Below are 72,089 nucleotides of genomic sequence, written 5' to 3'. Positions count from 1 at the left end.
TTGCTCAGCCTCTGAAACAGGACACATACAGATGACTAGTGCCTAGAATATACCTTTCTTTGCACTGACCCTTATTTCCTGATTTATTGGAACAAACATAAATAACATAGCCATTTTAAATGAATGAGAGGGATACTAGGAGCATCTTTTCACATTCTGGAATGAATATGGTTCTTTTACATCATTTCCCAGTAGTCAGTACATCGTCATTGTTACATGATTTTTTAATAGTTATGACATAAATTGGAAGGGAGTACCTCAAACAGCAGAACCCACTTCTGCAGTGCAGACTGCATTCAACATTAAAGATGAGATAAACGTACATTACATAAATTTTCTTCTGGGGATCTAAAGTGCAAAAGTAAAAAAAAATGCACAGAAGGGGAAAATTTTGTTTGACTGCCCTCCAGTCTTGACAATCATATTGCTCTGCATTGTATGAACACTAATACACAACATAAAAGAACTATGACTAACCAAAAAAAAAACCAACCCAGAAATGATAAAAACCTGCAGTGTCTACAGTATGTTTTGTTTGTCTGTTTTATCAGTTGAATTGCCCAAGGAAGACCCAAAGGGTGAAATAACGGCTGTAAGTGAATTCAGAGTGCCGAGAACATCTTGCAGGGAGGATGCTGAATGACAGCAGTGGTTTTGAGCTGTGGTTTCAAGAGTGCCTCGATACACTGACTAGAGATGTGACTGCCCCGCATCATGATCCTGCCTGGTACCAGCCTGAAGCCATTATCAGCCACCTGCTGGGCAGTTTATGTGAGCCGAGTTGGTAATATCTACTCCATACACCAGAGACTGAACAGGCATAATAGAAACTCAAGTGATAATGATTTTTATTTGGCAGCTAATGTGGGGTTTATTTATCCAGCACAAGTTCTGCTAGAGCTGGTGCCTGGAGCTCATTCTTCCACAACGGGATATGAACAACTTCCTCAGTCAGAGCAGTGGTTATTCTCGTGCATTAGAAACATGGGAATAAAGCTCCGCGAGACTAAACTTTAGATATCTCCAGTGATTTGATTTTTCTGAGCAGCTGACTGTTTGTCCCATCGTGCCTGTCTCCTTTCTTTTCCTTATTCCTTGCCTTACTCTCTCGCTTTCCTCTGGCTTTTGGTTTAGCTCAGCCTTTCCAGAGCCCATCCCTCTCACAGCTCCACCTGGTGCGATAAGAATGAGGGAGCTCCCTCACCACTTGCAGCCACAATTTTTCTCCTTCATCTCATTTGTTGTGTTTTCTCTTCACCTTCGGCAGCTCATTCCTCAGATCTGCAGGAATGTCCCTCACAAAGCCCAGCCCCTGATTTACCCTTGGGCACCTCCATATTAAATACAGCCACCAATAACCCCATGCTCTGAACCCCGACCTCTGTTAAGAATCACAGTTTAAAAACCTAGAGGCTTTGTTAAATTTATTAGAATATCCAGCAATAAAGTTAGGCATGAAAACTGAACGAGTTTCTTCCTTTCAGCAAAGACATAGGTCAGGCAAGGATTTCTCCCCTCAAGGAGAGAGGGGAAGTCCACTTACTGTCTGGGTCACGTAACACCTCTCCTCTTTCAGAAGTTCTCTCAAATTCACACTCTGACAAATCTGAAGGTCTAAAATTCACTCAAACAAAAAAAAAAAATCAAAACCCACAAAAAACCTGAAAAACTTCTCTTGTGCAATAAAACCAGGGAATGTTAATGGACTGTGCTTCTTTTTACAACCCTATTGATTTTGCAACAATTAAACCTTAAAATTTTATAGACTTTTTGATATTTGTAATATATTTATTTGGAACCATCGTTTACCATGAGAAGCGTTATTACAAAATCTACAGCTACTTCCCTAAGTAAAAGGTGCTCTTTTGGATATCTTTCTCCCACTCACAAATAGCAAACTTAGTATTTTTATTCTTCAGTCCCCTGACTCACTGTATACCTTTGCAATCGGTTTTTGGCTGTAGATTTTGCTCTGGACTGAACTGTATCGCTTCAGTCAGGTTAACTTCTTCAGCCACAGAGAGCTGGTGATACTAACTGTTACTGCCAGCAGTTACAGCAAAGAAGTAGGATTAAAGGAAGCACATAATCAGTTCTGTTATTTTTCTTTTGTATTTGTGAATCATCTACAAAGAAATCTAACTTTTCACACATTCTTAATTACCAAAATTATTTCAGCAAATAGTTATTAACATTATTACACATTAGGAAAATTTCCTCTCTAAGTCAGATAGGCCTTTCATGAAGTCTAGTCCGCTGTGAAATCAATGACAAAATTATCATTAATTTTCTGGCACTAAGATTCATTGTATACTTTGTCTATTCCCTGACTACCTGTAATTAACTTCCACCGAAACTTCCCTCACACAAGTCCTACTTTATTGACTGTGTGCTCCAATAAATACAAATAAACAAACACGGTTCAACTTGTAAATTTTAAAATCAGATAGATTTGCAATTTTAAATGTTTTCAGCAAATATCTCGAAACCAAAGATTAATATTTGCCTTCCTTGACACTTCTTATCTTCTCTCCAGGGTACATTACCCCCCATTAGTAAAATCTGAGCACTTGAATAATCACATGATGAATATGAAAGATCACTGTACTGGTGAGTACTGGGATTCTGCTGGCCAGCCCATGAAGAGATTACATGATACCCATCTAAAGCTGTGCTGATTTGTTGCAGCAGGCAGTAGGAACTACAGAAGATAGATGAAAGGATTATATCTGGTCTTTAGGGAATGGGTAATTAAGACCTATAATAGAGGAAACCCACAAGAAAATCTTTGAAACAGCCAAGCTCAGGAAAGAGAATTAGGTCAAAATACTCAAATAACATAAAATCCTAGAGATGAAGGGGAATTCTGGTTTCACTACAGACATGCTCCTGCTCATCTAGCACTGGTTGTTTGAAGGTTAAGTATCTGATCTAATTAAAAAAAATCTCTGCAAAGCCATTAGACTAAAAAAGAAGACCGCAGAATATGATTTATTGTAAGAAAAGCAACAGAACCAAACCAAAAAAAGAACCCACCAAAACAAACAAACAAAGAAACCAACCAACCAAATAAAAAAATACCCCACAAAACGCACAAAGGCTGTCAGGGAGCAACAAGGGCCTGTCTGCTCCCTAAGGGGTGTTAACCCAGGTGTGACAGGGGGGCCCCATGGGGACCAGCAAGGCAGAGTGTCACCAGCCAAGGCCCTTCCACCATCCTGAGTTGGGGAGCAGGGCAGATCCCAAGCTGATGGCCGTGTCCAACCATGAGTTCAAGTCATAAGGCAATACCACAGTGATAAGACAGGTCCAAGTTCAGGCCAAGAAGCCAGTCCACAAGTTGAGGTCTGCACCAAGGAGATCCATGGCCAGGAGGGCATCACTGTGGCTGTGCTAGAGACCAGTGCTCCTCCAGTGTAGCTCGGGGCAGAGGCTAAAGAATCTAATGGGTGGAAGTCCCAAGTAAGGCTGCTCATTAAGACCTATTAGTACCTTCAGGGCCCTGGCACAAATCCAGCCTTCCACAGTTTTACAAAGACAGCAAAGCACCTGCATTTTAGCCAGAAATCCATTGCAACTCAGGAAAATGCTCAAGGAGTTAAGGCACTTATCTCTTACTGACTTCAATGCACTTTTAAGCAAACCTAGTCCCACCATTACAAATAATCTGTATGTTTCAAAGTAATCTAATACTCACCTGTTTTGGTCAACCAATGGTTTTAATGGAACTGTTCCATATTTCTCCTTCCATTTCTGGCTACTCATCTTTAAGTATGTGTTAAATCAGCCTGGAGACTTGACTCTTTTTCTGTCTATTCCAAGTCTGAGGCAGTGTGGGGAAAGTGGCTCAGATGTTGGTCAAGTTGCTCTATAACAGTTAAACAGAACAAGATTTTATTGATCGTGTGGCTTTCCTGAGCGATTACTCCCAACTGAATTACACGAGAAAAAAAATCACAGTACTTTTTTGTAATCATAATTTTCTGTTTCTCTGACTTGACATGGATTTTTTGCTCTCAATCTTTCAGTACAGCCTGGCATTTGTTCCCATTCTTGGGCTTCGAAAGCAAAGACTCAAGTATTTCTTTTTTTCTTTTTAGGAAAGAAAACCAATTTTCCTGACCCAAAACATGTCTGCATAATGTTTCAAGTGTGTTCCATCTGACAGCCAAAAATTTTACTGCACACTTTATGGTCAGCTAAGTTCTGGTGTTGTTTTCCCTTCCTTAACTACCCCAAAAGTCCAGCGGCTTCTCATGTATAAACAGGAAAACAATCTGCTGCAAGTGCCATAGTCAAAACCAGTAAGATTACATTTAACCAGTGCCGAAATGTGAAGTTTAGTATCAGGCAAAGATACCTATACTAACTCTATTTTATTATTTGCTTCCCACCAGTGTCAGCAATAGGCTGTTTACCTCTCAAACGTAGAGGTCATCCCACCCTCGTATCTCAAGGAGTTCCAATTCAGCTAATGACCTACAGTTTGATCATCTAATACATTCTTGCTCTGTATGAAGTCCTCTTATAGGTATGGTTTAAAATTCATCCCTTTTGAGGACTGGTATAAATTCTACAATTTCCCAGTTGTACAGTTTTGACTAAGGGTCTGATCCTGCAGCTGTTAATGGCTCAGCTTCAGACCCTAGTGCAAAAAAGAAACCGCCGGGCCCTGATGTTTTTCATTCAAAACATACAGTGATACTTTTAAAGCCAGCAAATGTTTCATGGTCAAGCTATAAATTCTATACATACAGTCCGTATTAGGTAAATGGAATTTACCTAAAGATAAAAGCAATTTCCACATAGTCTTTCCTCTATAAAACCTAATGAGCTTTCAGAGAGTGGAAAAAAATACCAGAGAAAAGGTTAACATGAAGTCACAATGTCATCGCTGGTCATAACTTGTACCCTCAGCAGAATCTAATGCTGAAACCATCATCACCAAATCAATATAGTCAAAATTGCTACCCTGAAGTACATTTGTCAGTGTCAGAAATATTAACAATATCTAGAGTGAAATAAAAACAAGTGTTTGTCAACTGTTGTTTTCAGCACTTGGGCTTGGGAACAGTGGAAAGACAAGGGTTGGTGAAACAAACCTGCAAAACACATTATATTGAATCACAGCCTTGATAATAATTTATCTTACTCCTTTTGATTAAGGATTGCCTCAAATCCCCCTCTGAACAAGCCTGCCTGAATGGGCTCCCCAGGGACCTACACGTGTGGATGGAGGAACTGTCACCAGAAAATCAGGAGTGGAAACCTAAGTACCACGAGATAACACATGAAAATCTCCCAAGAACTGGCAAACTGAGGACACCAAGAACCTGGTGAACGTGTCCATCAACCAGCAGTGGGATAACTCCGACCACACCAGGAGAAGAAATGGGCTGCTACGTGCATACAGAAACTACAGGTACAACACACACCTGCTGACACAAAGGACCTCAGAGGAGTTTCCAAACGCCTGTCTAGAAACCGTGGCTGCATCAAGATAACCATCCATTTTGAGTAAGTGTGCAGCAGGGTTGGCCTCTCACTGTTGCTCCAGCTGTGTGCAGATGTGTGAACTGTGCAAAGGAGCAAGTGAATGAATAGTGCCAATAGTTTTCTGCTATTAATAACTCAAGTCTATTAATAAAAACAACACTATAAAAGGTGTTTTCACAAATATGGTTGTGCTCTGTGTCTCCCCTTCAGATGCAATCCCCTTTGAGGGAAGCTTACCACACTTCATCAGGTGTATTTGAAGCATGCAACAAAATACAGTCACAATCTTTTTAAGACCTCAAGATGCTACTTCTACAGCCATTGTAGTAGTATTATTACTGACAGTAGCAAGAAATGGCTGTGGTTCAGGAAAAAAAAAAGAATGTCTCAACTTCACTTTGCTATCTTGTTTTATACCAGCTGAGTGTAATGTGCTTCACTTGTAAACAAGCATTTGTTCTGAGCTTTTATAAAATGGCAGTGAAATGTAATAAGCTAGTATCATGGTGCGGACAAACAGGAGAACAGAACTGGGTTGCACAAGCATTTCCAAGTTAATGAATCACACGATTTGCAACCTTATTGCTCCTTTACCAAGGAGCACAAGCCCGTGTAGTTACAATAAAGGCATTCCTTTTTTCCTTAAATAATAATCATATAAGGTATAATCTATGTAACATGCATTAAATAAAAAAAAAAAAAAAAAAAAGAGATTTTGGAGTTTTTAAGTTTAGTGCACTGATGCCAGGAACTGGAACCAATAAATCATAAAATAAATACCGAATAAGGGAGAAGGCATTCAATTTGATGAATCAACCTTTATAACATAGGTCTATCAGTTAGCAGCTTGTACATGTCCTTGGACTGTCCTGAGGTGTCCAGGCAAGATCAGTAAGGGAAGTGAGACTAGCAAAAGGAGCAGCTGGAGTTTCGAAGGTAGATCTGGAACCTTGTTCATCTACAGAATTGCATGCTGATTTATCTAGTTCACGTCTCTAAAATAAGAAAATAACAAACTCACATTTGACATTTCATGCTTCAGGTATGTTCACAAGTTAAAAATATTTTTTAAATCAACAGTAACTGATGTGTATATATTTGAGATAAGAAAACATTTTTGCTTTTATAATTCAGTAAAAAGCTTATTTTTCAGATAGACGTTCCTGAATTAACCTGATACCCAAAAACATACTCAAGGCTGTCATGGTCCCAGACAGAATTGTACGATAGGAGTAAAAATTGTAGACACCAAAAGAGAAGCTGTATTTTCAAAAAATAAGTTGATTTCTACAGTAGAATTCTAGATCTTGGGTTGGGGGGGAGGCGAGTTCCTACTGCCTCCCCTCCTCCCCCAAACTAATGCCATTCACAAAGTATAGCAGGACATTCCGCTCTAAACCTGAACTTCAGTTTACAGTCCTTTGCTGATACTTTCATATTTAGGTCAAAGGATTATGCTAATGCAAAATCACAGCAGAGAAATTAAATACAGGGAGGAATTTTAACATGCGACAATGCAGCTCACCATGTCCTCTGCCTCCCTGACAGAATGAACAGCTAATATCAGTGCTTAAAAGTGCCTGCAGTGTCACTCATCTGCAGCAGAGGTTGGAATTTCCTGATTTCTTTACACTTACAGCCATATATGCTATCAGGCTGCCTTCTTACGCATAATGCTCATATGGGTTTGATTATAATTATAGATGATAATGTCCAGCTTCTAAGTAACATTTTTCAGCAGTGGATTTCAAAGCATATCACAAAGGCAGCCAGCATTTTTATTATCTTTTTATATGTGGGAGAACAGATTCAGAATAGGAAAGTGACTTATACCAGCTCTCTTCACCCACCAGCACAGAGCCCAAAATAGCACATAGCCCATAAAGCAAAGTTTTACAGTAGCAGCTAATCTGTTATCAATAGTTGTTAAAAATCACAAAGACACTCGGATATTGGAAAAAGTTAAATTTTTGCTCTGCTCTGACAGCAAGAAAAGTATTTGTGTGTCTCTGCTGAACTAATGTAAAAGAGTGCCCAGCTATGGGCAATAGCATCTTTAAACCAGCAGACAGACCACCTAACAGGGGTCTCCAACCCACTCCCTCTAAAAGTAAATTGGAAGAGAAAATGGGAAGTTTTAGCAGTGCAGACAGATAAAGTCTGGGAAAAAAAACAAGCAGAAGAAGCAAAAGAAAAAACAATATGATCTGCAACACCAAAGGGCGATACGGATCATAAGATAACTGAGAAATTGATTCAGCCATGAGACCATCCAATAAGGCATATTTCCCTGACAGGTGGAGTCAAAAGGAGACCACCAATCTCAAACCCTTCGCTGGGGAGTTCCTCTCAGCCCCAGGGCTGGCCACACTCTGGTGGGGCTTTGCCAAGACCATGGTTTGGTGCCGGAGCCTGTAACATACAATCATATCAGAGCAGATCACTAAAAAACCCCAATTCCTCCATTGTCTTTCATAAAACAGCCAGGATGCTCAAAATATGCTGTTTGGGGTTTTTTTTACAAAAAAACCACATAAAAGCATAGAGAGTGTCAGTGGTGGGGCCACCTAGCACGTCCAGGCTCAGACAACGATTCTGAAGTGACCATCCCGGAATTGGTTCCTGGCTAAGTGTGCCAGCAACTCAGATTTAGGGGACAGCTGCCCACCAGGCAGCAAGGGCCATCTGGTCCTGGTCCACGACACCAATGGGTTACACAAAACCATCCACATCTGGCCTCGTGAAAGTAAAGGAAAAGCAATGCTAGGCTGAAAAAAATAAAGATAAAAATATCTCACATGAAATACTTGTAGAAAGAAACAGATAGAGTGAATTATACAAGTGGGAGGGGGCATCTATTGCATGTAGTACTAGACAGGGAGGAATTAGGAGTGGGGTCTCTCTAAATGCCACTGGCATAGCCCATCCTCCCAGAGATTCAGGTACCAGAGCAGTGGGCTGAGAACACTGGCTCTGATCTGAAATCTGATGACATCAATGGAAGCGTTTCCTCTGGCATCAGGAGATTTTGGATCACACCCAATATCAACAGCAGCTTTGAACTGAACAAACTTTCAGCATTACACAGATCTTCCTTGGGCTCTTTCTTTTCCAGTTTTATTTAACACAGAATGACAGTCCCTTTTGCAAATTAAACAGCTGGGGAACAAATTAGCCAGATCTACTTACAGTATAGGAAATTAAGAATGTGAGTTAAATTTTTGCAGTATCAGTGAGAAAGCTGTGGAAGTTCCTGAATTAAATTAAGATTAAAATTCACTCAGTGAGATGGGCTCACTGGTTTGTTCAGTGTGGTCACACCTCCCAGATAGTGGGAATACAGAGCACGGACCAGCATGCCTCGCAAATCTGCAGGGGGTTGTTCCAGTTGATATCACATACACACAGTAACCTTCCCCATAAGCCTAAACTAATTTAACTTAAGAGAATGTAGAAAAAGTCAGTTTAATAAAAAGGTAGAGGGAAAGGATAGGAAATAAGGCAGCTAAGAGTGAAAGGAGTGCTTGGTTTCACAGAGGAGTTGCACACAAAATTAGCATGCTCACGTATATTTGGTGAAATACATAAACAATACCAACAGTGGGTTTTGTCTCAGATTTTTGTTTTTCTAGGTAGCTTCCTCCAGAATACTGATGCAACATCTTTACTTCATCTATTAACACAGTCCTAGAAAACTCAGCACATCAGTAATTAAAATAAACAAGCTGAGCCCTGCCCCCCCCAAAAAAAAATCCCAAAGCACACAAGCATAGCAGAAGGACCTGCAAGACAAAAGTTTGTAAGACATGAGCATGGCCACAGTCTGGAAGGGTTCCCTTCCATTGCTGCTCAGAAGTTTGTTCCCAAACGTATTCCCATACATAAATCAGTTCTCTACACCTTAAGATAGGTAGATAAGAAATATGATGTGGATTTTGTTGTTGTTCCTTACATTTTCATTTCTTGGCCAACAGCAGGAACACAACATAAGGCAGCAGACTGACAAAAAGACAGATGCAGAGACATTCAGGAGTGAAGGTGAAATCAAGAATGTGAGGCAAGGAAATGTCAGGGATGGGGTAGAAATGAGAAATCTGTATGGATAAGACAAAGAACTACTGGGCAAGCAAACTGGATCTGGAAAGGCAAATGTGATAAGAGACTCAGTAAAGAAAGAAAATACCAAGTGAAAAAGAAGACAGGACATGAAAAAAATAGCATAATATCACTTAAAAGTTGGCATAACATATACACAGAGCAGGGCTGAACTAAGGATTCAATACCAATGTTCATTCTGTCATTCACTGACTTTTTTTTGGCAAGCACTTAACGTCACAACCTTAATGAATGTCCTTTTAATGTTATTTTTGTGTGCTTATAGCACCTTATCTGAGAGGCTGAGACTTACCCATCACAATTGTCATTTTCAGATTTAAATGCTTCTGGAGCAACCAGAGCATAAAAGTGTGTCAAAACACCACTTTACATGCCCAGCTCACTCAGCTCTAAAATTATTTTCTTTGAAATCTTTTGAAAAAAAAAAAATCACTTCTGAGAGAAGAACAAGCATGAAAAATTGCACACCAATAAGTAATTTGGGGGGGCAAGGGGGCATTATAAACCATGTACAAAGGTAAATTAGAATGAGTCATGTCTGTGCCATCTAAACTGTGGGGTACTGCCATAAATACGATGAGTTTGCTAGTAATCCTCAGGGAAGTCTTCCCAACAACAGTTTTCACTTAAAAGATTTAAAAAGAATCTTCACAATGTAATCCATGGTTTGGAAGCCTTAGGACTTAGGAACTGCACTACATCCTTTTTTATGGATGGAATCCAAGCACGAGACATCTTGCCTAGCATCAGAGATCTCCTGTGCTCAGTATAGTTAGATACATTAGTGGATATCTCTTTGCAGATCCCTTTAAAGGGTGCTGTGGATGAAAAACTACTGCAAATAATTGGGTGACAGACAACTTAAAGAACTGCCTCCAGTGGAAGCAGTTAAAACTTGCAAAAGATGCGGAGACCCTAAGTAGGCCATTTCATTAGGAGCAAACAACCTATTTTTGTGTCATATTTATTTATTTCAACTTATCTTTGTACGTTTGACAATGTAGACAAGAATTTCTAAAGTCACCTTATAAAACAGTCTTATACGATGGCCTTTGAGATCTTTTCTTGATATTACATGTGATCTGTTTTGCTTGATCTTCAGCATCTTAAACATACATTATTCACAATGCCGGTTGCAATAAGCATCAAGAGACTATTTTCTTCACCTAGAAGATGGAGATCACAGATCTCAAATGACAGAGCAGGTGGCAAATGTTCAGAACAGATGAGAGCACTGACTAACGAATGATCTGCAGCCTCAGCACAAACAGCCTCTGGTAACCTTTGAGATTCTTCTTGTGAGCCCCCCGCTTTCGCCAACGGCCAAGACTAGTCACCTAGTTATAGTCATCGGGCAACACTGTACACATTGCTCTACAGAAACTGATGGAGCCAGAAGGGTAGTGCTACATTAGTTTAGACTGTAATAACCTAAAATCTGTAGCTTCTCCTTTTGATTACTCTAAATCCTACCTTCATTTACTGTAAACGTTCAATTAATAAGTGGATTCTAATGATTTTATTGCTACAATCCACATTCATTACTCTGGAAGAACGTCATACTTTCTAACTTTTTTATTTTTTTAAAAAAGCAAATATTTAGCCTTATTTAAAGGTTTATTTGAATAAAACCCTCCTTGTTTTAGTAATATAAACGAAGGCACTCGGTGCCACCAGCAGTAGGCATTCAGTGGACAAGCATCAGTTACTTACGTGAGGCGAGGGGTTTTCTTTGCTGCTTTTAATAAACCTCTGTGTTGTAGGCATCTCAGATTACTGCTAGAGGTTTGTGCCACATCTGCTGCTCATGAGATACAAGACAAGAATCTACAGTTAGCACTTTTGAAAGTGCTTTTATGTCATGCTTTTAATTTCATTTCTGCAAGCTTGGATAATTTTAAAATTGCTTCGTTTGAGCATTTTAGAATTGCTAAGTTTTGAGCAGCCAAAAGGGGAGATGCAAAATAACCCCATTCACTTTCCGTGCTATTAAAAGCAGCTCATTGGGATTGGCTGGAACAATTGACACTAAAAGAAGCATCTATAACTTAATGAAATATCAACAATATTGCCCTAGCACCACACACAAATAGGTGGAATTCTTTGTGTCTTTATCACTGTCAATTGTCTCCAAACTCTGCATTCTCCCAGGAAAGATTCATGGCTCAGGCTGATATGTTGCTGCCTCTGCAAAATCAAGACTCAGCCAAACAGCAGCAGCAGTAAATGTTATAATGTCCCATTCAATCCATTGTTCCAGATGTGACTTTCAGAGCCTAGCAGGACTGCTTATAAAACAATGTTATTAAAAAGCCATTTTGATCTTTCTCCATAATATTTGTATTTATTAGAGAAAGGAAAATAAGTACAAAACCCACTAGTGTTGTATTGAAGAGTGATAAATTAAAACCTCAAATACAGGAAATGAAAATACTCTGATCCTCCTAATATCAATGCCTCTGAGTATGTATATGGAATAAATTTAGCCGTATATTTATATTTAAGCAATCCAAATGATAATTAAAGCTACCACATACGCTGGGTAGGGGAAGTAAGACAGTCGCATCAAAATGAAAACAGAGTACCTTGGGTTTTCATTTCCTGCTTTTTTTCTGGATTTCTATTTGTAAGCTTGAAGTTTCGTTGCTATACATTTTAGTTTTAACATCCGTGCATGAAAATAAATAGATAAAGCATATACATACATATGTATGCATATTCATGCGTTTTCTGCATCTCTGAAGCAAAGCATATAGAGAGTACTAACACTGCTGCTTCTTTCCCAGAAAGAGGTGTAAGTTCCAAGAATCTGGTCGTATCTCAAGGATGACATATTTCAGTCTCCCAGGTGAAAGGAGGTAAGGAGGTAGCCAGCTGGCTCATGTGAAGTTAAATCTCCCATGCCAGCTGGACAAGAATGAGTATCACTGTTAACTTTGGAGGCTGCTACCTGCCTACTGACTACAGGAAGACCAGAAGAGTTAAGCAGCAAAATCTACATGCAAACAATTTTCCATTCCATATGGAGTTGTCATTATCCCTCTGAGTATAATTAGGTTTGCCAGATTTATAGTGCTGTATGCAGCAATACACGGAATCAGACTGCTCAGCTGCTTGCCACTCACGCAGCATTTCCAAGTCAGGCCTCGTTACCCTCCTGGCAGTGAGTGATGCGGGGAAGAAGGCACATTAGAACTCCTCCTGGTCCTAGAGGGAAGCTGACAAAACTCTTGAAAGAAGAAAGGAACGAGGCGCTCAGCAAAAGTGAAATATGGACATGCTTCTAACCCTTCTGCATCCTAAAACCCAGGTAACTGGTTATAGTCTTTCAGTCCAGGTACAGCCAGTGTGTCAGTCTGGGTACAGCCACAAGGTATGACTTAACTTATAACCACCACTTTCATTGACTCTCAGCTGCTGAACTTGATGGAATATACAGAATATTTAATTTCTTTCATTTTTCTGTTTCACTAACTTAGTATAATCATTACCACATTTTTGCAACGTTGCCAAATACACCTTAACATGCCACTTGGTTTGAAACCCCTGAGGCAGAGGCTGTGGCTGGACTCACATTGTAAGGTGTCACAGACTGTTAAATTGATGATGTGTGTTTAAATTTTATAGACCAAGAAACTAAAGGGCAGAGTCTGACTCACGCTTATCCAGCAGATCCGTGGCAGGGATGAGAACAGAGCATGCATGCCTTGACCTCCATCTTGCACATAAGCCAGATGCAGTGTCTCTTGATTTAACCTGTACATTTAGTGAAGAGACGGTTGCTAGAGTTATGGTACCCCGGCTAACCAAGACCAGTGACACAGCAGGTATTTGGAGCAGCTCTTTCCACAGTTCTGTGTGAAATGCTAAGAATAAGTATAATCTCCTAGGAGGAAGTCGACTTGTTTAAATTAAATCATCGTAATTCTAAATCTTCATTCCAGATGTAAACAGACACCCCCCCAAAAAATCACCAAAAAGGCCACCTGAATGCTACTGTATTCTGTACCTCCATCTGACCCCAGAAACACAACGAAAAAAAGAAAATACACCGACCAAGGCAGATTTTAAACTATATCACACATAGTCAGCATTAACATAGAGAACTCCTTCACCCAAGATTTCAGCCATATTTCTCATCCATGAAAATGGGAACATCTGTCTAAATCATATCAAGCTACTTACTGTTGTGAATATAGTAAGTTGTGCTCATGATGCAATAGGGCAATATCAAAAATGCTGAGAACTTAAGTGATATAAATACAAGAAAATTAATAAAATAATTCATGAAGTAAGCACGTCTATTCCAGACTTTGCAGCCTACAGTCCTGAGCCTTGGTGGTCAAGAACACAACCAAGGTGCACTGCATCTCTTCCTGCCTGTCCATTAGGGCTTGCTTCCCTTTCAGCTGGGAAAGAAAAGGCAACCTTAGGTGTCCTTGTACAGACAAAGTCTTAGCATGTAACAAGAATTGCTACCAAAGACTCAGAGTTCACTAGCTGGAAAAACCTGGTCACACAGATTGCAATGACCATGAACCGTAAGTACAGACATAAAACAGATAAATGCAATCCTATAACACATCACACATGGTATAAGAAGTCAGAGTACTGTATATTACATCTGTAAGCCCTTATCTAGAATTAAGCTTACAAATTCCAATTACCTGTTTTCATGACGAATTAAGACTACTACAGGTCAGAGAAGGGCTAAGATGTTCAGAGGAATTAAGGTTATCTTACACGAAAGGCACCAAATTCACTAAAAACAGAAAAGTGGCAGAGAGAATTCTGGACCACTGCATATGAATACACCAGGGTATCAGCCTTGGAGGGAGAGAAGAGCTGTTGAAGTGCAGCGCAAACTGAAAAGACAATGCATATAAAGGCCATAAGTAAGCATAGACTGGACCCTCCATAAGACAAGCGTGTTTCTAAACTACCCTGCTCATCCAGGTAAAAGGAGCAAACATCCTAACCAATTTTAATGAAGCTGGTACATTTGTAAATTTGTAAATATGACAATACGCTTAGCACAGCAGCTTGGATTTGATGGTCTATGAAATCCTTTTCACTTCTGTCATCACATTTTTTGCAAAGTGATTACCCTTGTGATTGAATTAGGAAAATTCATATCTCACTACAACAGCAAAACCCATCATGGGCTGATGCTGAACAAATCAGGTAGTCTTAGTAAATTTAAACTTTTTTACTGGGAGGAGGGGGGAGTGCTTTTTTGTTTGTGTGGATTTTTTTCATAGGAATTTGGGGGTTAGTTTTTTGGTTGGTTAGTTGGGATTTTGGTTTGGGGTAGGTTCTTTTTCTGTGGTTGCTTGGGGGTGGGTTTGGGTTTGGTTTTTTGTTGTTTGCGTTTTTTTTGTTTGGGCGTTTTTTGTTTTTGGTTTGTAGGGCGTTTTTTTCTCCTAAGACCCACATCCCCAAACTCCAGTCCATAGCTTCTAGTGTGCTTTCTTTCCATGTGGTTCAAAGGAAGATTGTGTACAAGACAAAAGAAACCAGAGTCCTTTGCAGCTGCTGTACTACACACAGCCCCAGAACCAAAATGGAATGAGGAAGAAAGCATTCCTCATTGCTGCCTGGAGACATACGCTGGCCCTGTCTATGACTCTTGCTGGTTTCATCCTCACATCATCAACAGCACTGCTGCTTGGGCTTTACTCACTAAGTTGCAGAGGAGCATTCATGTTGAGGTTTGAAATGCTCTTGTTGCTGTGACCACCATCACAGAGATAGCCATTTTGTCAAGAGAAAAGTTTGAGATCACTTGCTTCTTACAGACACTGCTTCCTATAGACAACACCTCAGATCACAGAAAGCCTCAGGCATCCACTTACCTTACCAGACCAGCAAGAATTTTTGGATTTTACAATACCTTCAAGTAGCTAAATAAATCACTGTGATTGATTAGCTAACGTATTTGTCCCTGAGAAAGCAATTTCAGAGTTAAACTGAACCAAAGACTAAGCCCACATGACTGGACAGAGGTGCTATGTCCCTCAGCTTTCTTGCATCCAACACAGACATGTAGGGGTTTTGTGGGGTTTTTTGTTTTGTTTTAAATAGAGGGTTGAATACAAAACCATCCATAATCTCCAGTTTCTTATGAGGATGCAGAATTCCTTCCTGGGATAAAGTCTCATGCGCTTTTGAATGTAAAGATGATGGGTATTTTTATTGTGAATCAGTAAGGAGGAAGAGCATCCTCCAGAACACAAAGTGGTCAAAATTATTTAAGTGATAACTCCCCCCCAAAAAACCACATAGGTGGATTGAAAGGTTCTTATTCTACCTTGATCAACCAACAAAGAGCTTGTGTGTCCAAACCCTTTATTTCTTTGAACTATATAAAAGTTGATTCTTAAAAAATACTGTTTCTTCTCAAACTTTACCAGGCTGATAAACTATACTCCTTGGTGTCTGACCCAATCTGACTTATTTCTCCCAAGAAAAGTTGGAGGACAGCAGAATCATTTAACTGTTTGAGTTCGTGTATAACAACATCAGCCATCTGCCTTTGGAGTGGCGTAACACAAGATGTGAGTGCAAACTGAAGACGAGAAATTTGTCACCACAGTAGAAACAATTTCATTCCAGATAACAGGGGTGATATATACCTATTCCTCATATTTTAGTTCTCCTTGCTTTCCTTTATTTATGTGCCATAAAGCTGTAATTCACCAGTGAAGAATGAAACACTTTATTGAACATCTACACAGTATTTACAGTCCCTGCATCAGATGCCACTTTTTCATCATAATGGGACATATTAGGAATCCCAGAGCTATGCAGATTTATGGACTTCGGGACTGCATTGGTAAAAATACAGAGCACCATGAGAAGGCTCTTGCAATGAGCTCAATCTAGTAAACTTCCATATTAATTAGAAATCTCAGGAGGGTTTATGGAAAACAAGTTAGTGGGAACACCATTCTTTGTCATCCATCATTCCTGTAGAAACAGTAATAATGTAGGAAGAAAAAAAAATAAAATTAATATAAACACAATGTCTGACAAAGGAATTTTGAAATGCTGTAATCCTTTCAACTTCTAGGTTTTACCAGAAGTGTCTCCCAGAATTTATGATCAAACCACCTTGTAGAGTGGGGGTTTTTTGGTTGGTTGGTTGGGTTTTCTTGGTTTGTTCTCATTTGTTTTTTATGGCAATGACATTTCTAAGAGGAAGAACAATTTTAAATAAACAAATGCAAAGGAAAACATAATGCCTCAGGTTCAGGTCAAACTTCAAGCCGGTCTCTTGCAGGTATTTAGATATAATCTTACCCATATGCATGAACAGCCCCATTTAGGACAGCAGAGCCATTTGAGATGAGCCAGATTAAGCCCAGGCCTGTATCTCTGGGGCAACACAGCCTTAGCTACACTAGAAAAAACACTTGTAATTTTACAGTGGAGCCAGAGTCCTAAATACATCGGCTGCACCATGCTCAGTTCTGACAGACAGGAGCAAAGGCAAAGAATGCCTTCAAACACAGCTGGCAAGCCACCACAAAAACATAGGCGACTGCTCACAGTGGGTGGTTTTAGCCAATGCTGGGTGAAACCACCAGGGTTTAAAAATACAGTTGGAAATAAGAGTTTAGGAATCATCACCCAAATTTATAAGACATTAATTGAATCAATTTAATTAATTGAATCACCAGGAAATTAATTTGTATGCTCTGCTACTAAAATTATTGGCACTGCTTTTTATCCCTTTGTTGTTGTTCAAAAGGACAATCCTAAAAAAAAAAATATTTCATATCATGTCAGTTCTGTCAGAAGCCATTTGCTCAGATGAAAACTGTTAGTTTTACTCGTATTAAATGTCAAGACTCACATAACATGAGAATGTAAATATTATGTGGATGTTTCTTAAAGTAACTACATCTATGCATATCTAAGTGGAATTGCTTCATGAGCAAATATCTTAGCTGTTTGACTTTGTCGGTTGGGTACCAGACAGTGCCATTTTGGTATATCTACCCACTATCAAAACAAGTAAGAGGAGTGAAAAGAAGCAAAGAAGTTAGCAAATTAATAACCTTTTCTCCAGACCCAAGCTCCATGCGATTTGGACTCTTTCCAGGGCAGCAGATTAAGACAGGCAGCACATGTCAAGAGCGCCTGAAGCAAAATAGAAATTTTTTTTTACCTAGAGCCATCTCAGCACATCGTCAGTAGTGAGAAACAACTGCCTGGCGAGCCCAGTTTGCCTCACTTCTGTGGAAAGACTAATGATGGCATAACAAAAAGCTTAATCACTTATTAAAGCACGAGGGTATTTATTTCCTTTTACCATGAGACCACTGCGAGACAAAAAGCAAGCTGTGACAAAATAGAGGCAGAATGAACAACAATAGATCAACTCAGAGATTTAAATATTTCAAAGTTATGTGCATCACGTATGGCGACATCATGGCAGATAAACTGAATTGTAAAATCCAACTCAGTTATTCAAGACTTGCTTACTCAGCCCATTCACAGAGAAATGCTTTCCTAAGGAATTACACCATGGTTTGCTTCTTTGGTTTCCTAGGTGGGATACTGGGAGCAGAAGGTGCTTCGTAGAATTAAGTATCAAGGAATTTTATCCAGAAGATTACAAAAAAGGGTATAGAGAAAGACGACACAGAAGGGCAAGTCTTGACTGCCTCTCAAGAAAGAACTCACGGGTAGGACCATCATGAAATTTGGTTGCACAGCTCAGGAATTTTCACAATTAAAGAGAAGGAAAATGATCAGTTAAGCAGTGATTAACTATGATTGTTGTGGTACTGCTAAAGGAAAAGAAAAAATAGAACATAAACAACAGCTACCTAATTTACATCTGTTTTCCTGAGAAAATCTCTAGTCACAGATGGGACCTTTGGCAATTAGGTTAATCTCAGCTTCAAGATCCTTAATTCTCAAAACTGAAACATGTTTTAGGATACATATTAGGTAACTAAACCTTGGAGACAGGGAATGAAATCTCACCAATCTGTGGAAAGCCTTTTCATTTACCGTGGGGGAAACCTAATAAACTATAAATGGCAAATACCTGTGGTTGTATCCAAGTCCTATGATATCAGATAAACAAAAGTGTATCTGAATTTTTGGGAGAGACAGTCATCCATTAATATGCTTATTAAACTCCAGTCAAGTCTTATTATTTGTCCAAAATCTCAGTTTGATCTGCAAACCCCTCTATAGGGCCACGTTTAAAGCAAATTTAACTTATAGTGTTTGGCACTGTTAAAGTTACAATCACTTTTCAAGTTCTACTTAACACGCTATCTTAAAATTTTTATTCCGTTTTCTTGTGGAATTTCATCATTTCAGTCATGATCAGGTCATCACTGCTGGAAAGGAACAGGTTTGTTGTCAGTCTTCACATCACATTGCAGAATCTACTGTTCCTGGGCTTTCTTACCTGCCTGCTGCCGCTTCCTTGCACAAGAAAACAGGATATTCATCTTCAGCTCATGAATAAGTAGTCTGCTAGTGCTAGACAGAGTAATTTGTCAATATTCTTGTAGCAGTAAATTCTCAGAGCATCTTTAGAATTCCTCTTTCAATGCTAAACAGGAGGTATCCCTGAAATATCCTTCAGATTCATCAAATTTAATAAGAGTTGATACTATTTCAAATAAAGGCTTATTCCTTCTGCTCTTAAACCTCTCAAACTCTTAAAACTTAATTACTTCTTAAAGGGTTCTCTGAATTTAAATGACCTTTCAAGATGGCATCATATCTTAGAACTATCTCTCTAAAGACTATTTGTAAGTCCCTCACGGAAGTTTGGAAAGCATTGCCAGATCAATTCATTCCACAAAATACACACTCAAATGACTTTTTATATTAGTAACTAGCTGTGGCATCATATAACCCTGCCGTGTTGTACCTAACATCTCACTATTCACATAAGGAGGAAACAGAAGTACTTTGTGACAGTTTCTATTAAGATACGTTTATGACACTGGTCCAAAACAGGAAGTAAACCCTGATTGGAAGTGTGCTTAATTGTTTGCTTCAGTCCACTGCAGTCAAAAGAACACAACCAGGTGCTTTAAGTGCTTTCCCAAATACATATGGACTGTTAGCTAAAGCTTAGGGATGACTCAAGAGCAGTAGAGTCATTACCAAGCAAAGTTGATCGTGGTTTGAGTATTTCACCCTGACTGGACAGTACTCAGTACAAAATAATTAACCGCACTTGATAGATGCCTTCGAAAACAAGCAGTAATTTTTGTCATTATTCACGTATCTTTGTCAGTGTCTGAGCTTTCAAAGCACAAATGTGAAGGCTTTTCAACAACTGCAACATTAGAAAAAAAGAGCAGCAAGGGGGGAAAGGCACTTCACTGCACCCGCAGCTCTTTTCGTGCCTCAGTTTCTCAGGCTTTTCAGTTGTCCATTCCAACTGGGAGACAATTCTGAGAGAAACAAGAGCAAAACGAGGATGGAAGCTTGACAAGTTTTGTCAGAGTATGCAGGTATGAAACTGTAACACAAAGCTAACAGGCTGAAAGCACAGGACTTTGCCAGCAGCCAGCCAAGGCTCTGAAACAAATCCCCATAGGAATCAAGGATTATCACAAACAGCATCAATTCTCACTCCAAACGCGCTCACACCGTCTATCTTGCTTCCCATAAGCAGAAAACAACCCTATCAAAACAAAGCACTCTTACTAAGTATCTAATTCTTCACACAGGGAAGGAATGAGGCAAATTTGACGGATGCTAGTCACCTCACGTACCATGAACTTGCAAGGTACTCATACTTCACAATGAAAGCAGAATGAAAACCTACATAAAATAGAATGGCATACAAGAGCAGGGCAGGAGGGAGACTGCGACAAGGATATCATTACTGGGAGAGCAGGATACAAAAAAAGCTACCAAAGACATGCTGCTGCAGCTGAATTATGTAGAGCTCTGAAAAAGAATGAGCTCAAATTTAACACGCTGATCGATTCCCTGTTTCTGTTTCCCCACTTATGACGTAATCGTTAATCAGCTACTTTTACAGTGAGAAAAACTAATTTCTGATTAAATTAATCATGAATACAGTCCAGAAATAGTTCTCTGCAAATATTCTTTTGAGCAAACACTTCACTCCCACAGCTTTTCACAAAGAGCTCCACAGCAGATAAAATAAGTCCAAACATGATCTAAGCAAAACTCTATTTAGCAATTGTCAAAACACTAGGGAGTAAATTTCCTCATTATTCATTTGGCTTTGCTGGTGTCTTTGCACTCAGGGCACAGATGAGAACCCTCTGCTTCAGGAAGTACAGGGAAAGATTTCTAGCTGGGCTGGAAACCTCTTCCTCACCTTGGCACTAGGTACCTCTGAATTTCAGGGCCAGAATTGTCTCTGGCAGTTCTCGAGGGGCAGGGAGAGACACTGCAAGCCAACGAATGGCTTTTGAAGCAAGACCAGAGCTCCTGCAAAAGCCATTTCCTTGCCTACAATCATCCTTTCATCTCAGGCCATTTGTCTGATGGAAGCTGCCTGACCTATCACTACTAAATAACATTACAGGGGCAGTTCCGTTCAGTTACACTTAAAGGTTTCAGCTTTACTCTAGATTAAAATCACTCTTTTGGAAGGATTCATGGATAAAACTAGGAATGGCAGTCACATGCTCGGAACACATAAATGCGTTGCCCTTTGAGGTAAAATCATAGCTCCTTGGTTCAAGAGGCTCTGCCACTACACCAACGTTAACACTCATTACTCTAATTGCATGTTCAGATAAAACCCCTAGTCTGCAAATACAATGCCAACATGTTATATGTGTTTAAAAACAACAACAAAGTCCACTGACTGAAAGATCTGAGGATTTGCCTAGAGGCTTGTGTATAACAGCCACTTTGAACAATTCTAATTTTAACCAATATGCTATAAAAACAAAATGCACAGCAATTCATACACTTGTCACTGGCACCAATTTAAACCACACTGTGGAATAAGCTATTTAAACGGGCTTGTTGACCTACTTTTTAATCCTAGCTTTTGGGGAAGAAAAGAAGTAGTAACTTAGAAGGTTGTTATTTCCTATAAATCATATTTCTGTATGATTCTTGCCACACAGTATTTCATTTTATGAGGATTTTTTTTCCACTGAATGCAGGTACAGATGAAGCTGCAAAACGTTAGGCTATGGAAAAGTATTTTAATTCATTATTGCCTTGAAGTGACCCTCATTGTCTGACACTTTGGAAATAATTTTGCCTACAATCAGTCTTTTCTCTGTCCTCTCAGTTACTTACATTTGAAAAGAAAGAGACCATCTTAAACATTAAAAGGAGCTTGACATACAAAAAGGAGGGATAAAGGGACTTTGTTTAATTTAGTTCTTTCTCATAAAAATTCTTTCCTCAAGGTCATTCCAAACAATTATTCAGTTCTCTTTAATGTTTGTTCCAAGCATGTATTTTTAGGTTCTCCACTGTTCTATTACACACTGTACATGTAAGCTCCATTCCAAAATATTTTTCTTAGAACAACAGTTGTTCTATATATTTCTCAACAGTATCCAAGTTATAGAAGTGAACTAAAATAGGTAAAAAAAAAAATCTACAGTGCAGTTCTCACCGGTACCTATATGTTTACACATGGAAGCTGATGAACGAAGTTAACAGAAAAACTTATGGGTAAAAGTAAGCATTTGCATTTTTACAGGTGTGTGATTAGATATTGAGTGCAAAAATGGGTCTCCGGCTCAGCTTTTGTGCCACAGAAGTAAAAGGTACAAAAGAATAAAAATATAACAGGTTTCTGATAAAAGCAAGCTGTACAGCTGGCACATCTCCCTGGCTTCTGTGGACTTCTGTCAGCAGGCAACTGGACAATAAAGTCCATCCACAAGCTGGATACACATGAATAACATACACAAAATTATCATGTTTATGACTTGATTTGATGTACAAAAGAGACCATAACACAGCTGGGAGCTAGAAAAAATGGCTTTGAACTGTGTATTCTGTTAGGCATTTAACTGTGGCAAGCTGGACTCTGCCATGAGCTAACTGACCATGCTTTCGGATGTTCTTCCACTGCTGTGTTCAAGAGACAAGACAGAAAGTGTGCAAAGGACCTGCCAGAGTAGAATAATCCTTTTCCTTTGAGGGACAGGCAGAAAGAGAAGGAATGGGGGTGTGGTGGGGCGAAGAGAGTAGAGGTGAAAGAAATTTAATTATTCTGGTGTCATGCACACCAGACATAACCATTAACACCTTTATACAAGAGGCCACTGGAACTGTGCACATCCTTAGGACTGAAGGCTTCATCTGAGTAATAACTAACACGTTATCAACCTAATGTTTTTTTAGAAACCTATCTTTGGTGAAGAAGGAACTTTCTTGCTTTCCCTGGGACGTGAATTCCTTAGAGGTGTGCATGCTTGCACTTGACAGGAATAAAGAACTGTGAAGACAAGCTTCTTCCATGCAAGAATACAAGGATGGCATTTTTACATTTAATCATAGTGAAGTGACAGTAAAGAAATCAAACCAAGTAAGAGGTGCAGAAACTATAAGGTTCAATTAAAAAACAAGCTTAAAACTAGGAAAAAAAATCACAGCACAGAACAATTTATGTGAGAGCTGACAAGGCAAGATAGGATGCAGAAAGTTTTCCCCTTTTTCTTTTGCAGAGTCTCTAAAGCAGGGAAAGAAAAAAGTGGCAATTATTAGCACAGCAGCAGAAATTCTGTGAAAAAACATATAAATAGTAAGGTGACTCCGTACAGAGTCTGGAGAATATAAGCCATCTTCATATACGCGAAGTCAAGAATTCATCACCTGAAAAGGTCAGAGAAGAGACAGTCTAGGGGCCAAACATGTCACTAAGGAGAACAGTACAGACACAGGCTTTTTGTTACATTGAAGAGGAGGCAGATGGGGCTGTATAAACAGTTGTAGACCGCACAGTCACGAACCTACAGACCAAACAAGCCCCTTATCTTTAGCAGCAGGTAAATTATAATGGCATATCCAAAGAGAAGCTCACCAACCCGGTTTCATTGCTATTTCATTGTCTGCAAAGCTTTAGTTAATGAAGTCCCAGGAACAACTTCTGCTCTTGAAGGGGAAGAGAAAAAAAAAGAAGCAACATTATTCTAAGTCAGCTCCATTCCAGCTACTCATAGCCCAACATATCATCTCGCCAGGAGAATCTTCCCTGCCTGAATTATGGGGGGTTGTATTTGAATTTTTGCATGCTTGTGAGGTTAAAGTCATAAACAGAAACCTGACAGGAGAGACAAAACTGATCTCTTACTTACATTTTAACAAATATACATTTAATTCTTTTGCACATCAGAAGTTAAGGGGGACAGTTTAAATGGATACAAACTGCATGCAAAAACAACTGAGATTCCTTGACTGTTACTAGGATCTTCAAAAGTACTGGCAAAACCTGTAAGTACTCTTTAGAAGAAAGATGGCAATGAGGATTAAAAGGAACACTTGGTGACCAGATTGATTTAAATTGTAGTTTTATTAGTATCTAACGTAGGGTGTCTTTCAGAAGGCTTTCAGATAATCAACTTGCTTTAAAATACCACATGTCAACATTTTAGTCAATATCTCTGGGCATCAATAAACCAAAGCAGAGACAGTTTTCTTTGCAGCAGGCAGTACTTCCACTTCAGTGTAGAGCACATGCAGAATCAGCAACTCTGGGGGCTTTCTTTCAGCATAAGGTGCCTCCAAGTGAACTCTGGCTACAGAGAAGAGGACTTCAACAAAACAAAACAGGCTACCAAGGGTGGTGAAGAGAGGAGGGGTACACAACGGTACAAGGGAAGGTTTGCAATGCAGAATGTGAGGCTGCATCTCCTTCTCTCCCTGCTCTGTTAACTCTGCCCGTGTGACACATGCTCCACGTCACCTATGTGGCTGCAGATCTGCCCCTTCTGCCAATATAATAAAGGAGAAAGCTGTGTGTGGTTGACAGTCCAAAATGTGTGGGATTTTCCAGCAGAGTCATGTCTAGTGAACACAAGAACTTATAAGCCTGAAACCTAAAACTGACTCCTCGAGGCCCTCAAGTGTCTGCCAGATTTCTCCCTTGGAGTCCTTCAGGGGACGTCCCTCAGTCAAGGCTCAAAGGAAAACACAATGTACACGAGAGACAAAAGTCCATGAGAGAGTCAGGCCTTTGACTTGCACAGTTGAGAGAAAGGTTTGACTTTTTGCGAAATGCTTGTGCTTGTTTTAACACACACAGGATATCCACAGGTATTCACCTCAGTCAGATGCTTATCACACCTTTGCCAGCAGAAGTGCCCAACACCACATATACTTACCAGCTTTATATTTCTTTAAAATAAGGTTTGGGATCATGAGGTTACCATCTTTATTCCAAGGAACAATCAGGACAAATTATCTTTACAGCTCTAATGGAATTGTTTACAGCCATAAAAACGTTTCGTAATACAACGTACGAATGTTTAGAATACGTATACATAGTGGTCTTGATACTAATTTTTCACAGCATTCTTTTGTTAAGATTTTCCTAAAGTCTGAAGGTAGGCCCCAAAGCTAGTGGAGGATTAAAAAAAAAAAAAAAAAAAAAAAAAGGAAAAAGGTAGTCTTAAAGGCATTGACTTAAGCTAGCCAGGAGGAATCCGAACCTACAGCTATGGGACAGAAATTTGACACACAACTCCGTCCAAATCCCCCACATACCCCAAACCAAAACCATAAAGCCAAACAAAAGCAACCCAGAGGTAGCAACAAAAGTGAAGGCAATGGGTATCACACAAGTTGTGGCTTTGTCTAGAGGGTTTAGTGAGCCAAAGCTGTGCAGACCTGATGGGCATTTCTCCCATCAGGAAAGGGCATTACTTCAGAGGACGTCATTTTGTCCCTAACCTGTATCAAGAAGTACAAGTTAAGTTTTCCTGCTGAAATTAAGTGGCATACTACAAAGAACAAGGGGCCAGGTCACGACATCTAACGTTTAGACATACGGGCAATAAGCCCAGACAGGAGCAGCCAGGTCCAAGAGAAATTTATAGCTGCTCCTCAGAGGTGATGAAAATCTGAGGTGGCACAGCAAGTAGGGACTGACTTCTTGCAGATACTGGTAGCCAAAAAGAGCTAGATGAAATTACTACTGTGTTCCTCAGCAAAAAATGTTGTGACTTTCTGCAGGATCTGGCAAAATTATCAAAACGCAGATTTAAGACAGATATGGGATCTTTTCCAGAGGGCAAATAACAGCCTGAAGGGAGCTACCAGACCTTTCATGGCTATCAAGGCCAGAAGGTGAATGCATCATAGTGGTGAATGACGAACAGCGACTTATCCCTTCATTCAAACATATCTGGTTATCACCTAGAAGCTGAATAACACAAGAGACCTGTCCAGTATGCCAGACAGCAAGAAACAGTCATGCCATAGGGAGTCTTTCTCTTTAATAACCAGAATTACAAGCTGTCTCACAGAAATACATGTAATGAAAGTAGGAATTGGGTCTGGGATTCCTACTCTTGTGCAATCACATCCCTTCATCCTTATCCTTCAAAGCCAGCAATCAGAGGACCAGCTTTGAAGCCTGTGAGGGAAAGAGAGCAATAGTAGTTGTTTATTATGATAGAAAACCATTAAAAAAGGATTCAACCTCTACCATCTGTTACTTGGTTCCCAAGTAAGGGAGCTTCACCATTTCCCTTTACTCTGCTGTTTCCCCCCACCAGCCAGATGATAAAAACATCCTCTCAAAGCTGACAAAATATAAACAACCAATTACTTTTCTTCGTGAAGACAAAATATTTTGTGATGACTATAACGGAAATCATTGGCACTGAGAACACAGGTGCAGGATCGGAAGATACATTTAAATCTAAGCCAACAAAATTTTCAAAAAAAGTTTTAAATACTGTGCTGATGCACCTCTAAACAGTAAGCTTTGTATGCAGTACAGACTTTAAATAAACAACTTATACCCATCACCTTGCATGTTCTTATTGCTGTACAGAGCATTTCTTTTTGGCAACTGTACCCAGCCTACTTCCAAAAGAGAGCTAAATCTGTGTTCCCAGTTCAGAGCAGCACAGTGTTGGTCAGAGAACTCTATCAGAATAGGAGAAAATACAGTTTATAATGTGAAAACAGGGAGAACCAGTGAAGTGCCATTTTAGAGCACTGGCTTTTAAGTTTGCGTATTTTTTGATCTATTTTACCTCTTGTTGTGGATGAAATCGATGGGCCTGCATGGTTTTTAAAAATCTTAAATAGACAAGTCTTTTTTTTTTATGACTTAAAAACATAATATAGCCTTTGCTGAACAGACTTATTGCTACGCACAAAGCATACCAGTCAATTACATCAAAACAATTTCATTCAGGTCACTAAACATCAGTAGGTAGCACGATTTAGTGCCAGGAGTGTATTATACAAGAGCACAGCAATTTTGAGGTTTGGAATTGAAATGGAAATTGCAACATGGATGAATATTGACAGTAAGCACATACAGCAGCAAGGGAGCATCCTGCACTTAACCCAGGACCATGTGATCCACCCATTCCTAACAAGAAATCCTTCCCCCTCATCATACAACACCACATTGTGTTTCCTTAATTCGAGTTAATTTCTAGCATTTGCATGCAAACTGTTTTGAAAGTGTAGGGTCACATGTATCAAAAAGTTAAAAAAATGAAGTTACTACACTTAATTTCATAGTTCCAGATTCATAAAAGCTATTTTATTCTCTTGCATCATTGAAGGCTTTTAACTAAAACTGAAATGAAACAATATCATGTATTCCTGGCCCCACTTTTTCTCTCTAAGGAAGAGCTAGAATTGGTGATGTCTTATGTTTATTGATCCATCATTTCCAACATCTTTGAAATGCAACTTTATCACACTGAAGATGAGATGTCTTATTTTGGCCATTGTTCATAAAGGCCCCTTTGATACCTGTAAAAAAAAAAAAAGATTTTGGCATTTTCTTAAAAAAAAAAAATATACATCACCTTTTTGTAACTGCAAGCAATTACTTAATTAAAACTGCCTCTATATAAAACACAGTATGTTTCTGGAAACACTATGGCTCCTAAAAACAACTTCGAGAGTTCTACTTTAAAAAAAAATTGTCCTGTTTCAATCAACCATCACTACTTATCTAATTCAAAGCCTGCATGCTCTACTGTGTTGACCAAGAGGCAGTAGAAAATTCAGCTACTTGCTTTCTATGTCCAGAGTGATTATTTATTTTTTACTATTCAAAAAAACATATTAAAAAAAAAAAAAAAGATGAGGGCTGTTTCTTAGCTGTGATTACTACCTCTTGGCTCACATACTCTGACAATCAGAAGTATTACACTGGATTTTTTTTTTCCACATGATGGATTTCATCTGTCGCTCTTTAGCAGTACCTAAACTGCCATGAAGTTACACCAACCAAAGACCATCTTTCCTCTGAAAGATTTGGGGTTACGACAAGATATGGCAACATTTAAAAATGTGGTTTAATACAGTTCACTGCCTCCAGACTACTGTTTTTGTCCTCTGCACACTGGCAACAAAGGATCACATTTTTACTTCCAAAGGCCAAAAAAATAAAAGAACATTTTCCAGTTCTGTTCTTCTAAAAGAATTTCAAAGATGAAAACAAATGGCCCATGTCTTGGGGAACATGGAGTGGAACCAGAACCAAAAACTGTAGCCTGCTTTCAAAAGCAATGATCCTCTTAAGCTGGAACCAGCACAAATCCTTTGTGTGTTAATAGATAGGAATTACAAAAATATTTCTTTCACAAGTCCTTGTTAACCTAAATGACATACATTTTCAGACTCTGCTCTTCATTGGGAAAGAAAAAAGAAATTCAAAACCTACGAAGTCTAAAAAAGGTTGTTAGAACATTTAATTTTTCAGAAATAGGAAGACACTTGGACAGATACATTGTTTTACTGACTTAAAAATCTCTGATGGGGAAATAATTAACCAAGATAGAAACTACCACCAGATCAATCACCGAAGAGCTTTAGACAGTAGTGTCCAAAAGAACAGTTGCAAATTGTGACAATGGTGCCAGTAGAGGCTTTTATCATTACCATCATGAGCCTAGCATAGTTTAAGCATATAATACAAACCAGAAAATATTTTACTAGATTATAATATCTAGCAAATCAAAGAGTTGTGTATTCCCTGACTCCAAGTAACCACGAGTTCATTCTACCTGTGAAACAGCATGCAGGATAGTCCAAAAGTCTGAAGGTGTATGCTCAGGGGATCTGACTCTGCTCTACCATTTTTCCATTCAGTTTGTATTAGACAAAGGTATTTGGATTTGAGAATTAAAGTGTGCAACAGGCAAAACAATTCTCGATGCAGTAGCTACAGTTTCAGTCAAGTTAAAAAAACACCATGAATCAGTAATGTGGGCATTTAGCAATAGTTTAACAAACACAAAATTTATGAATCATGACAATTAGATAATGACTTATCAGGGGAGGCAAGTAAGCAAAATCAGTCCATTTTTAACCCCGTGTAACAAGTGATTCATTTTTTTAATTGCATTAACTTATTTTTTTATTCCAAGTTTACTTCTGAGGACCAAATACAATAACTTAAGAAACCTTTCAATCTGCTTAGACATTCACCTACATTATCCTTTCTAAAACTGATTTTCAGTTAAGTACCATGTCCACTTACCAAGAATGTGTTTGAATTTACAGCTGTGCTCCTAAGCATTCATAAATCAAGCCACAAACTTTCATGGATGAATTTAAAAGCGAGAAGTTTCACGCTATTCTGATTCTCTAAAGTATAGGTGCGGACTGCAAGAACATGCCTGACTAGCAGCACAGAGGACTGATGTTTCTTTAGTCACACACTAGTCAGAGCAGATTAGAAATTACGTTTGATTTCCATTTTGTTGCTTTTTATTGTATTTCGGTTTATAACCCAGGGAAATCTGAATCTGCACCACTTTTTCGTAACGGTATCACAGCAAAATAGGAGTTGGACAAGGGAAAAGAGAAGAGGAAAACAGTGCATTTCCCACTCCAACCTCATCCTCCCAGAAAATGTGAGGCTGCAAAGATCAATTCTCTTTGTACCTAAGGGTTCCCTCCATCATGAAATCTGCCATATGGTAGAGGAGAGAAATGATCTTAGGAGGCTGGAGAAGCAAGGGCCAAAACTAGTAGGCCAGTAACATATGCGATAGGTACTTCAACATTTTCCCCCAAAGGATCAATAAGTGATTTCTTAGTGATACACATCTTCCCTGTAAACTGTAAAAAAAAAAAAAAAAAAAAAAAAATTAGAATGGGACTACTTGTCTTCCTCAGAGGATAAAGCTCCCTCTTTATTTTGACACATTAGTAATTTCTGCTGCATTTTCTGATTTTATCTTTGTTTTGGTATAGCATTCCTGTTCGTCTTCCAAGTAGATGTGTCCCTTCCTAAAGGGAAATTTTCAGGGTGACATGGCTGTAAGCGCCTCCTAATATTCCATGGGCACTTTACAGACCTACAAAGGAACTCAGGAAAAGAATCTTAAAGTCCTGACATGTCTGAGATACAGAACATGGCATGTCACGTGTAAGTGAAGACAGTACACTGCAATTAGCTTTTATTTTGTTGCAGGGGAAGAGATACCAAAAAACCCAACCACCCAAACACCACCCACCCACCCCAAACTTTCTTTCTACAAGCACCTGAGTCGCTTAGACAAACTTACTAACCATTCCTTCCTCTACTGTTCCCGGCACCCCCCAACCTGCTGCAATCTTAAGCATACATTTACAATTGCTTTGAGATTTTAGCTACTCCACAGCGGGGATTAGGATCCTTCATGAGACCTTTCTATTTACTAAACAATCAAGCGAAACAAAAGGTTCAGAGCTCAAGAGTACCTACAAGGAAAATGGACCAAAAGCCATTCCTGGTGTAACCTTGTTGACTTCATGGACTCAGCTTTTACTGTCTGTTTTATACATAGCATCTTTGAAGCAAACAAAGCATAAGGGCTTTTAGAAGATGCTACCATTATAATGGGATAGATCAGAATAATTACTTGTTTTAAGCACATTCCTCTGTCTTAGCTTCTTGATTTAAAAAGGATACACTAAAGAGTAAATAATATATATTACAAGAATTATGGAGTCTGGCTTGCTTTCTTTAAGCATAGGTGGTTTAGGTTAGTTGGTTTTAATGCTGAGGCGAAACTTCCCTATTAAATTATGTTCCTTTTGTTGGTATTATATCCCTGCATTTTCTCTAATATGATTTACTGAATTAAGACAAGTATTAAAGAAAATTTGAATTAGCTAGGTTTTCCTATGCAGGAAGAGGTATGTCTTTGTCCTTCCAAGTGAGGTTGCAAGCCTTCAGGGTAGCTAAGAACAGAAACTGATTCCACTTATAAAAAAAAAAAAAAAATCATCACTCTTGGTGTAAGTTACATAGCTCTGTGAAAGGATGAGAGATAGCTGGAGTGGGACCTTGCTTTCCAGCAGGCAAGGTTCAAGGGCTCACTGATATAAGGTCACATTGAAATAGATCGCATTCAAGATGGAGTCTCCAGTGATTTAGTTGAACTTTATGTTCCAGATGTCTTCATGTAAAGGTGCACTTCTGTAACATTTAGGAGCAGCTAGAGACAAGTTTTATAAGCCCTTTGTTTCTGTAAATGCCCATCCGGGAAAGGATTTAGCACGATGGAGATTTTTACGTATTTTCATGTTTGCTGTAGAAATGCTGTTAGATGTATTTATTCAATAAGCAGGCACACCTGTTACATTTAAATGCAAGAAAACTGAGTTTACTTGCAGGAAGCCACTGTATTGACAAAAGATTAGTTACACAAATCAGCCTGACAAACAACAAAACTTATGAAGCCCAGTGACCTTTGCATAATGCCTTGCATGGTATGGCAACACTTACAGGATTCTGGATGGGACGAGCAGTTTAGAAAAGCATCATTTAGTCAGTCAATACATTTCTGAAGGGAAAAAGGGGAAAGAAACAGTCAGATTAATATTATTTACAAGGGTGCCTCACAAGAAAGCCCTCCTGAAAATACCATCTCCAGAAGAGGCACACATTGTGGTTCCTTCCCTTTTCTTCTTAAAAGCGCTGCTGTGTATTAACACTGGCGGTTACAGCTGGGGCCTTTGGGCATCTGCACTTGAGCAGCTTTCTCACTCAGGTGAAAATTTATTAACTGAAGTATGCGGCACCCTAGCATCTCTCTGCTAGCGCGCCCTTACAGAAGCAATACTGTCACACACCCTTATCATGAAGTTAGTTTGATCGGGATATCACTACAAGGAGGATATAGACATGGAACCATAAGTTATCTTCTCTTCTAAAAAGAAGGTCAGTAGATATTACAAATATGAGTTATAAAAATGAAGGATATCTATTTAAAAACCCTCTGTTGGAATTTTCATTACAGAGTGGGTGAGGAATAGCTAAAGGACAGCTATATTTCTTTGGTCTGCTGACAAACAGAAAAGAAGGATAGGAATTTGATAAAACAGGGTAATTTTCAGGGCATTTAACTATGGTAATGAGAAGAAATTATGAGTAAGAAGTTTTAGGCTAAATATTGTAAAATACTGACAGTTAGTCATATCTGTTTTACAGAGGAACTCTATCATTTGGGACATGCAGTACTAGCAAGGGAAAATAATAATGAACTTGAGGAAACACAGGTATGAATTAGATACTTTATTTTTTGTCTTATCTCTATTCTTGGACCATAGGCAAATGAAACAGGAGTCCACTTAGAGTACCAGAGCTTCTAATATTTGCTGTTCTTTTTGCAACCGGCTCAGTTTGGAAAGTTGCAGTCCTCTGAATACAGGCAACACTATTAATCATGTATTATACCTTGAGATGGATATCCATCCCTTCTCTCCTTTACACAGGTTGAGAAACCATTAAAGAGAACAAAGCAGAAAGGCACAGCCTGTCAAACTGCACAGCGCTAGAAGGGTTATCGTAATACAGTTGCAGGCTGCTGTCTTTTCCAGTCTGTACGACAGATGAAAAATTTCATTCTTGTGACAAAAACGGTAATGAGGATAGAAAATGGCACAACATGAATCCAGCTCTCTGACAGGGTTCGTAATGAGAATCAGAATTGTGCAAAATTAATCTAATCCCATCACAGTGTTAGAACTCAAGTCACAGGGGACTTGCTTATATCTATAGTTTCACATACATTATCTCAGGAGCACAAAGCTTATGTGGAAAAAAAAAGATATGAGCAGTATTTTGAAGCTGAAAGAAGCTTGCACTATCACAAAATAGTGGGGCCAATCTGATAGAAGATCAGCCTCAAGACCCAGCATTGTAAACGCTGCTGGTTGCACCATCATAAGCGAGTGCCTACTAGTGCAAACACTCCTTTGCAAACAAACCACAACCTAAAGGTTTACTTCCTCTGATCTAGAAGATGGACTGTAGAGTGGTTTCATCATTTCAAGAAAGAAATGTACTAGTATCCATAAGGTAATTGAACTTATGTCACACAGCAATGCTGTGTGGTATACTTTATGTAGCAAAATGTATTGGGGTTTACTATTATTTAAAAGGTGTTATTGACTTTCCCACTTACATTTGAGTCTTTAGGGACTGCCTTTATTCTAACATCATCTTTTTCTTACTTTTCAAATCAGCTGTCATAAATGAGATTTCAGAATTTTAAGTATGTAAAAACTAGTTCTCCAAATAGTTTCTGGAACACAAAGAATGTAGTTTCTACCTAATACACACAGAAAACACTGTAGACAAAAATACTGTAAAATTAGGCATTAGCTGGCAGACGTATATCACTAATCCTAGAAACATTCTTAATTTGGGGAAAGCGTCCTAGTGAAGGGACTTCCATCACATATCCATCTACCAATTTGGAAAGCTTGTGCTTCAGATATGTTAAAATATCTAGGATAAAACACTCTCTCTCTCATTACTTTCCCTCCAGTCTCATTATTCAACTGATACTGAAAACACACACAGGATTACAAATTAATCCCTTCTTAGCTTAAAAAAAAAAACAAACAAAAAACAAAACAACCACCAAAAAACAAAAAACACCAAACCAAACCCCACAAAACTATGTTTACCTTGCATCCTAGTGAGATGCATCAGGCAGAGTAAGGTATTAATAAGTCTACACAGCATAACAGGTAGCAAGGTAGTTTGACTCCTGCGGTCAAAACTAGCTTATTAGTCTGGGCTGAAGGTTGCACAGATTCACCCACCTCCTTGGTACTTGCCTGGAAGAATAATTAGGCTACTTCCACTCAGTGATTCTTCATGTGTGAAAAGAGATGTTGATTCATTGGACTGCAAACCCCAAATCATCATTATTTAGACTTATATCTTTATAGACTGTAAAAAAACCTGAAGTTCTTTAAAATGGCTCTGAAAGGATACATGCTGGAACAAATCTAACCATGGGGGGGCATATACGCTAGACAAGATCTTGCACAACTAAGTTATGACAAGAACAAGCATAATTCATTGTTTCATGTCTTATTTTTCAAGATTTAGCACTACACAGATAAAACGCTGTTTTTGAGAGCATTTATCTTCATCCAGATTTAATCTAGGACATCTGTAATAAAAAAACCAACATCATAACTAATCAGTTTTAATAGTTTATTCAATCTATTATTTTCCTATTATGACATTCACTTAGGTAAACATCTTCATATATATTTTTAAAGTCTATTATGGCTTTTGTCTTCTAAGATTGCCACGCCCCCAGGGCAAGGTAACACTTCTTGCTTCCGAGAATAAAATTTCTCCAATTAGAAAACAAAAAAGAAAATACTAAAGTACCATATTTTCAGTTCTTTTCCTCTATCTCTACTTCAGAAGATACTGTTTCCAGGACTCCTTTCTCCACTGTACTCATTTATATAATTTAAGAATATAAGTTAGCAGAAAAGTTAATGCACTGGCACAGAACATCTTTACGTACAAGAAGGATTCATCTTCCATTACCAATATAAACAGTGAATATAAAGTTATGGTGGATGTATCCTTGGAAAAAGGTAGGATGCAAAAAAAAGTGCAACAAAAATGGATTATTTACGACCTACTTTAAGGATAGCAAAGGATTCCCTCAACTACCTTGTCAAGGTTTGAGCCTCTCGTTCTCATTAATTTTTGCAGCAGTAGAAGGCCTAAGAAACAGTAAAACGAGCAGCGGGGGTCAGAGCAACTTAAATGATAGTGATATCATGTGCGTTATTAACATTTCCCTGAAGACCTAGAAGCTAATTGCAGTCATTTGGTTGAGAAGATGCAGACACAGCAGAGATCTCCTGAGAAACTGAACTGAGAAGGAAGCCTGACTTAACGGCCCATCACACTACTGCTTCAACTAATGGAAGACATGGCTGTACAGTACCATCTACAACGGTTTTAAAGTTTTATCTTCCTCCTTGCTTATCTTGCTTCTACTTGTACAGTCACGGAGTTGGACTTATTTTCCAGGACACACCAGTGGCAGGAAGGTGATTTGTTGAAGCTCTTCTAATGAAAAAATGATAAAGCTAACTTTAGCAAGCATGAGGAGTGCTACTTTTTTTCCACATGAACTACTTTGAACTGCCAGAAAACTCTTTGGGTACCGTTAATGAGTTTGTGGGACTCATTAGTCCTACAAAAGGACTGCAGAAAACGTGTTTCATATGGAAGTGGAAACGTTAAAGGCCGGAAACAGCAATGTCCAGGGCATGAAAGAATCTGTGACCCATAATAGTTGGCCTTGGAGCAAGAGGCAAGCACTTGAAAGATAACTGTATCACTCTCCAGTTCTTCCAGCGGTTTACAAAAAGCCCTTGGCACAGTACCCATAAAGGGCAGTGGTAAGTGAAAAATCACCCACTCTTGAGCTGCCCATGTCTCCACAGGTTCTTAGTGAACTTGGGGTATGTCCCCTCCTAGCTAAATCAGTAACTTGTCAGCTGGTGCCTTCCCACCCCCCTCCACAAATTAATGTTTCAAGATTTTTAACAAAGATGGAGTCACAATAGTAGTAGAGTCGAAGAACCACCTTCATATTTGTATTAAATAAAGAGGTAAAGTTAATTTTTTGTGACTTTTACCTGACAGGCTAGGTTATTAAACAACTGGCCATTGTAGCAAGGACCTAGCCTGTAGGGTTTCTGCTCTGGTCAACAGTTCAGTGGCATGTTTGCAAGACAGAATAACACATGCTGAGCAACGTGAAACATAAGGTCAAAAGCTGTAGTATAGAGATGTACATAAACCTAGAAGCTTCTACTTAGCATTTCTTAAAAATACCCAGATTTTTGTATTATTTAAATTACAGATGAAAACCGAACAGCTTTGTTTGGGGTGAGGGAGCTGTGTGTAAGCTCTACACCACGTGTGCCCTACAGATCCACAGGGTAGGCGTTTCTCTCAAGAGTGAATGGTGGAGCACACACAGCTTCCCTGCCACAACCACCAGCACTGGGGCAATCGCCTCCCAAGCCAGGAGGTGGCTGGTGTCCCAGCCGTAACTTCTAGGGGAAGTCCCACACCTCCACATCATGTGTTTTCACATTCTCTGCAATTGCCTGGTTGTCATTTTTTAAAACCATGCCCATGTGAACTCAAAACTTCCTGATCCTAAATGAAAAAGGACAGTAAGTACTTCTAAAAACCCCACGCATTTGTACACATTGGTGTATATATGTAAATCTACTTATGCCAAATAAGTACATAAAGTGTCATCTGTGCATGTGTACATAGATATGAAGATATAATTATTTCAATTAAAATATATTATATAAATATATATAAACATAAATTATATATATTTATAAATATAAATTAAAATAAATTTAAAAGTGTAGCTACAAAGTGTGTAAGATAGTCTTTAATAAAAAGTAATATATTAATAAAAGTGTAAATGCAAGTTTCAAACAATCATGGACAGCTCTACACACACTTTCCAACAATCCCTAAAACGCTGGAGGTGAAGGTAGGTTGAGGGAGAAGTTCGAAGGGGGTGGGTGGGGTGTGTGCCAAACAGATAGGAGGTGTGGAAGGAGAGCAAAGAATCTAGAACATGTCTGAAACTTATGATCCCATCTCAGGAGGCCCACAAAGCCCCCCTCCCCCCATGTATGCAAGGGGGTGGACAGACTCTTGCTCCAGAGAATGACCACGTGGTACTACCAGGTTAAGCAAGCTTTGTGCAGCAGTGCAAGGCAGGCCTCACTGTCCACAAAAAATGGGAAACTGTAACAAAATACCAGTTTCAGAAGAACACATGTGCATGGACAGTCAAGAAAAGCTGCAGAAGGTTTCAAAAAACTTTTACAGCTGTGTACAGGCTTACAAAGGGTAGAGGTCTGTGCTGTACAAGCTTTCATGCCAGTTCTCAGACTGATGTCTTCTCCAACATATTGTGAAGTCAAAAGCAATGAACAATAGTAATTTCTGATGACAATTATGTTCCCAGAACACCATATATAGAAGCCAACATAACATTCATTCAACTTATTTCTTCCAGATTTCATGATGCACTACACAATAAAATATGAAAACTCGGTGACTCAAGTACATATATTTTTGCGCGCTTTAAGTTACATGCATATGGTTTTGTAATGGGAAATGGAGTAATTCTCAGAATAAAATCCATCTTTTCCTAGAAGTAAATATTGAATATATGTGAAAAACATCTGAAAAATTCACTTTGCCATAGAAGACAACAGAAAAGCCACTATGTAACGCACCACCATATAAACCCAAACCAAATCAGCTGTCCTCAGTGCTTTTACTCCAACTGTTCCCATAATCCTTGCCTATCAAATTCAGCCTAACTCATGCAGCTTTTTTTTCTTTTTTTTTTTTTTTTTTTTTTTGTGTCGTACAACGCAATGACACTTGGAACACCACTAAAAACCAAATGGTGGTGTATCTCTAAATACTTTAACCTTGTCTCATGTGTTGGCAGGGTAATTGAAAACAAATTTCTTTTCCTACTTGTCATAAAACAAATTGCTCACCTCATTATCTTTGCTTCTGCTGGTTAGTATAATTTTGAACTTCAAAAGAGATACTGAGTCCATGGGCTGTTTCAGACCATCTGCTGCTAGACTGCATTAAAAGTGAACGTTCATTGGTTTTGGTGTCCTGCCCAAACCCTCTCAAAAAAAGGGAATACACAGCAGCAGTTAGTGAGTATATTTTGCAAAGCTAATATGAATGTGCATTTATGTTCCCACACAAACCATCATTACAAACAATTTATGTTTGCTTGTTAGAAAATTAATTTGTGGATGAAGAGTTAGAGACTTGGGATAGGGGAGGGGAGAGAAGAGAGCTGCCCATAGAGGAGGACCTTCCTTCCCCCTCTGCTTTCTGCTGCCCTTCTCAGCTTGAAAGAAGATAGGTCTGCTGATTCACCTCAAATTCCTCTTTAGGTTTAAATTATTCCCTGTACCAAGCCTCTTGGCATGGGACAATATGACTGAATTACGTTTGGAGACCTCTACAGCTGCTACCAGGGCCTGTTATATTAAGCAGTGGATCTCACGCCTACAAAGAAGAGCTAACATTTTCATAGCAAGAATCAGAAGCAAATAAAGTCCTATTAAGCTTCTCCTCCTCCCTCAAGGTTACTATTTCAAGGTAATAACAATATATGAGATAAGTCTTGTCAACCTCTGCAGGACACATTAAATTCCTGTTAAATATGGATTAGATGAGTACTGCAAAACCACACAGTTATAAAGGGTACATCCCTTTAACTATTTGGCATCCACTGCAAGGCCAGAGCAACAGCAGACACTTCTGGAAAAAGACATACAGGCAGCAAGCAAGGTTTATACAAAGGTCACTATTCTCACCGTATCATTTCTGAGAGAGGAAAAAATTCAAATGTACACGCACGTCTTTTCATTATTTTAAATTAACCAGGGTGCAAGAAAGTTCTATGATTTTTAAGAGCAAAGTAACTGGAAAAACACACGAGATGGAGACAACAGCTGAATGTTTTATAGAGCAGGACAAGAGATAACATATGAAAGAGTAATTATTTTGTATTCAACTGCCATGAACCCTTCATTTTGTACAAGTATTATAGGGCATAACACAGGGCTGCCACAATTTAGTTGTATTCTTCAGGGTGTAACGTTGAGTGAGTGGCTGGAGAGTCATTTAGTCTGCAAAGGCAGCAAGAAAATTGTTGGACAAGCAATCTTCCTGAACACACACTTAAAACTGGTAAGATCAGTAAACCTGTACCAGGAGTGACAAAGTGTCTGCTCTACTATCTGCTCTGTAAGAAGGAAATGTCTTCTTGGTCAGAACTGGTGATTGAAGTACTCAGAACTGCAGGAGAGGCTTGAAGGAGAAGCCTGAGCACACAAAGTTTTTCTGCTGCACCTTCACTGAAGGGTCCCTTAAGCGCCAGTGCTTTAATTGCAACAAAAACGTTCAGACAAGCATTTATGGTGCGCACACATGAGAAAAGTGTTCTGGAAAAACAACTTATGAGGAAAATGCATGTGGAAAAAAGTTACAGGAAAGAAATATCACCAACACCACAAATACAGTTCATTTCTGTAGGGCCACCACCCATTTTTATTACAGAACATGGAATATGTTCAGAAAATCTAAATACTATATATGTAGCCATTTCAAATAGTTTTACTTGAGACCTATACTTGGATTTCTACTTGCGCTCTCCTCTCACATCTTTATTCTGGGGGAAGATATTTTGGACCACCAGTAGTTTGTTCTCCTCTCCCCTCAGTCCATTGAGTGATGAATTCATCACCCAACAACAGCTTCTGCAGCCTCCACAAAAGCAGGTGATCCATTTCCACCAGCTAATACATTACTATTAAATCCATTCATCAACCACGTGATGCTCAAGACAACAATTTTATGTGAATAACTAGTGTCTGTCAAATGTTTTTATTAGAATTGCTAAATTCACTGTGCTTTTTTTCCACATGAAGGACTATATAGGTGACTGAACAAGGAAAACGACTGCTGGTCCTCAGGAGAGTGGAACATCCACCTATAGAGCAACAGTGCCTCTCATGCACCACAGCAAGGCAACACCTCTGTTCATTTAAAAAAAACTGCTGGAAGAGAAATCTTCACATGCAGTAATTACCCTGCAGCTGGTAACTCACATAGAGCAGTACAAACACTTGCTTCAATAGAAAAAACTGTTTAGGGCACCCGAATTCCCCAACTTGTTTAAACACACTAAATCTTTCACTTTTGCTAACGTTTCTCTGAGGATCGCCTTCCTACCCCACCCACAATCCTAGAAAGTTATAAACAGATCAGACTTGCAACGCGAACAAGACTATAGATATTATTTTTCTGCTGTAACTTACAACCACACTGAAGAATTTTAAGCATGGCCAGGATCTACAAACAAGCACTTAAGATGGAAAAAGAGGGAAAGGAACTTCTTTAGTGTGTTTATGGATTGCTGTTTTTCAGGTACATTATTCTGCTCCAAATCACTAGATGCAGCTGCAGCAGAAGAGATATGGAAGGCGTAGAGACTGACACTAATCTGCTCTTTGGAGCAGATCTGTACATTTAAGCTACAACATAAAAAGCCAAGACCGTGCATCAAAGCCAGCAAATAAACAACAACAGTTCATCACAAAATGACATATCATCTTCCTGTTCTCCCTATTATTTCCCCCCCCTTTCCCCCAAAAAGGATTACCCCCACAAAAGAGGGGCTACCAGCACTCTCACTATGAAACAAAGGTTGATCTGGCTTATGGGCTTCTACTTCTTTGTACTGAGGATAAGAAAAACCAAATCATTTTGCCAACTGAAAAAGTTCCAGTCATTTATGGATTTGCAGGTGAAACCCAGCATCTTGAACCGCATCCAGGAAAGTCCTAGGCACCACCACAGGCATCACAGTCATTTTTCCATCAACTTGAGGTCAATTTAAAAGGTTTAGTCCAGAGCACAGCATGTGTGTTATAACAATCTAATCTGGATGTGACAGCGGCAGGCATTGGAGTTAAAGCTTGTACGCAGAAGGAATCCCACCCTCCTCCTTATTTGAAAGGAAGAAAGGCAGGTTGCAATGGCTACTGAAGGGCCAACCAGGACATCACTAGAGCTAAGTAGAATCATGCCTTTTCGTATCATCCTTGCCAAAAGAAACTGGAAAATGATCCATGTTTCTTAATGTGTTTGTTAAGGAACAGATAAGAACGTTAAAGAGATTCTTTCTTTTTATTTTCAAGAAACAAAACTGTACTGGACCAAAATTAGACTTCTAAGTGGAAACCTTAGGCATTTTGGAAGATTACTTTATTTGTGCTACCAAAGAATCTAAAGCTTTAAAGCATAATTTTTGCATTAGCTAAATACAGAGTAACAGAGTTGATTCAACCACTTGTACAAATAGCATCATTTCTGCAGCCTACTGTAGCTCGGAGCAATCGCCTGAAGGCCATGGAGACAGAGCACCAGTAGAAATTGGGATACGTCTATTATGTCCCATCATAGCTAAAATATGCCAATATCAAGTGGAGATGACATCAAGAAAACTGGTACAGACACGAACCTTGGCTGGTACGGGGCTTTGCTGATGGGAAGAGCCAAGAATAAGGAAGCACCAAGAATTACGAAGCAAAGAGCTGGTACCTCTGCTCACAATGTCCCTAAGCGATAAAGCACAAGCTTAATGCAGCTGAAAAGTCATTATCTGTTCTTTTAGCTGTTTTAGCTGCAGATGTTACCTGGCTCACGTCTCATTCTTTTTGAAGCCGCATAGAGTCTTTACCTCAGTCACATCTCACGTTAGTTAGCTTCACACATTAGTAATATATCTTGTTGATAGGTCTTGGCAACTATACTAAATTGCAATACTGCAAGTGTGGACTAACTGTGGAAATTAATGGGTCTTTGTATTGCTTACAATAATTTAACTAGAAATAAGTTACTTAATTTCTTTGGTGCAATAAAACTTTTCTTACAAGTTAAAGCTGCTTTCATCAACAGTGGCTTAAAAGAATTAACTTCTAGGAGTCCCCCGGAAGGTAACAATCCAACTGTGAACTAGATTCTTGAATTATGTATTAAATGAATGAACTGGACAAAGCCTGTCTTTCATTAAGAAAGCCTACTTCTTACTGCCATTTCTCCTACATCTAGAAAACAGTACCTTTTTTTTACCCCTTATTGTTAATGTATTTCCCAGCATTCTAAGTATTCCTTTAGATTTGATCTTTTCTGCAAAAATGTATCAATAGTAAATTTTTGTACTTGGTGGTCTTTTCAACCACTTACCACTATTTTATTTTTAGGACAAATGTCCTAGATCTACCAGATGTACTGATATAGAAATGTCATCCGTGACCTAGTCAGTCAAAGGAAAATTCTGAAGCAAAAAATTATGGCATTAAAGGATTTTCATTTTGTAACGATAGAACTGGGAGGGAGACTGCTAATAATTCTGCTTCCAAGATTTTTCTTCCACATTTACCTTACCCACATACAGTCTTAAAAATACCTCTTGAAATTTTTCTAAATACACTAATTCACATATACGTATAACTTATCATTTGCAAAAGCAATATCAGACTCCAGTTTTCAACCATATTTCTCTTCATACAAATTTTTTGTTTGTTCTGAGTTTTTCTGTAAGTCATTCAGGCACAGAAAACAAGCAGTAACACTTAGAACAGCTCTTCCATGACTGCTTTTATAATTACACAATATACTTTCAGAAGCATTTTGTTGTCCTTTGTGATCTGAGAAAATAGAAAAAAATATGGGCTTAGGAAGTTATTTCAAATGAGAGAAAAACTGCAATGAAATTGAGTATATTTGGTGCAATCCTCTTTATTAGCACGAACAAAGTCTTGCTTTCTGAGCTCAGAAAAACATCTGAAATAGCTGCCCTGCTTGCATTTTCACATATCCTTTAGTCAAGTCTAACTGAAAAGCCCTTTCTCTAATCTTCCAAACATCTCCAATACTGCTGTTGAGGTTATTTGCAGGTTTTTCCTCCCATTTCAATGATCCAGAAGCATCCATCTGCATTTTGGGTATGGATACAATTTCAAGCTTATCATTTCCTTTACAGGAGGACTCCTCAAATTACCTTAAATGAGAGAATCTTACATACCTGACATAGATTCAATGAGATTTAAAAGTTTAAATTACAGAAGAAAATAAGTGCAGCACAAACTCAGGATGGCATTATGGGATACTACAAGTCAGACAGAGTCTTGTATCAAGCCATGTTTTTCTTGGTAACAGTTCCATACTCTCAACTTGGAAGTCCTTAAAGCATATACATATAACATATGCCTACCTTTCCCAAGGCATCTAACCCGTAGAGTGAAAAATATAGGGTTTTGGAAGGATTTCTACTTGCATTAACACCATAGGCGATATACATCATAATACTAAACCAGCCCCAAGTATCTTTACAGAATAATCATTAGAACTGTTATTAAATAATAAGCTCACTTTTCTGGAGAAAATAGTGTCTCCAAAAGCTCTGGCATACTGCTGCTCATACTCTCCACATAATTTCAAAGTACAAGCACATGGAGCAGGGTGGTTTACAGCAAGGGCTGATCCATCACGGCTCCAGGTTACAGGCATACTTCACAGCAGATCCTGTGTAACTTCTGTAGCACAGGCTGTGTATGTAACTTGTTAAACTGGCTGCTCTCATTTTTCTTGGACTAACTGGAGCACTTCCAAAACCCCTGGCCAGAAGGGGTAATCTCAGTAAGTGAGAACAGCCCCAGCCTTCCAAATGCTTTTCTTGGTTTCTCATAAAGCATTCAAGGCTCAGGTACACAGCCCATGCTTAACACAGCAGAACAGAAGTAAACCCAGTGTTGCTCCAAACCACCTTTCTGCATCCCCACGATGTTGCCTGAAGCCTGGTCCAAAGCAGTGAGCTAAACCAACCTGATTGCTGTTGCAATTTATACATCAGTTCTAGGTCCCTAGGAAAAAAACTTCTTTCTTGTTACTTTCAAGTATGCACCAAGAAGCCTGACGTTCTGAAGCACCTGTAAAACTGAACACCACCAGCACGCTGTGCAGCAGCCTCCTCTAACACACAGAAATTCATGGTTTGACTTTCAGAACACAGAGAAGAAAGCCCAGATCCTTTTTCAGCTGAGATCAGGAAGGCCTCAGAAATTGAGCAGACCTAGTCATGCTGTGATATTACAGACTTCTAGTCCTTTGGACTGCCCCATAAAAAGCAAGGATAAAAAGAGAAATAATCTCTTCTCTGCGGGAAGCCTGGAAGCATGGGATGCTCTCCTGGATGGGTTCACAGCACCCACAAGTACCAACACACCCCTGGGGGACAGCCCACGTGGTGCAGCACCGCTTCACAACAACTTCCACAGCATTCATACTGGAATCCTTCTTCAGAAGGAGAAAAGTCTTTGATACCTGACTATAAAGACTATGTATGACCTCCAGAACAAACTGAAGATTCCCTCCTCCCTGCTACACACTGCAATGCTAATGACAGCAGAGTCAACTGATTAGATGGATAAGTGGAAGCAAAGCGTTTCCTCAAATTAAAACGTCATCCCTTCCACACTCTTCAAACACTATTTTCCAAGGAATCATTCTAAAGAATGACTTTAAGCCCTTGAAGATAGCAAAAAGAGCAATATTTTGTGGTCCACAGAGAGCTTAAACACCAATCTGCTTTCTGTGTATACAGTCTCACAGAATGAGATGCCAAATAGATGAAAGTAAATGTCTGATAAAGCCCTGCTCCTCACTCCCTCTTGGACTTACTGAACTGCCCAGCTGCACACCTTACAGAAAGGTTCAGAAAACAGATTTTGACTTTAAAGGCTGACTTTGCTGAAAGCCAAAGTCACAGATCTTCAGTCTCATGTTGTTTAATTTATTCCTAATATTCTCTGAATAGCATCTGAAGAGTAATTTCAAAGATACATAATTTAAGTTTCACTTACTAAACAAACATGGAAGAGATCGTATTAAATGTCAGCTTTGCTGGTTTCGATTTTATGTGCCACAAAGAAACATAAGACCAGAATGCAGCACCCATATAATTTGACTTGTGTTACTGGAAAGGGTTTGAACCAGTTCCCACACCCTGCGGCTGACAGCAGGAGACTCATATCATGTGTTAATAAGCTTTAAGTCCGCACAGGTAAAGTGCTTCCACTGGACAGCTACTGTTTAAGAAAGTTTAAAAACAAAAATAAGGAGGTGTAGAATTTTAAAATTTGGTAGCATTTCACATCCTGTGCAGTTGGATTAATGCAAGGCATGGACTATATTGTTCCCATTATGCGTAGCCCAACATACTTCTTGGACCAACCTACTTCTGTCAGGCTCAGGGCCACTAAAATAATTTACAGCTACAGAAATTAAGGGTGTAAACGTGGCTTTGACAGAAGACGACAACACTAAGCTTGTGCTAACAGAAACTGGAGAAGATGTTGGACATGTCTTAACATATTGAAAGTGATTCTGATCACTGGATCTGTAGTAATACTCCCTTAGTATTGAATGATAGTTATGAAAGCCTTCTTTCTCCTTGAGTTTTACTCATTCTGCCTCCCCAAGACAGTTTCATTTGGTTTAGGGCTTTTCTGGCAAGGTTTTTATTTTATATATTTATTTTAAAACAAACAAGATTTGACCTTCTGAAATTGGAAGCAAGATAGACATTAATTTGTCTGCACTTTTACCTACTTCATTTATGCAGAATGAAATATTTGCTATTTCATCAGTCAAGGTACCAAAATATGTAATTAGTTTTTGTTATTTCAGATGTCTTGAGCCACATTACATCAGATATAATATGACCTTCCCACACCCCAGTCCACTCTGCTACTAGCAATCAATCATTTATTAAATTCTCTACAGACTGCAGCAAGTTTTTCAACACATTGGCAAAATCTAAAGTACAAGGATCCGGAGTATAACAGAGCTTGTCCTAGTGGTCCGTACTGCTCTGTACCCACTCCTCTGACTGTCAGAGCTCCAGTCTTCTCATGCACATCTGCACAGACTACTGCTGCCAGGAATAAAAATAATTCTGGGAGGGAAGAGGATTAAAGTGGATAACCCTATTGCCAGACAGCAGAACATGCATAAGCAAACGTACAGTGGCCATGGTCCTTATGCCTATGCTCAGTCCAGGAACATTCCTCTGCAACTCTTTTGGCAAAGAGCGTTAAAAAAAGTGACCTCTCCTCAGACATCAGGAAGAAAAAGATTTGCAATAGAGAAGTTCTATCCCTTTCTCCTCCATCTGCCAAGTGCTTTTCTGGCACACTCAAAAATGAAACTGCCAAGCCAAGTTCAAACCAGAATGCTTCATCCTGAAAGTATTCCTTATTAACAATCCTTGTCCAGTAAAAGAAGTGGGTCTGCTTCTGCAATCACTTATTATGCACGTGAGTAGTCTTAAAATTCCAAAAAGAAGGAAGCATTAGCAGTCGGGTTTTTTCATCGTAGCTCTATCTTACCAGCTGACTCACAGTGCAGGAATAAATCTTGCTGAGCAATTGACCTCCCATATTTTCTCTCACCACTGCTATAATAAATTATCTTCTCCCAACCAACTTCACTTTGAAAGGTTCATGGTGCAACATACCTCTTCTAGGTTTGGTTTGGTTTTTTTTTTGGGGGGGGGGGGTGGGGTGGGGTTGTTATTTTTAGTCAGATTATACCACACCTCCTTCCTTTCTTGTCTTCATTTGTACTTAGAGACCCTTACTCTGAAGAGTAGATTTTTTCTGAAAGCAAGATTCTTATTGCAATTTTTCCCTCCAGGCAATAAAAGATTCTTATAGCAAGTTAGTCTAGTCTGCAGCTGTACCGATTTTGTATAAAACTGTAGGGTTTTTTCCCCCTTTCCGAGCAGGAATGCACTTTTAAGATGATGTGTAGCTCCACTTTTTGGATCAGCTGTGATTCTGTCCACTAATCTAATCATGCCCACACCCACACTCTGTATATTTTATATACTACTGAAACAAGGTGTTATGTCAGACTCCTAGGGTTTCCATTCTGTAGTTCATTTAGATGAAGATATACTTATGATTCCCGCCTCAACCTGGCTGACAGGATACTGTCAAGACTATTTGTTCAGAACCATTAGTAAAGTTGTAGCCCCTTCCCGTCACTCAGTCCTAAAATACTTCTACAGTAGTCTTGCCCCTGCCAATGCAGTGAACAAGTAAATAGCACTTAGAATCTAATCTTCAAAATTGTGTTACTGTGCAAGGACTGTCACTCTTTGTTTATTGTTTTCAGTTATAAACAGATGCCAGTGAAGCTTATGTGTAGGACAGCAACAGCCTAGACAACAGATTGAACCATAGGGAGATCTGCCCAAGCGTTGGCTTGTTTCTGGTTTTTAACTAGCATAACATTAGCAAGGGCAGAAACATTCAATACTGTTTAGATTCCACGTAGCAAAGTTTGTAAGTCCTTTTTAATGAACATATTGAAGACCAATAAGTTATGTTTACTAATCAAGCTGTTTGCACACATATAGTATTCAGACGCTGTCTGGAAGATATACATGCTATGTTTACCGTGGGCCAGTTTACCTTCACACCTAATCAGAACAATAATGGGCCAGGAACAGGTCATGTAATTCAGTCTCTGCTTGTTGACCTTGTAGATGCCCTAAACCCATACATGTACTTGTATAAAGCTGCTCTGCAAGGTTCGAGTTATTCAAATAGTTCTGAATGTATAGCTTTAGCATAAAGGAATTGATTATATGTCTATACTGCTCCAAAACAGCAATTTCGCTGCTACCTCACAGTTTCTCCATATGCTTGTCTTCTTGTCTGAGCGCTTTCAGTGCTCCCCAGGTTTCACACTGGGCATCCCCAAGATGTTTCCAGCCATCTGTGTAAGCAAGGCATATGCCCACTTACTTTTGCTACCCCTCGAAACTTGGATTTGCAGGTAAGATATTTCTACGTGCTGCTGAATCACAGAGGTGGCCAACATCAAGAAAAACATGGACTGTTCAAATGAGTCAGAATTCCAGTCTGAGAGAGACTGTCCACAAGCACATGTGGACTGGTTCCCTCAAGACCTAGTAGAAGCAGATTAGTCTTCCTCATCACACCACTTCATTCTCACTAGCTAGTCTACACACAGCACAGGCAGAACATCTTCAACATATCCGCTGGCCTGCCACACTCATGATAATGCAAGAATGTTAGACTAAAGAATGTTGTCTCTTCTTTCACATTCTAAGGCTTATACCATGCTCTTGCCCTTCAGAATCAGTCCATAACTCCTGTAATATAATTTCTTAGGAAAATGGATACTTCACGCTGACTAGTGTAACAAGAAAGCATGTTTTTCTCAATCTTAATTATGCTTAAGAAAACATTCTATTTTGGCAGTGCAAGCTTTACAAACTGCATTTACTTCTGCAACCAGAGCTCCAGTACTTAAGCACAGTGCATGACCACAGCTCTCACTGAGCACAGGAGACTGAGGTATTATGGAAATGTCCAAGAGAATACCAAGACATGAACTGTGCCATGCTGCTCCCAGCAAACCGTCCAAATCTGGGTGCTTCTGCAGAGCAGAACAATTTGCGACTAAACTGGCTGGCTAGATTTACTGCCCATTGCTGTGCATTTCACACAGTCCCTTAAAAATTCTGTTTTCAAAAGAAAGCAAAGCCTACCGTAGAAAAAAAAAAAAACAACCATGGATTCAAAGGATTCTGAAAAAGACTTACTAATGGTCAATAAAAAGGTTCTGTATAAGTCATTTTGAAAGCATTTAAGGCGGCACAACATTCATAACTGTCAAGCTATTGAATGGAAACTTCTCAGACTCTAGCAGAAGAGAGAGTAGTTTCTCAACACTTTATGCTGTGTTCTGTTTAGCCCCCTCATTCTCCCTCCCCCATCTTTGGTAATCAGCTTCTATCACATTTTCCAGCCTGAAGTGCTATCATCACAAATGAAAAAGAAAAGGACATTTAGATGACTTCTGAGTTTTATTTTTGGCTTTCTTGACCTTCTGGCAAGTTGTTTTACTATGAAGATTTCATTAAAGTCTCTATTAAATTCAGTATGGAAGATGGCAAGAAACATACAATCCATTTTAAGGGCATTAATAGCTGTGAAGAAGGTAATAGTGTGACTGCTTCTGTATCAAAACAGCAAAGGCAATAATAGCTTTCTGCATTATGGAGCATCTTTTCTCCCTTACTTAAGGGAGAGCACTCTCTTATATTACTAGTCATTTCTTCATACGTAAAATTAATCTACAACTACTTCACTGAGGCAAGGAGGTACAGTGCTACAGAAATAAGATCTTGGCATAAAACTTTCAAACACGCTAACATACAGAGAAATGAGCTACTTATCACATGGTCTGACTGACTGCAAAAAGAAATCAGCTGAAATTTCTGCTATTATCTTAAACCATGTTTCTGCCTCTGGAGGGATTAGTTTATACTCAGAATTAATAAAGGAAACATATCCGAGCCACCTGTTACAGTCATATATGTTCTTTCTATACATCTGTTATCTCAAGACTTCCTACAGCCATGCAGCAATTTCCAATTACCTTTCACATAAACCCAGTATGAAACAACAAACTTGCTATGGGACTCCTCGAAGTCTTACTTTTCCTTTCCAAATCAAAACATTGTCTGGGGCACTTTTTTCACTTGCTGTTTTGGGGAAGGTCTGTAGGGCGTAAGTCCAGAAGGAATATTAAATTCTGGGACCATTTATGGTAGGAAAGCCACTGTTCTGTATAACAGCAACATGTTACACAGCAAAAGAAAATACTCGCAACACAAAGCAGGGCACTATACCTACCACCAAATTAAAGTTACACAAAAAGTGATTTGTGTACCCGCTCTCAGGGAACAAACACAAGCTACGTCTACGCTAGTAAGCAAGATGGGACACATCCTGTTCTGTATACCAGAGGACAAGTCGCTCAGTGCAGCTTGCCTCCACACAGTTAAACTATACTCCATTTTCAGTAGGGTAGCTTTATCCGTAGAACATAGTTTATTAATGTAGACATAGCCCTAAAGGCCAGAACATCAGTAGAGCACATATTGTAATATACACCGCATATGTCAGTAGAAGTGATATTTGCAGGGTCAGGGTTGCAGAATACAGGGACAATCCATTTCAAACAAAGTCAAATTTGCAAGTGGAAGTCATTAGTGAGAATGACATACAAAATAGCTCCAAACCCTTTAACTGTTTTAATGGAATGTGGAAAAAAGTACTCCGATAAGACACTTAATCATTTATTGAAAAGGCTGCACTTCAACTTTAAAAATAGTGTATTGGTATTTGAAAAGTTTCAATCTAAAAATTGAAGACTAAGGAAAGCCAGACTATCTTCTGTGATTCTGGTCAAGAAAAGAGAGCGACCCATTACAAAGTTATCCTAAAACAAAAATTAAAAATATAAGGGTAGATAAAAGGGTTCTTCCAGGTGGTCGGTAGAACTGGAACTCAGGTAATACAATAATGATCGAAGGCTATATAAATGGGACCAATGAAACATACATGTGGCAAGGATTTCATTTTGATCAAGAGTTCATACATCAAAAGGCAAGTTTAAAAAGTCATGATGTGTACAGTACATATACTGTTTATATAAAATGGCATTGTTATCAGAGCAGCAAAGCAGACAATGTTCCATTAATGGGTAGAGAAAGCTGTCCTTGCATTTGTACCCAGAAGTCAGTGACACAAATTTTCCGGAATACAAAGGATATCTGCACTTCACAAGAGGGGACAGGGGGAAGGGAAAGGTGTGAGAGCGTTTCAACAGAGTCTCCAGGTACTAAATGTTATTAAAAAAAACCCAAACAACTATTACTGATGTGATACATAATGCTGTTTTCACAACTGAAAGCTGATGTTTATTACACTAAAACTAAAGTACATGTGCTAAAGCATGTTCCACTGGCTAAAGTTGATATCTGTAGACCCTGGGCTCACCACCACCAGTTTGTTCTTTAAGGAGTTATTGATCATGGAGACACAGCTAACCAAGCAACATGCAGACTGAGCAGGACACGTGGTATGGCAAGCCAATTGACATGACTAGTACCAAGCAGAAACAGCGACTGGATTAATGAATTTAAGTTGTCCAAACTGTTTCAAAATTTTAAGGGAGGTAAACAATGAAAGCTTAGCAAAATGCTGCAGTCTAGAGAACAATATGATTATTTCAGAGATAAATGCTACACAGGAAACAAGGGGGGGATGTCTTTGTCAAGCTTTTGTAGAAATGGAAACAAAAGGAAGTTTAAATTACTAACAAAACTGAAGATAAAGATCAATGAACAAATGAGTTAATGAAAAATAAATGATTTCTCATAAGCCATGTTCCTCCAACTCAGAGTCAAGAGAAAGAATAAGAACACCTAAAATATTCTGCACCTACAAGAATGAACACTTTTATTTTGTTTGCTTTTCCCTGAAGCAAAATAAGCTAGCATGACGTTTCAAAACAAAGAAGTCTTTGGTGGTTTTGATATCAACTCCCTCAGTTATCTCTACCCAGGATGAAGTTTTTGACCGTATAAAGACCTAGTCTGACAGGCCTTTGGGAATCATTCTTCTGCCCAGTTAGCCACAGTAAGAAGAAAAAACATTTTCAAACATTCCACTTCCTATTGAGAGCCACGGTGCAACAAACTCCTGAGAGCCCAGCTTCAAAAGAAATAAATATCCTTCCCGTCTTGAAATGAATGTTTCCCCCGCTCTCTGATCTCCTGAAGGAGCCAAAAATACTTTTTCCACAAGGCCCGTGCTTAAGATCAGAAAATTAAAAAACCCAGGCCCACATCACAAAACAAAACCACCACATACATCAGCAACACCATGACCCCAACTAATAGTAATTTTAGTTGGAGAATTGAACTGAAAGCATGTTAAAAAACAAAAACAAAACACAAACACACAACCCAAGTCTTCAAACATTTGTGACAGTAGAAATCAAGGAGCAGTATGAAAGCTTTTAAAAAGGGCTCAGACAGCTCATGACAAAACCATTACTTCATCCCTTCCTCCTTTATCTGTTGCCTCAGCTAGCCAGCCAGAGTAGAACAATTTGTCTACTCCCATTTCTCAGTTGGTTCTTTGTTTTCCCAGAAACCAATTAGTTTCTATATTCCTCTGGGGAATTCCCCCAGGGGAGAATTCATTGAAATCACAATGTTTCAGCCAGAAGTTCCATAACTACATGAGAAAAAAAAAGAAACTTTTGTCACAGGACATAGTTATACATGATTGGACTATTCAGACTTAAATTTAACAACTAAATTGAAACTGAGTCAATCCACTGTGGAAGCCATATAGAAGGCTCCTCCACAAGTCAGGATAGCTTTTTTTGTATATACATATATGTATGATGTCTAAAAGCATTCAAAATCTGAGACACAAATATACTTCATAAAAGGATACAGAGCACGTTTGAGATGTGAAAACTAGAATTACCGATGCTACGAAACCAGCAGCATTCCCAGCCATTCTGTGGATGGCAAAGCATTTAGCTTAGAGGTTAAGGACTGCAAAATAATGTCAGAAGGTTTTATTGAATGTAGTCTAATTGGTTGAAAACACTGGGCTTCACTAATATGTCTTAAAGCTTATTTTCAAGTGTTTGTGTTGCATCCCTAAGTAGCTTCAGAAAAATATTCTGTCCATGCAAACAATAAATTTCTTATGTTAGTAAAACCCAAGTTGAACAGTTTGCACAGATTGAATTTTTTTTAGAAACTTGGTAAAGGTCTTATGGCAAAGTCCCATAGCATATGTAAAGAGCAAGAGCATTTTAAGATTGGTCAGTTAACGCCAACGCAATTCTTTTATATGGATGACCTTTGTTACATGGCAATGGCTGTAGCCAGGTTCAGCATACTCCCTCAGGTATGTTCTAACCTAACACCTAATGCCTCCAGGATACCCTCCAAGAATTACATAGTATCGTGAGCAGCAGCAAAAGCAATAGAAACAAGCAAGCCATGGCTGTTACATTAGTTAGGAAGAGACTGAGAGCAAAGAACTTTAATGACAAATATAGTGCCGTACAACGTATGTGACAGTTAATGTTCTGATATTCCAAAGGATCAAATTATACAACCACGCAGATAGAATGCCATATTTTGTGTCATGCAGGAATATCACCTTGTAAGGGATAACTACTTCTTTTTAGGAGGCTGTACTGAAGCAGCTAAATCCTCCTCCTGAGATACAAGACTGTTTTAAAAACACGTGGTAAAAAGCAAATAAAATCTTGCTGTAGATCAGGATGATCCAAGCAAACAGAAACTGCCCTTTCTCAAGTTATCCACTTTACAGGACCTACTTTCAAATCATTAATAAATTATATTTTGGTTGGTTTATTTTGGGTTTTATTTCTTCAGTCTGTTCATGCATTTCCATTTACCAGTATGGGCATGAGATTTACATACAGCCACTGAATTTTAACAGGTATGGGTAAATATTCTTTCAAAGTCGCACTTGATTTTATCATAAAAGAAAAATTTGCTTTCATCTATTAGATCCTCATTCTGTCATCAAGTTCACTCAGAAAGTGTCCATCCTCAGTATATTCTATCTGTAATTAGAGTTAGTATTTCAGTAAGCTGCTAGACTACTTTCCCTACCTATTAGATTTTTAAAGGCAATATATTTCTTTTAAAGCCTACTTCTTTAGTCACATCCCCGTGGATTTAAGAAAAAAAATTCCTCATAAAATCTGCAGTCTATTTCTATCTTCTAGTAAATTTTCTTTCTTCTTTTTTTTTTTTTTTTTTTTTTTTTTAAAAAAAAAAGCACCACCGAAAGCAAGTGAAGATTTTAGGTCAAAGCACTTGATTGCATTATAAGTTAAATTATCTAAATATTTTAACTTAAGAATATGAAGAGGTTTAGGAAAAATCCAATAGTAATTCTTATCACCTCTGCCTCATGTTTAAGATTTAAACTCTCAGAAGGAAGTTTTTAATCAGATGGTGGGGAAGAATGAGTCTTTCTGTGGAAGAACATGAGAACTGATATTCTTTGTCTGTATTGGGTATCTGGCTCCAAAGACAACACTGAAAGAAGATAAATCTCTGACTGAAAAGGATGCTGGCAAAATAGATCAGATAAATCACTTGACCTGAAAGACTGCATCGGCCACTGTCTCCAATGCAGAAAGCTTAGAAAATTGCTCATGACAATGCTGTTGGTAGTTTAGTAGAAACTCAGAGAAAGAGAGCCTACATGGAGAGTGTTACTATATGGAAACAAAGGAAGAAATCCACTATCAAGTCAAACTTCCCCTTTTGGTAACACCCAAACATACGTTTACACACACGGGAAGGAAAAATTTTGATGATAAAAGTGAACTGTGATGTCTGAAACTTTTAATTAATATTATGAACTTACAAAAAAACATTGAGAACATTAAAACATTTTACTGAAGTGTTTGTAGAATAGGACAACAGTATACAATTTTCCTGAAAGATCAATAAAAAAAAAAATTCATCCAGCTTAGAAGGGATAAAAAATTAGTTTACCCATAGCACATCAGGCAGCATGAGGTCTGTGCTTGTTGCTCTAATTACTTTTGCAGCAAGCATCAAATCCTCCCTGCTCAAATCAGAAGCCCTTTCAAAAGTAGCGAGGTGACAGTGTTTTCCTACCTCCTGCTTATTAGACATGATTCTTGGTTACAAGAGGACAGGGCAACAGCAATGCCTGTCACCATCACCAGATGTCACGCTAGGGAGAACATGACCAAAGGTGGCAGATCGCAGCAGCACTCAGGTATTTGCATGCAGCAAGGAGGGAGCAGGGCAGGAAAGCAAAAGGCAATATGGAGTTGTCACTCTGAAGCAATATGAAGGACGTATGCTGAACAGCTACTAATTTTTTTTGTTGTTTCTAATACGCGACCTGGAGCATCTGGTCTAAAAGATTTCACAGGTAGGAAAACAAGAAAATGGAGAAATAGCATTTGGCGGGGACATAGTGGCCAGGGAACCCTTGAAGGACACAAGCCAGAGTCTGGGACCCCACTTACAATACTTCATGTACTGCACGCACATCCTGCACCATGGTAGTGATATTTGATGCTGTGTTCCCAGGGGGCCAGTTTGCTGACTTTTCTACCAGATCAATCATCCCCAGGTTTACCAGGTTAACCCAGGCTAGTTACAGAAACTTTCATCATCTGGGTTTGTTCTGCTGGTGGGTTGTTGCAAACAATGAGACAGCAATGCGGTTTCAGGATTTCGTGAACCAGATTTTTTATCTCTTGCGTGGAGGTTACCAAAAGAAATCCCATCTAGCAGGACCATTACTGGGCATTCCTGTCAACTCCTAGATAAAAGCCTGAGCTTAAGAAACAGGGCAGAGAACTCTCAACAAATTAAATCCTATTAAGTTTTAGTAGGTCTGAGTGCCTAATTCTCCTCGGTAATAATTTTCTGTTTTAAATTTAATATTTTTAATGCCTTTTAAATTAATGGCCATTAGCAAGAAGGACTTTGAATTAGACAATAGGAATTTGACCATGCTTCCTATAAAACCCTTTAACAGGGCCATCATCCTACATTTCAGGATAAATGTATAAATATGCACTTGCCTTACAGAGTGTTTAAAAGATTACTCAAGTGCTATTTTTGTCAAGAAAATTGTTTTAAAATACTAAGCCTATTAAATGCATAGTATCTACCTCAAGAAGCAGCACTCCAATAAACTGTACATAACAGAAAATCTAGAGCAACAAAATTATAAACAGGATTAAATAAAGTTTGCCGTGGACATTAATCAAAGAGATGTAGGTTGATATATGCCCTAGACAGGCAGTAAGCAGTACTTTCACACCAAATCTTTGGTCTGAGAGCACCGATTTCCTTGCACTAAGCTGCAAGAACTATCCTGCAAGTAATACCAGCCTATTTGAGCAAAGCCTTATCATACCTCAATCTCAGACTGCCCATTTTTCACGGTCTGGATGTTGCAGTCTTGTAACTCCTTTTTGAAGGAAATGTCAATCCTACTTCTGCTGCAAAAAGCCTCCAGTAACAAAACAGAATATCATGGTTAAAAAGAAAAAAAAAAAAAAAAGCTAAGCCTGTTCCTGTCTGCTGTTTGCTTTTGGGTTATCTTTAGGGGAGCTTTCTCTTTAGACAGCCTCAGGTTAGAAAGTCCTGCAAGACCTATTAAATGTTAAGAATGTTAAGATGTGGATGCTACCTAAGACGGAGTCCTAAAGCTACAGATTGTTGAAAGGAATTGATGGAGTGGGAAAAGCCTCACTTTGTGCCTACTCTCATATTCTTTCCCTAAACATCAGGAGCTGGCAGCTCTCCAATCCACTAGTAGTCTGGCCCACTAAAGTGGGGTGCATACACCTGTGACCGCATCTTCCATTCCCACATTTCTGTATCCAAATAGTTTATGCTATCAAACATATCAAAAATTTAATTATGATATAAGGTAATGTAGAAAGGAAGTTAAAGCACAACGCCAATAAACCATTTCTGCAACATATTTTCAGAGTAAAATCTTTCAAATCTCACTGTTTCTTGCTTTTCTCACCTGTAAGCTTAATATTTTCTTCCCTGGGAAGAGCTTATGTTATTGTATTTAAGTTCCTCAGGTAGAAAACAATACATATGTGAAAACCAGCTATTACAATAACCAGGGTTTTTTAGGAGTTAACCAAAAGAGAACATTAAGCTTGTACTCTTCTCTAGGGATCATCGCTCTAGAATCTTCATTATCCTTGAGAGTATTGATCATTTGCACAAAGCCAGCCTACGCCCTCAGGTGAGGCAGGCAAGTCACTTCAGAAGATGACTGTTTCAGAGCTGCGTTACCAAATTAAAGAAAAACAATGAAAGTCTTCAAAGGACCTAGTGCTTTTAAAAACAAAACAACGGTCCCTTCCTCGCTCTGAGTATATGCATGCATTTGGACTAGAAGGCTTCAGAGGGGTTGGGTTTTTTTGTGAAAGAAGTATAACTGGAAAATGTTAAAGACTTCTCTTGGGCAGCTTAAGTTACTGCATGTATTTCAACTGTTAGTCATATATTCCTATCAGAAGTGTAGGAGTCTCAGTGGAGGAATCCCAGCTGTAGCCAAGCAAAGATCTGAGATGTTTTGCTTTGTTTCCTAATAAACCAGCTCCCAGGAAATGGCTAATTTGGGGTAAAAAAGCACAGACTCTTTGAAAAGCAAGCTAGGAAGGATTTTTGCTCACTTCATAACATGATAAATTTAGAAAAAAGATCTTACTACTCAAGGATGTAAATATTTGTCAGCATGCAAGTTAAAAATAGTTCATTGTAATTCCATCTGTATTAGCATGTCTAATGGCTCATATGACTACATATCCTGAGCACAACGTTCAGCAAAGCTGTATTTCCAGACTAAAAGAGACAGAGCCTGTTACCCAATACAGTTTAGCTGCAGCCATTCTCAGCAAGGACCATCTACTATGTATATTTATACCCTATAACACCTGAAATAGACAAGAACTGCTACAAGAAATATACATCTAAAGATAATGTATGTGGCTTCTTCCTGGAATAGTACGTTTAGCACTGCATAGACAGGGTTCAAACTGGCTGCGCTTTTGTTCTTTCAACTCCTTTTGTTTGGATTTTAACAAGCAATTCAAAGTTAAAAATAAAAACAGTAAAAAGCAAGATTAACTAAACTATGAAGCTCACATTACCTGGGGCAACCAACGAAATCCATCTCTTGCCGGAGCCTTTGCAAAGTCTGTCAGTTACATATTTCCAAAAGAAAACTGGCTCTTGGAAAAAGTTACACACAAGAAACTATACCTCAGTTGGAAAGGGAACATGTCAGTGAATTGGAGGAAGTGGAAAGAGGGAGCCCTTGTTTCCAAGAGAGTTCATTCAGCAGGCTTTGAGCTCCAAGACGGCTGCCTTGGCTCACATCATGCTTGCTGTTGTGGGTTGTTGTTATGAGATGCCTGTCCAGGCATCTCTTGCTATGAGTTGATTCATGCCAGACTGTCTCTCTCGAACCTGTATCAAGAGGAGGAGGAACAGTCTAAGAGACACCTTCCATCCCTAAGTTTCAGTTGAATCCCTTCTCCAGGACAGAAGGAGCACCTACCATCAGTCTAGTAAGAGCAGAGCACAGGACTTTTTTTGAATAGCCATTAAGCTTGAGCAACTGTGTGCTGCGAAGTCCATTTTGCCCAGGTCCACAAGCTATGAGGGAAAGATCTGTCATCCCTTAACATCCTACCCCTTATGGCTTAGTTGCCAATCCCTTCAGTACACCCCTCAAATTTCTAAGAGTTCAGGAGGCTAACAATGGAAAGCTTTGGCACATGCTCCCAGAAAAATCACTGGAAGTTTAGGAGGGACCAGCATCTGTCCTCTCTTCAGGATGCAGAGTGGAGCTACAGCACAGCTCAACATACAAGATCTTCAGAAAAGCACCTCCCTCAACAGCAGGCTACTAGTTACATTACAGCCTGCTTTGCTGCCTTTCTTTAATGAACAAGTAAATTGGTGTCAGTGAATCTCCTCATGACCTCAAATAATTAGAACCCACACAATAAAAATCAGAGGTCCAACAAACTCCTGGTCATCTAAAAATCACTTTCTGGTGCATGCTATGATCTTGGCTATATCTGTAAATTTTGTTCATTAGCAAATGAATAGTTAGTAAGAAGAGGAATTGTTGAGCTCATCTAAAGGGAAGCAGAAAGCGGATAGATAGGTTTGAGGCTGCTTCTGAAGGAGCTCAGGTTCAGCTCTTCAATTTACTTTTTTTCATTTTATAAATGCATAACTGATAACATCAAATGGAGCAAGCCACCTCCTTTTCCCACTCTCAGTGCCAATCAATCTCCTAAAATCAAACTGAAAACTTATTTAAACAGAGTATAGCAGGTGTAAAATTCATTATCAATTCAATTATCCCTCTACAGGAAAGAAATAATTAAAATGTAAAAATTTTGGTTCAGAGGAATAAACTAAGATATATCAAAAAATTTAGTCAAAAGAACATGCCAGATCCCCATAGGTACTTCAATTGACAATTATTACATCATACAAAAATATTTATTGTTTAACACATTATTAAGAAAACACAAACTAAAAGAAAACCTTCCAGTGTTCCCCAAATAAAACAAAGAATGCAGGTGTTACTTGATCTTTTTTCCTGGATACTTTTCAAGAATGCACTCAGTTTCTTCTGATAGAAGAGTCAGATTTTTCAGCCAGGTCCTGAGGATATCATATTTATTCCTCCCTGCTCCCCAGTGAGGCCTAGAGTAATGCCTGTGAAAACTGATCTTCGCACTAGATTTATCCCAGTCATGTTTGACACTTTTCCAGAAACCAACAGATAGAAATAGCAGTCTTTACAGTTACCTATAGTCATCAAACTAAATTAACAAGCTGTTATAGATCATACTGTAGACTGCATGTTCTCGGACTGTGCAATTTCAGCAAACAGTAAGATACCACCCTCTGGGTTACACAGATTCTTTTAAAATTGGAAATCGTTGAACTTTTTAGTAATTGGTCTTAAACCTAGATTACTGAAAAATTATAATTTATAGTTACATGCCACAAGTATACTTCCTTTCCTCACCTGTATGCATTCAAAAGTACGACTAATATCACAGTGCACCCTTAGTAAGTTTGCAGATATTACCAGGCTGGGAGGTGCTGTTGACTCCCTTGATGGACAAGATGCCTTGCAGAGGGATCTAAGTAGATTGGAACACCGGGCAGTGATTAATGGGATGGTATTTAACAAGTTGAAATGCTGGAATCTGCACCCGAGACAGAGTAACACCAGGCACAAGACTGGGAGAGGAGTGGCTGGAGAGCAGCCCTGCAGAGTGGGGTCTAGGGGTGCTGGTGGGCAGCAGTCTCAGCACGAGCCAGCAGCGTGCCCTGGCAGCCAGGGGGGCAACCCACACCCTGGGGGGCAACAAAGACAGCAAAAAAAGCCGGTCCAGAGAGGTGACTATCCCGCTGTATTCAGCGTTGGCACGGCCTCACCTTCAGCACTGTGTGCGGTTCTGGGCTCCACAGTTTAAGAAGGATGTGACGGTCTTTGAACATGCTCAGAGGAGGGCAACCAAGCTGGTGAAAGGGCTGGAAGGCATGTCCTATGAGGGGTGGCTGAGGACTTTGGGTTTGTCCCTCAAGTTTTTTTGAATTTGAATGAAAAAGGCAAATTCAAATATTGCCTTTAATACCATGCTGTAACTGCAGTCAGGCAATTGGACTAGATGATCACTGTAGGTCCCTTCCAACTGGATCTATTCTTAGATCAATTAAAATACCATTTCATAATTTTAAAAGGCAGCCAGTGACCTCAAACACCAGAAAACACACAGGTTTTCCCTGCGCAAACCTAACTCTGACCTCTGGATTTATGCACTATACATAACATGACTGATTTGCATGAACACACACTGTATAAGATGGAAGGGATCATGGGCCTGTTGTAGTATGGAGGAAATAAGGTAGAGTTTTGGTTTTTTGGAGCTAGGACCTTTTCCTCATTCAGGATTAAAACATTCTAATTAGTGATTTAGCAAGGATGGTGTAATTCAAGCAGAGATCCTCATAGTTTCAAAGCTCACCCAGTTACCCAAGAAAAGACTATCTCTGATTATAGTCATCCCTTTGATAACACTTCACTATACGTCACTATCTGCTTTCTCATCCTGAACATGTCATTCACAACCCCCCACCTTTTTCCAAGCTCATGTAATCAGTTTCCCTATTTTTCCTGCATGCATTAGCCATCCACACATTTACCCATTATTCTTGCTGCCTGTTACTCTTTGCTATTTAAGTGTCTTTTAAAAAAAAATCTATTATGCAGTGAAATCTGACAGCAAAGCAGCAGACAAGCAAGTCTGAGGTGCCAGTGCCGTAGCCACCGATAACAAAGGCAGGTCCCTTGCTGTTTCCCAGCTACTGCAGAGAAACAATAGATGTACCTGAAGACTTTACCGGAGTAACTGAACTGACAGAGAGAAGACGCTGAGTGACTAGCATGGTGGGAGGGGGAGTTTTGCTGCCCGACAAGGGCACAAGACCAATAGGAATTTCAGCAGTGAGGCTGGCTTGATGCGGAGAACATATAGCAGAGTTCAGACATTAACTGAAGCACACTTACCACCACAAACGAGAAGTGACACTGACCCGAAGAGAATGATCTCAAAAGCAGCAGAGATTTGCAATATTTTGAGCATCTTTCAGTTATTGAAAGCAAAACCGCACAGCTAGGTACCCAAAACAAATAGTGCATAAGAATGCATTGTTTTATGTGGCCTTCTGGAACAAATAACACACTCAACAAAACGCAGATTAAGTTCACTTCTATTTGAGGTCTTGTTTGCTTACACCAGGAGTTTCTAGTCTTTCACTGACAGAACAGTAAAGTACTGAAAACTGAACCCTCTTTTCCTGTGTGGAATAACATGCACGATTTTGGAATAATTAGGATAACAAAAGACTCACATATATTCCAATGACACTATGCTCAAAATTGAGCATTTGGCAAATTGGGTAACTGATAATAGAGGCCAAAATATTTCTCTTGAGTAGCACACAGAAGGAAAGGGTTTGATGACACTAATCCGATTTTTTATTCACAGGCAGCCTGGGGCACTGGGCCAGGTCCTCTGTCCACATAAGTTTCAGTAGTGTTGTGGCCAGCTACTGTTTTGTGCCATAAAAGTTTCAAGTCTCTGATGAATGGCAGTAAATTAATTACAAGCAAGACAGTATTTTTCATGACCCAATATCCATATTTGTAATAGAGCACAAAGGACTTTGGCACTTAGTCACTGCAGCTGGAGTCACACAAAGGAGGACTCCCTCGGTCTCTCAAAGCTGGGGAATCAAATAAGATATATAACCATATCACAGCCCACGTGATCAAGGACATAAATCCTTATTTATGCACCCTTTCTCCACTGATGTTTCCCATTTCGCTGTTTAAAAAGCAAGCAAACCTCTGAGAACACCTCTTTACCCCTTCACATCTAGTTCTCACACCCTATAGTGCCTAGGGTTTACTTGTTAAAGGACCTGTTCAACACCCAACAGAGCCAGCACGGGTTTGATTCCTGAAGCTGATATAGCAGTCAGACATCAAACCCGAACAGCATTTAAGTTCCCCCTCTTTAGGAAACTGTGAACTACTGGCACGATCCAAAGAGTATGGGCATTCCCATTCCAGATTTATAGCAGGCTTCACATCAGGCTCTTCATACTGTAAATGTGGCCTGCCAGATGGGATGGGCTTACCACACTAAGAGCCACACCTGGACCTCAGGTGAGGCTAAGGCTCTCATCCTCATTATAGCCTTGGAACAAAGGTGGTTTCCTGGCTCAGTTAAAAGCAACACCCTTGCACCTTTAGGTTAAGGAAATCACAGAGATAGGTCTCCGATCTAAAACTAGACCAATTCCTAATTCTTCAATTGCTATTTAATCTTCTGTTCTGCAGAAGAATTTAATAAGCTTACAAGTATCCCTACAGCAGTCAACGAGATTATTTACCTATACAAAGTATATTGATCAGTAAGTATTTATAGGATCAAAGACTATTTTATTTAGAAATTTTTAATTTATCTTCATTTATGCTTTCACTAGTTAAGATTCTCCTGTGCTCAGACTCAGAAACTAGTTACTGAATTCCATGCTCGAAACATACAGGTCTGTAACCTTTAGGCCTGCATTAAAAAGTAAGACCTTCAAATTCGTGAGTGTCAGGGAAATCATGCCAAATACTATAAAGCCAGCAAAGATTCTTTAAAGTTTAAAAGGTTAGACTAGCTTTCTTACATTATCCTGATCTGATGAGAAAGCATATCTTTCACAGCAAACAAAAAAATTTCTAAGACTTGTTGGCCTATAATTTAATGATTTCATGAAGCGTTTTGAAACTATTGTAGCACATCATTTACCTTGCACCATCCTAGCAAATTTCTTATTGCCTTCCTGTTATGCTTTACACTTCTTTTTTCAAATATATCTACAAGCATTGTTAAAATGAAATTTTCTTCTTCTGTACCCATATCAGTTAGTCCCCATCTACACTGGGTACCAAATGTTGCAGTTTGAATTAAGATGGACAACAAATATTGCAATACACCCATATCAATTAGTTGCAACAGCTCACCTCTCATGGTCTCTGTTATGGGTTGCAGGTTCTCCTACTTGTCTCAGCTACGTTGGGCACCAGTTGTTGTAGTCAGAGTCCAACTCAGTCAGCCTCACACAGGGCACCAATTGTTGTAGCACAAGCAAGTTATTGGGCTACAATAAGGCTTTACCATTGGTCAGTCTACTGTCTGTGCTGTAACTCCATCCTCCAGAGGTCAGACCACACCACTCCTCCCCCATCCAACCCCCTCTCCCCCAATCCTCAGGGCTATTTAACCACTTAGCGGGAACGAGCTAGAGCTGCACATCGTCCATGTCAATCAACCCACTGCCTCTGAGGCCAGGCCACAGCTGCATGTTATCAATGCTAATCAACCCACTGCCTTCACTCCCCTACAAAACAAGAAGAGTTCACCTGCAGGTAATTAGTCCAGAGCTCATGATAAACCTGTTCTGCACAAATGAAGATTTTTTTTTTACTTCAATCAAGCTAAGCCAGTGCTTAATTCTTCAAACAGGTAATCACCGTTACAGCACTTAATACTGTAAAGCAGCAGTTAAGACAATGTCTACTGAAAACAAGTGAAGTTTTCAGGGAAGGATAAGAGGTACTTTTAGCTCAAAGAAAATTCCTTTTATTTTTCTTAAAATAGATGGAACATGCTAATTTTTAAGATCTCATGTTTACACCTACAACACAAAAGCCTAGCAGTGCACTCCACGTAGACTTGAGAAATTTACTAATTATATGTTATATATTTATACGTTACTACACTAGATACTGTTTTCCTAAGTGGCATCAAGAAAACACTTTTGCCTCCCCACACCTTGGGATCCCCATTTGTAAACAGAATTGTTATTTTCCTCCTTTATAAATTACTGAGAGCTACTGACAGAAAAGTAGGATGTAAGAATTCAGCAAAATTTTCATGTAAAAATAAGTACATGCTCTTTGTAAAGTGTTAACCATGTGCATCAGTTTTGTTTTAAATATTGGTTTTAAAAATAGCTACTCTTCTCCTTTGCTTGGATTTCAGTCTTGTCAGACCACAATGAAATGAGACTTGGTCACCACTGAGCTGTGACATTGCAGCAGGTACAAGAAACATAATCCAAATGCAGATTTGACTTTCTTTTTAAAAAATAACTTGCCAGAGTTCCCCTGTAAATTATAAAACCACCTACATTAAAAGTTCATTTCCCCTTCTGCCTTCCAGATCCCAGTAACTGTGTTGAAGAAGGTCCCTTCACAGCAGTAAAGCTTACACTTGGTAATAACTAGCTGCATAACTAAGTCTCCAAAGCAATGAGCTCATTCTGAAAGGCTCTGCTTTCCATTACCAGGCCTGGGGTCAATCCACTCATATCCATGAATTGTACCAAGTCTTAACCCCCCCAAAAAAAACCAAAACAAAACAAAAAAACAACAACCTGCAGAATACAGCTTTTTAAAGGCTGCTGTAGGTGCAAAGTCTTCCTGTACACCCACATCCATGCCCATGACTGGCCTTTTATTAAATGCACTGAACTGATAGCCTATAACAGAAACATGCTGATTTATGCAGAAATAAATCCAAAAGACAATTATAAACACAGGTTCGTGCATCACTCCATCCTCCCTAGAACCTGAAGGGGAAGAACCACTACCCCAACTCACCAAAATAACGTTACTCTTGAGAAGCACAAAACAGATTAGGGTTACATTGCAAAAGCCCCTACCCTCATAGTCCTGACATAGATATGAGAAAATACAGGTTTCCTCACCAGGAAAAATTACCATTTAAAGACAGCTGACAGCGGTCACAGAAAAATAAAAGCAAATAAGTTTGAAGTCTTCAAATAGCCTGTGAACAGGACTTTTCTAAATTACAGACAGCGACTCCCAAGCTTCAGATGTACGCATGCAGTGTTTTGTATCACGAGTCTGCAGTGAGAATGCTGAGCCAAAGTGAATGCCTCAGGTGATAAAGGTGGAACTTTACAGTTTAATATGCAGATCCATCCTATCTGTGATCTTTCAAGCTGCACACTAACAAAATGATATCCAAATAGTTAAGAAATGTCTTGCAATTTGATCCATAATGAAGTCTACTACTGATTTGACCTCTAATATAGCAGGCTGCAAACAAGTTCCAGCTGGCCCTCAGAGAGAGTTCTATCTGGCTGCTACACCAGCACAAAACCAATGACTCCAGGCATAGTTAAAACAGAGCACAGATTTTGTTCCAGAAAATTTAGGAATCAGTATCAAGACTCTGACACTTCCAAGACTGTTGCTTCCCGGTTACCACCAAGAGACTAACAATAAGCACTCAGAAGATAACAAACCGAGTGATATGGCTAAACTCACTCAGAAACTGTTTCACAATACGTGACCAGTGCTTAAAATATGAACCTTGTTAAGGGAATTAACAAAGAATTTCTGAACTGTTTTCCAGATGTTTGCAGTAATAATAGGCCTTAAGGATTTTCTGCTTTAAGGCAAAAAATACTGTATAATATTACTAATCTCCTTTGTTTAAAAGTAAATGGGGAGAAAGCATCCAAGAAATGCCTGTGTTTAAAGTTTAAAATGGATACAAACACTAATTTTACTTCTTTATGCTGTGACCTGTATGCATATGAATTTACATATTAATAAAATAATAAATGGTCATCAAAAAGTAAGTTCAGGTTAAAAAAAATCCAAAAAAAGACAGCAAAATGTACAGATATAGGCCCATTCCACTGAATACTTCCAGTATTTCACAGTTCTTTCAAAGAAGGAAAGGGAGACCTTTGAAAAACTGATACTAGGATTAAGATCTCCCATATGAAACATTTTGACTTCATACTTTGAAGCTTTTTTCTCAAGCAGATCTATCTTTTTTAAAGTTAAAACAGTTTGTTAGATAGCCTTAAAACAGAAGGAAATATTACATTCTCTTGATTAAAAGTTTGCTTGAGGTAAAACATTAATAACGGGTACATACCAACATCTAATGGTGCCCAGTGCCAGACAGTATATGAGAAGGGGAGGGGGATCAGTCATTAACTGCAGCAGCACCCAGGGACTCCCAGCACCCCAAGTCCCAAATATATTGCTTCTCCTCTTCAGTGTCTTATGAGTCACCTTTCTGCAACAGCTACAAGGAGAATAGGAATTAACCCTACATGTCTCTATCCCGTGCCTGATGATGATGGCTCTGACTAGAGGGCTGTCTCCTTTCTTCAGCCAAGAAGCACTTTACTCTGAAAGGACTCCCATTAAAACCTCAGGGGGCTGTTCAGCAATTAACACAGTGGGAATGGTAGTAATCAGCCCACAACAGGGTCATGCAACAGCCTATTTGCCCACAGGGACACAATGCAATTGCAATCATTAATAGAAAGCTTTGGAAAGGCTTGAAAGCTTTCCAAATCTAAAGCTTTCCAAGTCCCTCATAATGCTGTGATTGTGTGCAGCTCCTGGCTAGAAATCCCTACAAAGCTGCATAGCACCTGAGCTGGCCTGAAACACATTAACCTCCAATGCACTAGCTGCAAACAATTAAGAGACTTGTGTTGCCTTTAAGAGACCTCATGCAAACCCAAGTTTCCCATGTCTGATTTCATCTATGTCAGCATTAAAGAAGTTAGCCACTAGCATGCGTTTTATCCTCAGTCTTCATTTGCAAACATCAGATTCTGAACAAGACCTCAACATATGTTGGGATTTATATATTTTTTTTTCCTTAGCAGCATCCTAAACCAAGCCCCAGAGGAATCCTTAGAAGTGTTTATTAGCACAGATGTACCTATACTGAAAATAGTTATCTGAAAGTTCTCAATACTAGAATAATAAGAAACTAGCTGTCTTGTACTGAACAGTTCAATGCTTTGGAAAATAGGCAAAGTACTTTTTAACTGATTTGAAAGGAAATATAAGTCATAATTGTTGCAAAGGGAGGAGAAAAAGGTTGTATTTCCCAAAGTCAGCCTTATTGATTAGACTTCTAAGTACATGATAAAGCTAAAAGCTGTATTCAACAGCTACCACACATTTGCTGACACTGTAGGCCATTTCAGACAGCACAGCTTATATCTTTACTGTAGAAGGGCCCATTTTCAAGGTCATTGGAACTACTTCTGTTGAACTTTAATACTGCATCTGCACGTGTTAAATCCTAGATATTACACTATTGACTTATAGAAGAATGACTTTTTCAGCTTGACTACATCGTGTTCACTGAAATTTATATGCTCTGCTTCAGTGCCCTTATTGGAGCTATTCAGCAAGAAGAAAGTTCAGGATGAGTTTTGGAAGCATCTATTTGTACAATCAAGCACAACTTCCCTCATGTGCATTCCAGCTGCTTTTCTGTGCCAGGTAAGGAATTATCAGAGCAGAGCTGTTTCATGATGTCCCTCCCAGATGTGACTCCCCAGTACCCCTAAGGGCACAAAAAGGGACAGATTTTTGCGAGGTATTGCTACCCTTAAAACAGAAACAAGACTATCACTCTTAGCTGAGGAATTCATGTTGCTGGCTCCGTCACATTCTGCCTTTGAAGAAGGCTGGAGCAGATCCACAGGGAACTATAACCAGTCTCTGAATACCTTCATACTTGCAGCACTCGTAGGAAAAAAAAATCATCTAATCACAACCCTTCCACAAAACAAATTAGGCAACTTCCTGCTGTTAAATCCAATTTAAACGAAAGCACCTTCTTGTGTCAGGGCCCTGAGGACACGTGTAGGCTGTGATTGCTTTTGAGTGGCCTCATCTGGGCCCCCCCCCCCCACATCCTTGGGTCACCATCCAGGGCTCCATTTAAACTCAAATCCAGCAGCCAGGTCTGGCCTAAGTGATGCAAGTACACACCTGCCTGGATCATCTCCACCCTATCCAGGGCTGTTGATAGTCCCTGTTACAGCAACCAGTTCTGTCCTGCATGTGTGTGTGTGTCCTTGACTAATCTTCGGGGTGGCGGGGGAGGTAAGGCTTGCATTCTAACCATTAAAACTCAACCTCTTTAATCAGCTAAAGCAGAGTGTCACTATCAATGCCACTGCTCTGTGTGAGTGCTTAGAGACCGATCAGATCAATTCTTTCTCTTTGGTGAGCTACACAGAGTGCCTTTTTGTAGACCTTTTACTTTAATAATTCTGCTTAGACCTTCATAAGAGGGACTGTCATGGACTTCAGGAATAGAAACATATGTTCCTCCCTGGAGGAGGTGAGGAAAGATTAAGAATCTTGCTACAAGGAAAACTTCCAACAGGTTTATGCACAGGTTTTTCTCTATTATCTGCTCCTTTCCCATGGACAGGTACAATCAGGATTTTTCTTTTCAGCTCCACAGTGTAAAATAATGGGGCAGAAAGGAGCTGTATATTCACTCAGAAACATTAAATTTGCTCCAGCCATGTGATATGCACATCACCATACAGCCCTCACCTCTTTCCCTGTCCCCTAGCTCAAGATTATATCTGCATCTACCCTGTATAGATGTTTCCCAGGGCCCAAGATGTTTTGTATCACTGGCTGATATATACTGCACTGTATATATCTGTATATGCACATGGCAGCAGTTTGGCTATTTTGCCTGAAGTCAAGTTGGTTACAAAGATTGCTCTGCTTCAGAAAATTCTTGACACACCAATTTACTATCTCATTATGTTCCTACTCTCTTTAGAGATAATACAGTCACATTAAATGCTCATTAATGTTAAAATTAAGAAAAAAAAAATTAAGCCCTCATCCTACATCTCTTTCTCTTTCTTAAATAGCTCATGCCCTAAACAGTTTAATTTTTATCTCATGTACTTGTCAACTAATCATCTCTGGTTGAGTAGTAAGGAGAACTGAGCCATGTTTCTGATAAAGCTTATTAAACAGATGGGCTTTCCCTTGGGAGATAAATCACATAAATGCTTACTTTATGAAAAGTATCTTTTTTGAGAGGGAGGGCAGGATGGAAGGGGAGCAGGAAAAGAATTATAGCATTGGGAAATAATTAGTGATCATACATGTGCCCAGTTTTTTAAGAAAACTGAGACTAAATAGCACCACAGGAGTCACAAAATTAGTTTCTTTGCAGCTTCCATGTGGAGGCTGGTCACTTTATCAATTCCTGGCTCATCACATAAACATGTGCATTTTTATTACCAAGAGATGCACAACTTCCATCATAACCCTGGGCAGAAACCACAGCAGGTTGATTTGAGTTTGGAAGGGAGATCTATTTGAGAAAAACTCTGCATACATACACTTATATAACCTGTCTTCTTCATGCAAAGTGACTCCTTAACCCCTTCTTCAAGTGTGCTGCCCAACAACACACTGACTTGGCCATTACCTCCAGCATATACACACATATGGGTTATTAAGTGCCATCATTGGCTTGTCTACAGTGCACAAAGACATGACTTGGCCAAATATTTCATCCACTGTCATACTATGCCTGGATTCTTGGAGGCCAGCCCATTGCCCCAGCTATCTAGGGAAAGCCGACGTGGTCCACAGCTGCACCTCCAATTTCAGTCAGAGCTGTGGTCAGCGCCATAGCTGATCAGGTAGGCAGACTCGCAGCAGTCTGGGTGACAGCCACCTTCAGCATACAGACAGACCCTTCAGACAGCAGAGGTAAAAGCCTGCTGTATGCTCCCACAAACTATTGAGCCCAACAGGGAATATCCACACACAGGATGAAAATAGATCCAGAGGCCTACTATTTCTTCAAACAATATGACCCATGGAAAAAAAAAAAAAACAAACAAAAAAAACCTGAGGGGTCCTGATATCACATATCCAGAAACATCCTTCTCCCTAGACACAAAGTATGCTAAGCTGATACAAACATACTTCTGTGAAAATCAAGGTGTGCTTTATCATTTCAATAATGTCTCAACAGTCTGAGTTACCTTTACTTGTGCCTTGCAGCAAAAATCTTTCTACCAGTCATCTCTGATGGAAGACAGTCATGACAATCTGCATGGTCATGAAACTTCTTTTTGTAGGCTATAGGATATTTAGTGGGTTTTATTTTCAAACCTGAGCATGCTGAATGTGTTACATCATCCTCAAAAACCTCTTATAATTGTGAGGGGTAACACCTTGGGGGGAAAAAGTATCTAAAAGCATCAGTATCTTTGAGCAGAGGCAACAGAAAGCAAATTGCCAACTTCTTGTTGCAAGAACTTCTTGTTCTTGTCTATGTCAACTTCTTCACCTCATTTCCAATGTAGTGATCAATCTTTCATAGTACATACTAAGACCCATTTCAAAAGTTTATGTACTGAAGGTCCTGCTTTCTGTATTTCAGGTTGTGAGCCTTAAAATCCTTGATTCAGCAGAGCACAAATATGTTTTCAACTTTATACACAGGAAATGAAAATTACCTTATCTTTAGGATACTTTGGAAATAGAGGGTGAGGGAGGAGTGGTAAATAAAAGCCTTTTACACAGTTCTTAGTTGCTTTGAACAGCATTGGGTTAATAACTTTAAAAATTTTATTATGTAGAAAAACACAATCCCTCAGTTTTTACATCGAACAACATCAGGATATTTTATGAACTCTAACAGACTTGAAATAGTACATTGTCTTCCCAGAATTAATTTTTTGCCTACCAAATGACTGCCTACATAATGAATTACACACACAATGGGTTTTTCATGAGTTCTAAGTCTGTGTAAACACAACCATCTTTCCAAACAGCACTCAAACACACCAAAAAACTTCAACATGTAGTATCAAGCAGTTCAATGTCCCAAAGTCTTAATTCTGGAGGAAAATGGCTTAAATCCCCCATCACCTAATCAGACAGCAAGCTCACTGCTATTCAAGGATGAGGAGCTGGAGCTAAGCCCTGCTGGCATTTGCTCATGAAAGCTTGAGGATGAAGAAGGGAAAAGGAAGAGGAAATGATGAAAAAAAAAACCCTCTGGGCCATATAGTAGAAGCATCTGCTGAAGTAATAAAAGCTTGCATTTGTAATAACAATTGCCTGAGTTTAATGCTCAGGAGCTGGTAGTTAATCAGGCTCCCCTTACTAATGCATAAATTCACAGCAGCAGCAGCAGCTACAAGCAGAGGAAACAGGCACTCAGGGGCCAAATTCTTCTGGAAGCAGCACATTAAGGTGCTTCCAGAATAACTCGAGATGATCTTCAGTCAGGTGCAGTCTAGCAGGAAGAAAGACATGGTCCTGTCACCAGGATCAAACTCATAGATACTTTCACTTGAGCTGCAGTTCTGGCCCATGTTATGAAGGAAGGTTTCATGGACAGATCTTTTTACACGCAGAGCATCTGCTTTGAGTCTTTTCAGGCATAGTACATTTTATATTAGGCCACAGACACAAATAAGCCAAACAGGGAGATTAGAAGGCAAGGTATCTGTCTGGCACAGATTTTCATTGGCGTGAAGCCCTGAGGACCAGCAAGGCTTTGCCACAATAGGTTGCTGACAGCTTTTCTTCTGCAGTATATTGTCCTGGCTCAATAGCACAAGGTCAGACCGAATGCCTTTTTGCTGCCTTTCTGCTTTTCCTAGGGAGCAATTGCTTAGAAAAATATCCCTTTACTTGACAGGTTTGTAACACAAACAAAGAAAAAAATCCATCCTGATTGTGGTTATTGGACAGATTGCTTAAGAATCAATCAACAGAAGACTAATAGTATCATAGTCACTGAGCCACGAGCCACACCAAGGTAAACTTAAATGCACAGGAATGACAGCTGACTGCGGATAGCCTAGAACAACAAATGAATGAACTAATTTTTTTTATTTATTTATTTATTTATCTGAAGTCTAATACTCATACCTCATTATACAATTAGCAATTGATTCCTTCTTGCAGAAAGTAAGCCAGGATAATTAACTGCAAGAACTTCACACACACACACACCTGTGTGCAAAACCTCAAGTCATTCTGCAGAACAATATCTACAGTCAGCGTGATGGAAAAGGAGACAGTAGCTTGGAGATTTAAAACCTGTTGACAAATTACAGCTATCTTCATACATTCCCAGGATGAGCACTTTAAGGCTAACACTTTTATGTATACAATAAAAGGGGAAGCTGTGTGGGAGGTACTGAACACACCAAGGCTAAGAATGCGCATCACTTGCCATTAAAATAGTCCCTGTAAACCTAACAGTCCCCTTTTAGGATACATTTGGAAACAAAAGAGAACCCATGTTTTTAATTTTAAATCAATCCATTAGAGATACAAGTTTCACAAAGAAGCCTCCCGTAATGCTCTGGTCTCTTGTGCTCAAGAGGAAGATCCAACCTACACAGTTCTCTGTTCCACACAAGTCCTCTCCTGAG

The 72,089-nt window shown here is 39.1% G+C and overlaps 1 long non-coding RNA gene across 1 annotated transcript; it reads right to left on the bottom strand.

Moving 5' to 3' along the window:
- Positions 1-25,051: 25,051 nt before the first annotated feature.
- On the bottom strand, positions 25,052-65,928 carry LOC119147255. The gene is made up of 3 exons (XR_005103982.1): positions 65,765-65,928; positions 31,526-31,583; positions 25,052-27,549 (listed from the first exon to the last, which is right to left on the bottom strand). It is a non-coding gene; the product is annotated as an uncharacterized LOC119147255 (long non-coding RNA).
- Positions 65,929-72,089: the final 6,161 nt, after the last annotated feature.

Source organism: Falco rusticolus, chromosome 4, assembly GCF_015220075.1.
Source record: "Falco rusticolus isolate bFalRus1 chromosome 4, bFalRus1.pri, whole genome shotgun sequence".
Taxonomy (NCBI): domain Eukaryota; kingdom Metazoa; phylum Chordata; class Aves; order Falconiformes; family Falconidae; genus Falco; species Falco rusticolus.
The sequence above is the reverse complement of the archived record's forward strand: the minus strand, read 5'-3'. Positions and strand labels throughout refer to the sequence as shown.